Source organism: Sorex fumeus, unplaced genomic scaffold (genome assembly GCF_029834395.1).
Source record: "Sorex fumeus unplaced genomic scaffold, SorFum_2.1 ptg000036l, whole genome shotgun sequence".
Classification (NCBI taxonomy): Eukaryota; Metazoa; Chordata; class Mammalia; order Eulipotyphla; family Soricidae; genus Sorex; species Sorex fumeus.
Window position 1 is genome coordinate 22,482,321 of NW_026606093.1, and position 72,089 is coordinate 22,554,409.

A 72,089-nucleotide genomic window follows, 5' to 3' on the forward strand; every position below is an offset into this window, starting at 1 on the left:
AACAATCTCAATTAATACATTAACACAGAAATTTAACTTTTTTTTCATAATTTTATTTATTTATTATTTTCTTCTTATACTTACTTATTGAATCACTGTGGAAAAAGTTACTAAGTTTTCAGGTTTAAGTCTCGGTCATACAATGATCAAACACATCTCCCTTCACCAGTACTCGTTTTTCATCACCAAGAACCCCAATATACCCCCCTCCCTACCCTCCAAATGCCTGTGAAGCAGATGATTTCCACTTAACTCTTCTCTACATTGATTACATTCATTATTTCAACAAAAGATGCACCACTATTGTTTAGAGTTCCCCCCCCCCCCCCCAACAATCAGAATTGCTGAAAAGGCATTGTGAAATACTTTTTCTATAGCTGGTTATGAGAATCATATAATGATTTTGGATTTTTGCAAAGAGCCAAATAATTACAAGATTGGTTTCTGTGTGACTGGTGTTACAGCTGTGCCGGAGAGCGGCTCATGGGGAGCAACTCGTGACCTCTGTAGGGTGTGAAGGATGAGTCAGTACCGCCCACCTTCCCATGAGACTGCAGTTGTCCTGTCACCGCCGGCTCATACTTGGCTTTCCAATAAGCTCTGAGGCGGTGGCCAACTTGTATGTAGTCCAGATGTATTTCTGCCAAAAGCTGCTGGGTTTCAAGATTTATTTCTGAGTCTCTGGCATCATGGCCACAAATCAGCTTGATCAGGAGCCAGAGAGGCCGCCTGTAGGTGGCGACTCGGGGTCTTGCTGGGACAGGGAGGAAAGGGCCGGTTCCACCCCCATCTGGTGAGGAACCGTGTGTCTCGTCACTGCAGGCCCAAACCTGACTGTCCAGTGGCCTTTGGAGGATGGTGGTCACCAGGCCGCCAAAGAGAACAGGCCAAGGCACAAAACCTATTCCCATCTGGAGTGGCCCAGCCCCAGTAACCTACTGCAGGAACAGGATGCATTTCTGCTGAAAGCTTTTGGGTTCCGAGGTTCGTTTCTGAGTCTCTGGGATCATGGCCGTTAAGCAGTTCAATCAGGAACCAGAGAGGCCATGCCTCCAATTATATAGCTGAGCCGGAGGTGGTTTGTGGGTGTGTCTCCCACTTACCTAACTTTTGGCCTTTTACTTTCTTGGTAAACCTTGCCCCAAGTTTTTGGGGTCTGGCCAAAGGCACAACAGCAATTTGGGGGTACCTTGAAGTCTGACGGTGCCATCAGGCTGCTGATACACTCGCCTCACAGGTACAGATTGACCTGCTGGCAGCACCATACCACCTAGAAGTTTAACTGTTAGAGAAGGACTTACTATCATGTAAAATTCAGTCAAAGACTTAATATCATGATGACGAAATAAACAATTTTCACTAATTTTTGGATCATTCTGTTAGCCATTTATGGGTAACAAGCAAAATAAAATAAATTATTGTAGGCCTGCCATGGGGGCAGGATTGAGGGCTGGTTGGAAAAACAGAGACAATGGTGACTGCGGTGGTGGGATTGGTGTTGGAATGTTGGAACATTGACTGCTTATAACAAATCATCATTAACAACTTTGTAAACCACAGTGTTTAAATAAAGTGGGGGCAGGAGGAAGGCGGAAGGGTGGGGGCTGTGGGAGGGGACGGGAGAGACAAGTAAGGAGATGCCCAAAGACTTCCTTTTATAAGTTTGAGCACTCTCTCCTAAACAAATTACAAGTTACGCATGGACACACTTGTTAAGTATAATTAAAATCCAGACAGTTTAAAAATTAAAGAGGAAGGCTAGAGAGATAGTTCAGCAGGTAACGACTTGAACATGGCCTACCAGGTTTAATCCAAATATCTCATATGGTCCCCCAAGAACCACCATTCCTGAGTTCAGTGAGGAGAAATCCTATGAGTCTAACCAGGTATAGGCCCAAAACTAATAATAATAATAATAATAATAGAATAATTAAAGAGGGGGCTGGAGAGGTAGCATAGCAGGTAGGGCATTTGCCTTGCATGCGGCTGACCCGGGTTCGATTCCCAGCATCCCATATGGTCCCCTGAGCACCGCCAGGAATAACTCCTGAGTGCAGAGCCAGGAGTAACCCCTGTGCATCGCCAGGTGTGACCCAAAAAGCAAAAATATAAAAAAGAATTAAAGAGGGTAATAAAGCATGAGGAAAGACAAAATTGTCTTAGTTTTTGAAAAGAAAAACAAAATAGCTCTGTAAACAATGGACTTTTAAATTTGATATTAACCCACAGCACAATTCTACAATGGTTTATAAAGTATTTCATGAGCACTTAGAAAGTAAGTAGCCAGCACTAACAGCATGTAAGGGTTCAATCAAAACAAGGCAAATCAAGTTAATGTCATGCTCTCTTTTGAGGTGATAGCATTATGAGACGTGCAGGGAGAGAAACTATTGAAAAATTACATTTGTACTTTTGCTTTTGAAAAAGTCCTTCAGTTGCAGAGAGATAGTATAGCAGGTATGGTGGTTGCCTTTTGCACAGGACCAACCTGAGTTCAAATCCTGGCACAGGAAAGAAGGAAGGAAGGATAAAAGTAAGGGGGTCAGGGAGGAAGGGCAGGCAGTTAGGCAGCCTTTCATAGGGTCTAGTAATTAAAGGGGCAAGGTGGGTTACATTATTGCAGAGTTCTACCATCACATATATTCTTGTATAACACCTATATGATTGACTAAGTGCTGCAAGAACTTTCTTTCACCTTACTCCCATTAATGGATTAGGTTAAGACTAAGGATAAACAAGTGCCAATTATGGGGCTGGAATGATAGTACAAAGGGCAGCACATTTGCCTTGCACATGGCTGACCTGGATTCGATCCCCAGCATCCCATATCCCCGAGTACTGCCAGAAATAATTTCTGAATGCAGAGCCAGGAGTAACTCCTGAGCACCACCAGGTATGACTCAATAAGCTTTTTTTTAAGTGTCAATTATATAGGTGACACTAGACTATAAAAACCTAGTCACTTGTATGTTGAATGATGAGTGAAAAATATTCGTGAATGAAGATTATTACAGACAGTACTGATGTAATACGATTTAAATAAAACAAATATCAAGTATTATCCTGTATAAATTTTCAAATATAAATATATAAATATATCCATAGAAATATTTGTCACTGTCACTGTCACTGTCCTCCCATTGTTCATCGATTTGCTCGAGCGGGCCCAGTAACATCTCCATTGTGACAATTGTTACTGTGTTTAGCATATCAAATATGTCACGGGTAGCTTGCCAGGCTTTGCCGTGTGGACAAGATACTCTCAGTAGCTTGCTGTGCTCTCTGAGAGGGGCGGAGGAATCGAACTCGGGTCAGCCATGTTGGCTGCTTGTAAGGCAAACGCCCTACCCGCTGTGCTATTGCTCCAGCCAAAATAATGAACTCATGAGAAACCCAAGAAATCATGACTTGATACAGATCACAAGAGACCCATAGGTTATATTTCTGGTGAAATTCTATAGTGGTTTCTTAGAAGAGTGGAAATTCATTGAAAAGTGGTTTATCACCTGTCTGGAAGCTTGATTAATATCTGCCATTCATCTTATGAAATCTAAATGTCAGAAGAAGTGTGAAAAAAATCAAGCAGTGAGTGATCTAGAAACCAAGAGGGAAAATGGAAAATAAGTTATGAACACAAGGATACTTCCCTAGAATATATGAAACTGCTTTCAAAGGTTTAAAGAAACATTCTTTGAAGATAAATCCTATAAACCTGTGTAGTCTAGATGGCTTTAGAAGAGAAGAATGGGAAGTGTATGGGACCAGCAGCCTGTAAAGTTTCTGTGACCTCCCTAGAAGTAACAGGGACTGAATTTTGAACACAGTTAGATGTTGGTTATAATTCTCTCCAAAATAGCAAGAGAAACACTGTTCTGGAATTTCCAGCATCCTAGTTTGGAGTATATAGTTTCTATTCCTTTATTTAATTGGATTCTTCTCTCATTCTTTGGGGAGTTCCTCAATAAAACCCAGTTTATGTCAAATAGATAAAACTAAGATAAGTTTCTGTGTTTGACACAGTAAATTTTCTGTCTCTGCATAGCTGCATGGTCCCATGAAACACAGGAAATGCCAAGACACTTGCAAACTGTAAAAGGGCATTATGTGTGTAACTTATTTATAGATGGTTACCTTATATGCAACACCTATCATCTAATAAAAAGCGTTGTGTAGTGGTTAAATTTTCAATGTCAGATAGTACAGAGGGTAGATTTCTAGCACCACAAGGGCCCTCACAAACCAATGGTGCAACCAAACACCACCGGGCTTGGCAAACACCATGTGGATGACCCCAGTAATCTCCAGCACCACAGGGTCCAAACAGCAAGACATCCTCAGGTCCTTGCATTGAACCCCAGTCCAGTTGATTAAGAGTCTTAGGTAGGACCACGGCCTCCTGAGCACCACATGGGAAGGCCCTTCCTCTTAAAGAAGTGTAGTGTCTGGTCTACGTTTGAACTTAAATGCTACCATTCATTTACTGTGTCACCACAAGTGACCTTGAGAAAATTAGCTAACTACCTTAGCTCTCTGATTTCCCATCTGCAAAAAGGAGCTGTTGTGAGCATTTACACAATGGGAGTGTGGGGTGAGTGAAATAAAAGACAGGAAACACTTAGAACAGTCTCTAAGACATAGGAAATACACAAGTTAGAAATTTATTACAATTGTGTACAGTCTTTTTGATTGCTCTGAAGAGTCCTGGTTACTGATTCTGAATACAATGTGATGTTAACTTGTCTGACATAAATATATCATTAGAAGGAGACTTGATCACTTGAGAATAATTTAAAACATAGGCAACCGTGCAGCCTCGAGCAAAAATCTGGGAATCTAGGACATAGTTCCTGCAGAGATTGGTCCTATCTTTTCAGGTTCTTCTCCCAAATCCACAATCCGGATGGTGTTTTCCTTCTTGGAAAGCCAGAATGCAGGGTAGACAGGCTCTGAAAACTTGCACTGAAATCTGTGAACCAGAGTCATAGCATCAGGCTCTACCCCATAGAAGGAGAGGCTTCCTCCCTGGAAGTTGACATAGATCCCTAGCCTCCGAAAAGGGCTGGCTTTGAGAGGTGTCTCTGAGTCACTGTGCCAGGCTGTGTACTCCTTCCCATTCCAGTGGATGCTCCAAGAAAAATTGTTTCCAGAAATGCAGCTATTACGTTCTTCTCCTTTTCGGTCAATGCCTTTACAGGTCAGGCCAACATAGGTGCCTGCTCCAGAAATCTCTACCTCAAAATAGTACCTGTGCAGGTATAGACTTTGTTGGGACAGCACCTGCCGCCAGTGCACGAAACGGCTGGGGAGGTCTGGGTAAGGATGTTCCCATGGTGTAGTATTGGTGACCTTGCGATTATCCTCCTGCAGCCGGAGGTATCTGTGAGCAGTATCAGGGTCAAAGGTGATGTCACACGCATCTGAAAAGATGTAAAAGATAGAGTGGGCAGGTCAGGAGCTGACATCTGATTCATACAGAAAGGTTCAAATTTGAACAGCCGCCAAGGTACAAAAGAAAAATCAACTCTCTATTTTCTGCCAAAAACAAACAACAAAAAATATGAAGCTCCTATCATTCCTTCTTTCTTTCCGAAGGTAAAATTGCTTGGCACTTGCTTTATTATTAGTTTAACCAAGCAAGAAATAAAATTTTCAGACCAAGGAGTTAGGTCAAAGAGCTGGAATGCAGCTCTTTGCATTTGAAAACCCCATGTTCAATCCCACACAAAGCACATTGACCCCTTACATGGTGTTATGCCCTGCACCCCCAAAACAAACTTTTTTAAAATAGAAAATCCTGAGCACAGCAGGTAGGGCATTTGCCTTGCACACGGCCCACCCGGGTTTGATTCCTCTGTCCCTCTCAGAGAGCCCAGCAAGCTACCGAATGCATCTTGCCCGCATGGCAAAGCCTGGCAAGCTCCCCATGACATATTCAATATGACAAAAACAGTAACAAGTCTTACAATTTGTTGTGAGACATTACTGGTGCCCGCTCCAGCAAATTGATGAACAATGGGAGGACAGTGCTACAGTGTTATCCTTTATTCACTCATTCAGGAACTATTATACCCAGTATTGTCCAAGGTTTGAAAAAATAGGCACTTGTATTAATACATTTGATTTATTCATTTAAAAAATATTTGATTAATATTTAGTATGGTGAGTTCTCAAACATCCTCCATTCTCTTCCCAGTTTAAGAGAATGACAGCACCATTGTGCATGCAGTTCTTCAAATAACATTCAAAGTTACTTCTGACAATAACTTTTGCCCTCCTCATTTCCTCATCCTCACTACACATACAGAGAGAGAAAGAGAGAGAGAAAGAGAGAGAGAGAGAGAGAGAGAGAGAGAGAGAGAGAGAGAGAGAGAGAGCGCAACAGCAGTAGCAAGTGCTGTAGATTCCATCCACTTCTCTGCAACTAATTCCATGCCCTCACCTAAGCCACCATCAGGTCTTGACAGGCTAGTGCAATAGATTTCCCACTGGTGGAATTTCTTTCTCTGGTCCCTTCCCCAAACTTCTTCATGATGTTTGTTTCAAGATGTAGATTAATGAGTATTGTGGTACCCTTGTTTAAAGCCCTTTATTTCTGCGATGAAGCAGTGACTCCTCCTGCCATCTCTTCCTTGATCATCATGCTCCAGGCACACAAACTCAGACTAAGTTAGCTAAGTCCACTTCAGGAATCTAGTGCAGACTCTTCCTTCCATGATAGTCACCCTAACCTATGTCTGGGTGACATTTATTGATCTTTTTAAGTCACAAAATATTCATGTCCTCAGAGAGGTCCTCGTCTAGATCAGATACCTCCAATCACTTTCTCTCAAATACCCTGGCATTTGAAATGTAATGATACTCACCATAATGTGTTATGATTCATTATTTATTTATTTGTTTAATGCTTGTCCTCCTAATATTTAAGCTCCGCAATTTACATAGGACTCTACCCTAGGGTTTTAGATCAGAGTAGATGCTCAGTATATACTTGAAAAATGAATTATTTTATTGAAAGCTCTTTAAATTATCTTAGTTAAATCCAGAGTATTTCAAGCTCCTTATATGTTTATTTAACAGAATTTTAAGTAGTCAATGAAAGAATATTCTGGCAGAAAAGAGCACAACATTCCAAGAAGTCAAAAGTAAAACTGAATGTGAGCTGAGATCCTTCAAAGGCATGAGATCTGCAGATCTGTGTTGGTAAAAATAATTCAAAAAAGCATCAGAAATCCTTTGACCAATCACCATATCCTTTGGAAATCTTTAGAATCAAATAGAACATATTCTTATCATCTAAAAAGATCCAAGACTCAGAAGATAGATGATTTTGTGTCTTGGGACAAGAAATACTATAATGACTTTTATCTATCAAGTGACTAGAAAATTAACATTGTGTTAATGAATACTTTTAGGAATTCCAGGAAAAACTATCAATTCTTAAAATAAAAAGAGCTTAGCTTAAAAAGTGAGTCCCAGGGAGATGCAGATCAAAACCACAATGAGATACCATCTCACACCTCAGAGACTAGCCCACATTCAAAAGAACAAAAGCAACCGATGCTGGCGTGGATGTGGCGAGAAAGGGATACTCCTTCACTGTTGGTGGGAATGTCCACTGGTTCAGCCCTTCTGGAAAACAGTATGGACGATTCTCAAAAAATTAGAAATTGAGCTCCCATTTGACCCAGCAATACCACTCCTGGGAATATATCCCAGAGAGGCAAAAATGTATAGTCGAAGTGACATCTGCACTTGTTTGTTCATTGCAGCACTCTTTACAATAGCCAGAAACTGGAAGAAACCTGAGTGCCCAAGAACAGATGACTGGTTAAAGAAGCTTTGGTACATCTACACAATGGAGTACTATGTAGCTCTTAGAAAAGATGAAGTCATGAAATTTACATACAAGTGGTACAATATGGAAAGTATCATGCTAAGCGAAATGAGTCAGAAAGAGAGGGATAGACATAGAAAGATTGCACTCATCTGGGGGATATAAAGTAACAAAGTAAGAGATTAATACCCAAGAATAGCTGAGATCAGCACCAGGAGGATTACTCCATAACTTAGAGGCCAGCCGGGTATCCTAGAGGAAAGGGCAGTTCAGATAGAGAAGGGAGCACCAAATAAAGGATGTTTGGAGGATCCTCCCAGGAGGGGAGATGCATGTAGAAAGTAGACTATGGACTGAACATGTTTGCCACTCAATGCCTCTTTTGCAGACCACAACACCCAAAAGGAGAGAGAGAACACAGGGGATTGCCCTGCCACAGACACAGGGGGGATGGGGGGATGGGGGTGGGAGGGATATTATCCATGGTGGTGGAAAATGGGCACTGGTGGAGGGATGGGTATCTGATCATTGTATAATTGAAACCAAAGCACAAAAAATTGTAAATCTACAACTTTAAAAAAAAAATAAAATACAATAAAGGGAAAAAAAAAAGTGAGTCCCATAGTCATTAAAAGTTGAGTTACAAAATCTTTACAGTTGAAGCTATTGAAGCTACCTGAATTTGTAGAAAGCTAAAATAAGACTTTCATAATTGGAACTTATAACAAGATTGAAAGGGGTAAAAGTTAATATCACATATGAAGTAGTCATTTTAATGGAAAAACAAAGATATGGCAAGGATATTTAACTTAATTTTAATACTAAGAGTAAAAGACATTTTGGACAAGAGCAATAGTACAGTCAACAGGACATTTGCCAGCTAACCCAAGTTTGATCTATTCCATATGGTTACCCTGAGCCTATCAGGAGTATTCCCTGAGCATAGAACCAGGAGTAAGTCTTGAACACCACAAGGTGTAGTCCAAAAAAACATGATCAAAGATATTTAGTATTCAAACCATTAATTATCTAAGAGTCAACTTAACAAAAGATGTGAGGCCTAAAACATGAAAACTATAAATAACTTATGAAAGACATAGAAGTAAACTCTAGGAAATGGAGGGAAAAAGTTATGTGTGATTATTTGAAAGAATCAATGTTGTCAGTATGACCATCCTATCTAAATTATTATATAGATTCAATGCAATCGCAAATTCCAATGTTGTTCTTCAAGAACCTAAATGGTCAAATATAAACTTGTATGGGACTATAAAAAACCACAGTCAAAGAAATCATTGCTGAAAAGTTTCCAGAGTTAAAGAATGCAGACATACAGATCCAAGGAGCCAGAAGAGTGCCAGCTAAAAGAGACCCAAATAAAAACACTCAAAGGCATATAATAGTCAGAATGATGGATGCTATGGACAGAGACACAATACTGCAAGCAGCAAGGTCAAAGAAGGAAATCACATACAAAGGAGCACCCCTTCGATTCACAGCAGACCTATCAGAGGAAACCCTCCAAGTCCAAAGACAATGGTGGGATATAGTGAAAAAACTCAGTGAACTGAATGCCTCACTAAGAATACTTTATCTGGCTAAACTCTCACTCAAACTTGATGGAACGATACACCATTTTGTAGATAAACAACAGCTCAGGAACTTCATAGACTCAAAATCAAATCTAAAAGAAGGTTTAAAGGGGCTCCTGTAAGATAAGAAGGAAAACACTTAACCAACCCCTACAGAAAGATGGCACAAAACCCCATGACAATAATCTCTCTCAATGTCAATGGTCGAAATGCACCAATCAAGAGACTCAGAGTGGCAAAATGGATCCATAAACTGAAACATTATACTGTCTACAATAAACTCATCTGAACAATCAGAGCAAACACAGACTCAAACTTAAAGGATGGAAAAAAATTCTGCAAGAAAACAGCTCCCTCAAAAAAGCTGGGGTGGCCATACTAGTATCTAACAACATAAATTTCATGTTGAAAAAGATCAGAAGGAACAGCTAAGGCCATTTTCTATTTATCAAGGAATACGTACAAGAGGAAGAAATCACACTCTTAAATGTATACACACCTAATGAAGGGACAGCTAAATAGTTAAAAAAAAATTCTAACAGATTTTAAGGAGGACATTGCTAACAATACAATAGTAGTTGGAGACTTCAACATCATCTTTTCACCTCTGGATAGATCAACAAGAAGAAAACTCAACAAGGAAACATTGGCTTTGAAGGAAGAAATAGAAGAGAGTGGGCTAATAGACCTATACAGGGCTTTACACCTCCAAAAGAAAAAATACACATTCTTCTCCAGTGCACACGGAACTTTTTCCAAAATAGACCACGTGCTAGGCCACAAAACATACCTCAATAGAATCAGAAAGACAGAAGTAGTATCAACAATCTTTTCAGAGCATCATGCTCTTAAGATAGAAGCGAATCACACAAAGACATTGAGAAACAAATCAAACACCTGGAAATTAAACAACTCAATGTTGAACAATGAGTGGGTCAGGAAGTAAGTCAAAGACAAAATCAAGATATCTGGAAAGAAACGAGAATAAAAACATGAGCTACCAGAACCTATGGAACACAGCTAAAGCCATGCTAAGAGGAACATTTATAGCGCTGCAAGCATTCCTAAGGAAAGAAGATAGATAACGTAACCACACAGCTCAAGATCTTAGAAAAAGACCAGCAAAAGGAACCCAAGCCCGGCCGAAGGAAAGAAATAATGAAACTTAGAGCAGAAATTAATGACATGGAAAGGCAAAAAAAACAATTCAAAAGGTCAATGAAACCAAAAGCTGGTTCTTTGAGAAAATAAACAAGATGGATAAACCACAAGACTCACAAAGAAAAAGAGAGAGAGAGCCCTAATAAACCAAATCAGAAATGAGAAAGGGGACATCAGAACAGAAACCAATGAAATTCAAAAGACCATCAGAACTATTTTGAAAGTCTGTATGCCACGAAATAATAGAACCTAGAAGAAATGGATAAATTCCTGGATTCCTATAATCTCCCAAGATTGAACCAGGAAGACTTGGGATACCTCAATAGACCCATTCATATCAAGGAAATTGAAGCGGTAATCAAAAGTCTTGCCAAAAACAAAAACCCAGGCGCAGACGGATTCACTGGTGAATTCTTCTGAACATTTAAAGAAGACCTTTTGCCAGTTCTCCTCAAGCTTTTCCAGGAAATTGAAAAAACAGGAAATCTCTCAAACAGCTTCTATGAGGCACATATATTCCTAATACGTAAATCAAACAAAGACACCACCAACAAAGAAAACTATAGACTACTATCCCTGATGAACACAGATGCGAAGCTCCTCAACAAAATATTAGCAAACAGAATCCAAAAACTCATCAAAAAGAGCATATACACCACGACCAAGTGGGATTCATCCCGGGGATGCAAGGATGGCTTAACATTCAGAAATCAATCAACATAATCCATCATATCAACATAAGTAAAGATAAAAACCATATGATCATATAAATAGATGCAGAGAAAGCTTTTGACAAGATCCAGTGCCCGTTTATGGTAAAAACTCTCACCAAAGTGGATTTTGAAGGAACTTTCCTCAAGATAGTCAAAACCATCTATGACAAACCCATGGCAATCATTATCCTCAATGGAAAAAAACTAAGGGCCTTTCCTCTAAGATCAGGGACAAGACAAGGATGCCCACTATCACCATCTCTGTTTAACACAACACTGGAAGTACTTGCAATAGCGATTAGGCAAGAAAAGGACATTAATGGCATCCAGATAGGAAAGGAAGAAATCAAGCTCTCACTATTCGCAGATGATATACTATATCTTGAGAATCCTAAATCCTCTACCAAGAAACTCCTAGAAACAATAGACTTGTACAGTAAAGTCGCAGGCTATAAAATCAATGCCCAAAAATCCATGGCCTTCCTATACGCAAATAATGAGAGAGGAAAATGACATGAAAAATAATAACGTTCACAATTGTGCCCCAGAAAATCAAATACCTTGGAATAAGCCTAACATAAAAGGTAAAGGTCCTCTACAGTGAAAACTACAAAACACTACTCCATGAAATAAAAGAGGACATGAGGAAATGAAAACATATCCCCTGCTCATGGATAGGAATAATTAACATCGTCATAATGGCAATACTCCCAAAAGCATTACACAGATTCAACACAACCCCTATGAGGATATCCATGACATTCTTCAAAGAAATAGATCAACCACTCCTGATACTCATATGATACAATAAACGCCCACGAATAGCTAACACAATTCTTGGTGGGAAAATGTGGGGAGGCATTACCCTCCCCAACCTCAAACTCTACTACAAAGCGGTAATAATTAAAACAGCATGGTACTGGAACAAAGGCATGGCCGCAGACCAATGGAACAGGGTGGAATATTCGTACACACAACCCCAAATATATGAACATCTAATCTTTGATAAGGGAGCAAGAAATGTGAAGAGGAACAAGGAAAGCCTCTTCAACAAATTATGTTGGCACAACTGGACTACCAAGTGCAATAAAATGGGCTTAGACCTCGACTTAACACCATGCACAAAAGTCATATCAAAATGGATAAAGATCTCAACATCAGGCCAAAATCTATGAGGTACATTGAAGACAAGGTCGGCAAAACCCTCCACGATATCGAGGCTAACAATATCTTCAAAGACGACACTCCACTGATCAACCAAGGGAAACAGAGATAAACAAATGGGACTATCTTAAATTAAGAAGCTTCTGCACCTCAAAAGATACAGTGACCAGAATACTAAGACAATCTACAGAATGGGAAAGGATATTTACCCTATACCCATCTGATAAGGGGTTGATATCAAGGATATTCAAAGCACTGGTTGAACTCTACAAGAAGAAAACATCTAGCCCCATCAAAAAATGGGGTGATGAAATGAACAGAAACTTTCCCAAAGAAGAAATCCGGATGACAAAAAGGCACATGAGAAAATGCTCTACAACACTAATCATCAGGGAGATGTAAATCAAAACAACAATGAGATATCATCTCACATCACAGAGACTGGCCCACATCCAAAAGCAACCAGTGTTGGCATGGATGTGACGAGAAAGGGACTCTCCTTCACTGCTGGTGGGAATACCAACTGGTTCAGCCCTTTTGGAAAACAGTATGGATGATTCTCAAAAAATTAGAAATTGAGGTCCCATTTGACCCAGCAATACCACTCCTGGAAATATATCCCAGAGAGGCAAAAAAGTACAGTCGCAATGACATCTGCACTTGTATGTTCATTGCTACACTATTCACAATAGCCAAAATCTGGAAAAAACCCGAGTGCCAGAGAACAGATGACTGGATAAAGAAACTTTGGTACAACTACACAATGAAGTACTATGCAGCTTTTAGAAAAGATGAAGTCGTGAATTTTACATACAAATGATACTACATGGAAAGTATCATGCTAAGTGAAATGAGTCAAAAAGAGAGGGACAGACATAGAAAGATTGCATTTTTCTGGGGAATATAAAGTAACAAAATAGGAGACTAACACCCAAGAATAGCTGAGATAAGTACCAGGAGGTTTATTCCATGGCTTGGAGGCCAGCTGCACATGCTAGGGTAAAAGGCAGCTCAGATAGAGAAGGGAACACCAAATAAAGGGTGTTGGGAGGATCCTCCCAGGATGAGAGATGCATGCTGAAAGTAGACTATAGACAGAACATGATTACCACTCAATGACTCTTTTTTCAAACCACAGCCCCCAAATGGAGAGAGAAAAGAAAAGGGAATGCCCTGCCACAGGGTGGGGTGTGATAGGGGGATGGGAGGGTGGGAGGGATTCTGGGAGCATTGGAGGTGGAGAATGGGCACTGGTGAGGTATGGGTACTCAATCATTGTATAACGGAAACCCAAGCACAAAAATTTGTAAGTCTATAACTGTACCTCATGGTGTTTCACTAATAAAAATTTTTAAGAAAATAAAAATTAAAAAAAATAGTTTTAATAGAAAAAACTATGGTGTTTAAATAAATAAAAGTAAAATAGAATTGAACTATATATCTATATAAATTATATGAGTTATAACAATCAATTATAAAATTTGTAGTATGCATAAATTATATTAATTATAAATATATATGCATATATCTATACAGATTTTTAGAATTTATAAGGTAAAGGTAAAGGCCCTCCCGTTGATCGTCGATTTGCTCGAGCGGGCCCAGTAACGTCTCCATTGGAGACTTTGTTGTTACTGTGTATGGCATATTGAGTACTCTCGGTAGCTTGCCGGGCTCTCCTAGAGGGGCGGAGGAATCGAACTCGGGCCGGCCATGTTGGCCGCTTGTAAGGCGAACGCCCTACCCGCTGTGCTATCGCTCCAGCCCCTTAGAATTTATATAAACTATAAAATATATATAAACATGAATTAATTCCATAGACTTGTCAATGCCACGTATTAATAGAACATGGAGTGTGCAGTTCTGACCAAGACAGACTTGAAAGAAAATAATTTGGTAACTGACAAATGATTTTCAAAAGTGCCAAGATCATGAAAAACAAACATATAGTATTGTTCAGTTCCTTTAAAAGTATTAAATAATATGGAAACGATTAAGAAGATGTGGAAATATTGTGATATTAAACAAAATTTTCGGTCAGAAAAATAACATTGGTGGAATATTTGGTGAAACTTGAAAAAATCCTGTAGATTACTAATAGTGTTGAGGTAATATTCAATGCTCATTTGGATCAATATACTGTAACTATATAATACTGGTATATAAGTACTAGAAAGATTTATGAGAGATGGTGTGGTGTTATTCTCTCTCTGTGTGTGTGTGTGTGTGTGTGTGTGTGTGTTGTGTTTTGGGGCCATGCCTGGCAATGCTCAGGGCTTGTTCCTGGCTCTGAACTCAGGAGTTACTCATGGTGATGCTCAGGGAACCATATGGAATGCCGGGGATTGAACCCGGGTCAGCAGCATGCAAGGCAAGCAACCTACCTCCTGTACCATCTCTCCGGCCCTGAGACAGTAATATTCTTTAAGCCCCCATTAATTTCAGTTAGGAAGATAATCTATTCACAACTTACATTGGAGGAACTGTTGCCTAGTAGTGGGCTCAGGTTTTGAAGTCCGATACTTGTGCTCCACAACAGCAGATACTTGGGTTCTGATGTCATATTCCTCTAAAACAATCAGAGTTATTAATGCACACCTTCCCTGGTGATCAGGATAACCTAGGACACTGGACTTCCCGGCCACTCTCAGAAGACTTCCCGGGTGAAAAAGGGACTTGGGTCTCATCATGTCTCAGATAAAAATTACAATGGATCACATTCCTCTCATATATTTTACTTAAAAATACAGATCAAACAACCTTGGAAACTAGTCAGAGAAATTCTAGTCAGTTACAGAGTAAGGCCAATTCACTTTCCCTGAATCTCTATCACAAAAAAAAAAATTGTCATCCAATAAATATTCAGCAACAAGATCTGTTTGAGGATTTTTTTTAAATGAGATGCTCTTTGACTTAAACAATGTACCATATGCCACATCTAAGATTCTCACCTTCCTTGGCAAACTCCTGGAGATTTTTCTTGTAATTTTGTAGTAAATTGATTATGTGTTCGGTGCCATCCATGATGACCTTGCGGATTCCCGAGAGCTTATCCATGAATCCTATGTAGACACTGGGAAAAGCACTATCCTCCATGTTCTTAAATTTGCAGTACTCCTGTATAAAAAAAAAAATAAGGAAAAGTTTGCCTTTTTCTGTACTTCTTAAACTGAGCTGCTCTCTCCTTTAGTCACTTTCTTCATCTACAGAATGAGTGGATGCCATGGACTGGAGAGGACCTAAGGCACTTGCCTGATACAGCCAAACACAGCCAGTTTGATCCCAAGTAGCCCATCTGGTTCATTCTTAATTTCTAGAATTGATCCCTGAGTGTTGAACTAGGAGTAAGCCCTGAACCCCTGGTTATGAGCCCTTAGATTTTAGAGGTTTGATGGCAATATACTTCTTACAAACAAACTGTATATAAGGAGTACAGTTTTCTGTCAAAAAACATAGAAAACATTCTTTTTTTTTAACTGTGAAAGTAGACTTTAAAAAATTAATTACAAATTGACCAGGGATAGCCCCAGTACACAAAATCCGTTCTGCAGACCAAGAATAAGAACACATTTTATGTGAAGAAATCAAATGGCAATCACCTATTTATTCCTTGTCTGTGTGTGTTTGTATGTGTGTGAATAAGAAGCTCATGCTTAACTTGGAAATCAATAAATAAATCCTCAGAGAGGAATGCTGTCATGTTCTTGTCATTTAACCATACAGAATGTCTCTAATTCCAGTATTGTGGTTTGGGGCTCAAACATGACCTTAAAAAGCAATACAGTTATCAAGAAAGGTTTCTCTAGGATATAACATCAATATTCAAACACAGCTGAGTAGAATTGAATACAGCAGGAAACAATAATAAAAATAAATACTAAAAAATATAAATTTAAATAATAAAAATAATAATAAACTTAATAATAAAAAATAAACCTTCTTGTACCAAGAAGGTTAGATAGATCAATGAAAGAGATAGTTTGGTGTAAATAGAAGGTCCAAATTTTGGAAATAAAAGGTCCAAATCTGGGAATGCTGACTGGCCAGCCTTTTGGGAAAACAAATATAGGCATTCCTTAAAAAACTAGAAATTGAACTTTCATATGACCCAGGAATACCACTTCTGGGAATATATCCCAAGGGTGAAAAAAAGCACAGTAGAAATGACATCTGCACCTGTATGTTTATTGCAGCATTGTTCACAATAGCCAGAATTTGGAAACAACCTAAGAACATAATGACTGGTTAAAGAAACTTTGGTACATCTACACAATGGAATACGATGCAGCTCTTAGAAAATATAAAGTTATGAATTTTACTTATAAGTGAATGATCTTGGAGACTGCCATGCCAAGTGAAATGAATCAGAAAAAGAGACAGAGAATGGCTGCACTGATTTGTGGAATATAAAATAAAATATGAAATATAAATATAAAATATGAGACTGACACCCAAGGACAGTAGACACAAGAGCAAGGACTACTGCTCCACAGTTGGAAGCCTGCCTCATGAGCTGGAGGAGAAGGCAATTGAGATAGAGAAGTGATCACTAAGTCAATGATGGTTGAAGGAATAGTTCAGGATGGGAGATGCGTGCTGAAAGTAGATAAAGGACCAAGCATGATAGCCTTTCAGTATCTGTATTGCAAACCATAATGCCCAAAAGAGAGAGTATGGGGGAAATTGTCTGCCATAGAGGCAGGGGGAGGTAATGGGATGGTGGAGGGAGATACTGGGGACATTTGTGGTAGAAAATGTGCACTGGTGAAAGGATGGGTGTTTGATCATTGTATGACTGAAACTCAAACATGAGAGCTTTGTAACTGTATCTCATGGTAATTCAATTTAAAAATGTAAGAATAAATAAATAAAAGGTCCAAGTCAGAAATCTGATAGAAAGATACATGTTTTAGTATCTTTATAATCGTTTTTAGTGTAATACATAATAAGTGTGACATTTTACATTATGTGGCATTTTACATCAGTCAGAGGAAAGGATGGGCCACTCTGATACACATTGTCATTTCAATTAACTAAAAAAATTGTGGGGAAAGAACCAAGAATAAATAAGTCATTAAATATATATTATACTTATAATAGTTTTTATACTTAAGTTATAAAATAAGGAAAGAATTTTTTAAAATTACTGTACATTTGTTGGTAAGAGATCTTGGACAAGCTCATGACAGGCTATATGTTCATGCCTATTTTCTTTGTTTTGATATTGAAAAGCAGAGAGCCCAACAGAAACTGATATATTGTATCTAGTACTGTCTTTATTTTCATTCATTATAAGGTTAACCATGGTCATCTTTGCAAATGGGTAGTATGCAAATGGATAATTGTTTATCTTCATTTCTTTTCTGTATTTGACAAGTCTTTTTTCAAATAATTTTTAATTACAGGGATCTTTAATCAATTGACAATCAAAAAATTATTTGTATGTGAAATTATAGTCAAAGGCTAATCGGAAGTTATTTGCTTCAACCTTATTAGTCACTGTCACTGTCACTGTCCTCCCGTTGCTCATTGATTTGCTCGAGCGGGCCCAGTAACATTGTGAAACTTGTTGTTACTATATTTGGCATATCGAATACATCACGGGTAGCTTGCCAGGCTTTGCCATTCAGGCTAGATACTCTCAGTAGCTTGCCGGGCTCTCCAAGAGAGGCGGAGGAATCAAACTCGGGTCGACCAAGTCGGCCTTGTGCGAGGCAAACGCTCTACCCGCTGTGCTATCACAGTAGTCTAATAAATAAGGAAGATTAACTTACTAAAAGCTATATAACCATTTAGAAACAAATCTAGGATGGAATTTATACTGAACCCAGTGCTCATTTAATAAAACCTGCTTTATTTTTCATCTTTTTGTCTTTTTAAAGAAGAAATCTTAGTTTGCATGCCTATTATTATTTTAAGAGTACATATTTAAAATTATTCAAAGTATATACTGTCATATCACAACCACCAACATAATACAAATGTTGATAGTTTGACCAATCATGACCAGGATTATGATTCCTATATTAAGTCCTTCCATCATATCTCTCCCTTTCTTCCTTTTTTATTTCCTTCCTCCCATCCTTCTTTTTCCTCTTATTGAGGTAACAGTGATTTACAACATTGTGAAAGTTCTAAGTTTCACACCTCCATAATTATAGCTATTCAATACCTGTCACCAATACATATTTAGTGATATTACAGTCTAGTATTTCTTAGATAACACATCTTTTCATATTCTCAGAAATAACCAGAGTAAGACTGACACCTCTTATCAGGTTGCATGATTTTCTCTCTGCATACCCCTTGACCCCAACCCTGACTATGCCTCCAGGAATATGACAGTATTGCTAATATACAAAATTCATATTGTAAATCATACACGTGGCTAAAGTTATGATGGCTGGCACATCATAACGAGAAGTCACCTCTTCTCTCTGGAACCTTCCTCAACCATCCCAACACACAGAGCTTTTTTTCCCCGCACATCTGTGAGGCCAGTCACAAACTGTAAATTTACAGAACACATTTATCAGGTGTCAACTTTCCCATTCTTTCCTCACCCACTGGCTTCTCTAACTTCTTAATAAAGAACAAACATCTCCCACATACAGATGGCCTCCTTGCTTTCAGAAACAGCTCCCTTCACTCTAATCCAAGCATTCCACGCCCCTTTAAGAAAATAGCCTGATTCTCCAAATCACTCATACTTTCTCAAACTTTTCTGCTTCTCACACGCTATTCTCACTCCTGCAATCATATCTTCTCCTTGGACATTACTCATCTTCATGACCTGTTTCCGATTTCTTCACTCTGAGTTTTCCCTTCCCGTATTCCTGTAGTCTGCTGAATCAAGACCTGTTCCTCTCTTTCCCCATAGTTTCCTAAACATAACACTTACCAAAGTGAGCTCCATTACCACATCTGCCATGAGTCTCTCAGAGTAAGACTGGCACCCGTTATTAGGTTGGATGATTATCTCTATGCATAACCCCTTGATCCCAACCCTGACTATACCTCCAGGAACACGACAGTATTGCTAAGGGCAGAAATCCTCTCCAGCTCTTGCTTGTTCTTCTCCATTTCTGCACTCCTGTACTCCAAGTGAGTCTTGATGCCATTAGCCTGGCTCAGGGCAGCTTGCTCCTTCTCTTCTAAGAAGAGCATCACGTCAGCCTGGGCCTTCCTCATGGCAGCAAGGAGTTCCCCAAATTTCTCCTCAGCTACCACTTTCACCTCTGACACAGACACCTGAGGGATTGGAGTAAAAAAGAGAGCAGTGTAACAAGGAACTTGTTAGTGAAGTATCCAACTTTATCAAAGTGCATTATAGAAATACCAACATGAGGGAAGGGAGTGATAGTACAACAGACAGGGCATTTGCTTTGCATGCAACTGACCCAGGTTCAGTCCCTGGCATCCCGTGTAATCTCCTAAGCACCACCAGGAGTAATTTCTGAGTGCAGAGCAAGGAGTAATCCCTGAGCATCTCCAGATGTTACCCCCCCCCCCCGCAAAAAAGAAAGAAATACAAACATGAGAAACCTGTAAATTAAAGAGCCATTTTTTCATTATAAATGGATTTTTTTTTTTTTTTTTGCTTTTTGGGTCACACAAAGCTATGCTCAGGGTTACTCCTGTCTCTGCACTCAGGAACTACTCCTAGCAGTGTTCTGGGAACCATATAGGATGCTGGGAATTGAACCTGGGTCAGCCAAGTGCAAGGCAAACACCCTCCCCACTGTACTATTGCTCCAGCCCATAAATGGAAACTTTTTACTCCATATGAATACTGAGTTCTTACAAGTGAAGTCCAACAAAATTCAGGTATGCGGAACTCTGTGACTGAGAACTCTGGGTTTAATGGGACCTGGAACAGAGATCCTCTGCCTGGTTCCCCCTGTTTTCAGCGACCCAGCAGTCACGCCCAAAAGCCACCTCTGGCTGGCCCCATATAATCTCATCATTGGTCACCATCCAGATCACATGTCCTTCTCTCCCCAAAGGGAGCATAGCATGACGCTCGCCATAGCTATGCCACCGGACTGCATGCCAGGCTGTTTCACTCTGGGTGCCCAGGGTAGGAGTGGGTGAGAGCTCTCCCTGCCCCAAGGGGGGTGGGTGAGAGCTCTCCCAGCCCCAGCATCTGAAACCCTCCAGGATCCAAATGCCGCCATGCTCAAGGCCACTCCCCACATGCTCTGACTGAGCCTCATGCCCTAGTGAACCTATTCCTATACACATCATAAGACACTCCCTACCCATTCTTCAAGAGTACCACACCAGTTTGATGTGGTTCAAATAGTAGGTGATCAATCATAGAGGGAAATATATATGCATATATATATTTACAGATAAATATATATATGAAAGTTCACAAGGCTTAACCTTTAACAACATGTTAGTGATATCTTATAGAAGGTCTCAATGGCCCCTGCCAAAATATAACCATCTTTACACTATATAGATACTTTTATCTAGCATTTGCAGCAGTTTTTCATAACAAATAGTACAAAATATTATTTGTATTATTTGTAAAATAATATTATAAAAATATGTTGACTCAGCAGTGAAGAATCCTGGCCGGCAGGCAACCCAACACCAGAGAATGCTCTGGGCCCCAAACTGAGCAGATATCACCAGGGTGCCCCAGATGGAGCAGGTGCAGTCTCCCCGCCTTCTCCAGATGGAATCCTGGCAACCCTGGGATTCTACAAGCATGGCTCCGGTATGTGGAGACCAGGACTATTTCTCCGAACCTCATGGCTGCTAATGCCGCCCTGCGATCTTTCCTGATATACAGGGTGAGCAATGGAAAATAGATGATTTAGCATCTGCCCCTAGAAGGCAGGCTTGAATGGTGGTGGGACTATCCAAGCAAAATATAATGCCCAAAACTATAGAGTATCTGAACAATTGTCTGTCGTAGATGCAGGGTAAGGATTGGAATGGAAAAAGGAGGGGATCATGGGGATATTGGTGGTGGAAAGTTTGCACTAATGGAGGGATGGGTGATGGATCGTTGTATTGCTGAATATCAAACATGCAGCTTTTGGCAGAAATGCATTCAGACTACGCATTAGGTTTCCGGGGCCGGACCACCCCAAGTAGGAATGGGTTTCATGCCTTGGCCTGTTTCCCCTGGCTGCTTGGTCACCACCACACTCCTGCAGAGGCCTAGGGACAGCCAGGGAGTGACCCGCAGTGACAAGGAACACAGGGCCTCATGGAATGGGGGTGGAACCGGCCCTTCCCTCCCCCGCCACTAGACCCTGAGTTGCCGCCCACAAACAAGCCCTCTGGCTGCTGATCAAGCTGTTAATTGGCCATGATCCCAGAGATTCAGAAACAAAGCTCGGAACACAGCAGCTTTTGGCAGAAATCCCTCCAGATTTAATTATTGAAATTTAAGAATTCCAAAATCATGTGGCCACTATTGCAGCCACGGTCATCAAATGCAATAGAAAACAAATCAGCAATACAAAACAAATTGTTTAATGTTGCCATTTCAACAGATCTGAGTGTTGGGGTAAAATCCCAAATAATAATGGTGGTTTTGGTGTCAAAATATTTAATGTAATCAAAGTAGAGAGAGAGTAACGTGGAAATCGTCTGCCAAACAGGTAGGGGGTGAGGGTGAGATGGGGGGAATATTGGGGGGTTTGGTGGTGGAAAGTGTGCACTGGTGAAGGGTCAGGTGTTTCATCATGTATGACAGAGACTTAAACTGAAAACTTTGTAACTGCTCTCACAGTGTTTCAATAAAATATATATTATAAAGATAGTATATGTTATATAATAATATATTGTTTAATGGGCTGGAGCGATAGCACAGTGGGTAGGGCGTTCGCCTTACAAGCGGCCAACATGGCCGACCCGAGTTCGATTCCTCCGCCCCTCTCGGAGAGCCTGGCAAGCTACCGAGAGTATTCGATATGCCAGACACAGTAACAACAAAGTCTCCAATGGAGACGTTACTGGGCCCGCTTGAGCAAATCGACGATCAACGGGAGGGCCTTTACCTTTTACCTTTTTATTGTTTAATAAATAATAAATATATAAACATACTATATAAATATTTATAACTATAATAAAATATTTTTATGATTTTATAATTTTTATGATTTTTATAATGTAGTTTTATGATTTTGTAATTTTTATCATTTGAGCGATAGCACAGCGGTAGGGCGTTTGCCTTGCACGCAGCCAACATGGCCGACCCGAGTTCGATTCCTCCGCCCCTCTCGGAGAGCCCGGCAAGCTACCGAGAGTATCTCGCCCGCACGGCAGAGCCTGGCAAGCTCCCCGTGACATATTCGATATGCCAGACACAGTAACAACAAAGTCTCCAATGGAGACGTTACTGGGCCCGCTCGAGCAAATCGACGAACAACGGGAGGGCCTTTACTTTACCTTTACTTTACTATAATATATTATAAATATAATATTATATTATAAAGATAATATTATACAAAATATAAAATAAAATATCATTGTGCTTTGGGACAGGGCTTGGAACTTGGGACAGAAACATTCCAAATGTGGTGGTGAGAAGGTGTAATGGTGGTGGGATTGATATTTAAATATTAAATGTAATCAAATATTTTGAACTACCTTATGAAATTAAAAAAATTTTAAAAAATACTGGGTTCTTCATAAAAAGGATTTACTCTCAGTAAGTATTTATTTATTCTTTTTTTGTTAAGTGTCCTCATTTATTTGATGAGTGAATTATGTTATCTTTAAAATGCCTTCAAGCTCAACAGCCTGAACATAATTTGAGATTCATGAACTAAGTTTACCTACTAGAATAATGCATGCGTTCAATATACTTAATAATCATATGTCTTGTATTAAATTATTTATACAAATCAGTTACCTGAATTAGTATTTCATGTGTCTGAGGTGCACAAAACATCAGTGAAGACACATCTCTGTTTGTGTCTCTGCCAGACACAATATATTCACTATTTGCATAGATAACCATGTAAATGATCCAATAATAGTATAATGAGCATTTCTATGCAAGATGGAATGCTAAAATAAAAGATAAGATTACTGTGACAAGTAGTAAGAATTTGCATGATTACTCTTGTGTGAGTATTCTTTCACAAGATGAACTATTTATGAATTCCAGCAATCAATATATTTTCCATTTACATCAATCCCAGTTTTAAAAGACTTTTTTTCTTTAGTAATTCTTAAGTACTGTTGTTGAAATTTCCCTCTGATAGTGTTTAATTTAATCTATTATAAGCAATATAAGTAAAGTAAAGTAAAGGCCCTCCCGTTGATCACCGATTTGCTCGAGCGGGCCCAGTAACGTCTCCATTGGAGATTTTGTTGTTACTGTGCTTGGCATATCGAATATGTCACGGGTGGCTTGCCAGGCTCTGCCGTGTGGGCGAGATACTCTCGGTAGCTTGCCGGGCTCTCCGAGAGGGGCGGAGGAATCGAACTCGGGTCGGCCATGTTGGCTGCATGCAAGGCAAACGCCCTACCGCTGTGCTATCGCTCCAGATTCTTTAAAATTCCTTGAAATCAAGGTTCTAATGACAGTTTGCTTTATTCTCTTTACTCCTAACCCACAGTTCAGAGTCCAGTCTCTGCCTGACTCAGTCTGTACATTGTCTGCACCCACCATCATCCCCACTAAGAGATCTCTCAACTCTTTCCCCAAGACCAAGTATACATTTGCCTGGTCATACAGAACTCCAAAGGGAGCCAAAGCAACAGATCCTCATCGGGCCAAACTACAAGGACATCTCCCTCTGCAAGGAAAAGAGGGAGAAACAGGGAGAATCAAAAAAGTGTGGTTCCAGGATTGTAGAAACCTTGAAATTTAGAAAGAGCTGGAAAGTAGAAAGGGAAAGGAAGGGAAAGCACCTTTACTTGAGGGGTCGGCATTGGGAAGAAAGAGCCTCCCTACGTTCTTATGTTTATGATAGTTGCTTCATCACCTGTTGGCTTCCTTCAAGTTTGGGGCAGCTGAATAAAACTAGAGCTACTAAATGGGATTAAGGATTGGTGAACATGAGATATTTTTCTCCAACTTCCTTGAACCCAAATCAAGAAGAAAATTTAGATAGATGGTGGTTACAGTTTAAGTGCCTGCGAATAATCTTTATATTTCCAAAGCATTCATTCCGGAAGACATCACCTGGAATAAACACATTGACACGTGGGACAGATATATGACATGGCTAATATTACTAGATAAGGAATTAGACTGCATTCACCCAAGGAGCTGCCCTTTTAAAAGTCCATAGTTGACTAGGAAAATGACAGCTTGAGTGATGCTGTTTCCCCTCTACTCTTTTATTTAAATTAGCCAATAAAAAGTGAGCCTGTGAACACTAGCTATCTCAACCTTTTATTCCAATAAATGAAGAACTCCAAACCTAAGTTTACTCACTCTACTTTCTCCCTATGCCCCCCCTTGACTTCTCTATTGTTCCTGGCATAATTGGTAACTTGAAAACCTGGGGGTAATAATTTTTTATCTTAAAGATCCCTAATGGGTAATCTAAGAGTTAGAAGTTAAGGGATTATTTACAGTCAAACCCAGTTCAATACTCAGCATTATATTGTCCCCTAAGCATCAATAGTTACAGACCCAAGGATGCCAAGTACTGCCAGGGTAGACCCGGTAATCCCCAGCACTGGAGGGTTCAAGTGTCTCCAAATTTTTAGGCTATTAACATTCAACTACTGTCAGGCTGGCCAGAAATCACTGCAAGAGAGCCCTAAAGACTGCTTGGAAGCTTTAAAAATAAAAAATAAATAAAGATCCTGTCATAATGGTTGTTGGTGGAATGTCTCCCGCAAATATAATAAGAAGAATCACAATAGATTCGGTTCAGTCACAATAAAGGTTTATGGTAACTTGATATGAGAAATCCAGTCCAGGTAACTCCACCAAGCATTCCTTAACCAAGAGTATCACTATCAATAAGGCATGAGACCCACACCACCATGTTGACAAGAAAAAGCAACCAGAGAAACAGTCTGAGAAACCCAAAGGAATGCATCTGGAACTTGAATGTTCAGGCTGGCCCTCGCTCTTAAGGACCAGCTGCATAGATAGCTCTTAGCTGGGATAGATGCAGACAGGAGATAGAGGAGATGGAAACGAGACGAAAACAGGCTCTGGTTCAGAGAAGTGTCTGAGCAATGAGTACATTATGACCTGAGAATCCTTCCAAGACTTCACAAAGGCCAGGCACAGTAGTATTCTGACTTTTTTCCTACTTCTGTTCCCACTCAATCATGAATAAAGACCCATCTGCTGTCTGGTCACTTTCAATTTAAAATAGTAACCATAATGACAACCAACACTCAGTAAATGATTATTATGTGCCAGACAGAGCTCTCAGTACTTTAGGCTTATTATTTTAGTACAACCCTAAGAGGTTAATACTGTTTGGGTCTTCATGTTTTGGATAAGGAAACCTAGACACGGTTAAAATAAGTGATGTGCCCAAGATCAAACATCGTAGGTTACGATTGTGTATAAAATACGGATGGATGGATGGATGGATGGATGGATGGATGGATGGATGAGTGGATACAATTCTTGGTATGCAAAGATGATACTTCTCACTGCCATTGTAAAGATGTTTTGCATTATATTCTGAGCTGTGGTTTTTGACTCACTACAGCACTAGAGAGAAGCATTTTTGGAATGTTTGGGCTTATGTGGAAAATAACTATGAACCAGAAAGACTAAAGCTAAGTAGTCTGGCATATCATTGACCTTATCAAGTACCGCTTTCTCATCTGACAATTCTCAACATTTTCTTCTCCCTGCCAGGATATGGGACCAATGAGATTCAAATACAAAGAACACCTTTCTATGAGGGAAGAAGTTAAGATTATACATAACCCCTGGCACCACTATTCCCACAAGCTGTTCTTACAAATATCCTTTCTCCTCGACAAAAATCATATGCTTATGTGAAGAATGCTGATATTACTAGACTAGACTTCCTTCTACAATAGTATTAAAAAGTAAATGCTTACCAATTTTTCACCTTAAACTAATTTCATAGTAAATTCTCATAGTGAGATTGCCCCATGGTGTGATTTATTACATCTGTATCTACAGTTCTCATTTGCTGAGAAACTCTTGATATAGAGATAGAGCCTGTACCTATACCCTGTCCCACAACTTCAGATAGGTTCAGATCAGCCTTCAACAATATCCAGGTGGCAAGGGATCAAGACCAGACTTACCAAAACAGATTTGTGGTTGGTTTGGAGCCTCATGATAGCATTTTCATTCAACTTGAGTTTCCTCTCCAGGTCTGACTGAGTGTGCTGAAGTTCAGCCTAAGAAGAGAAAAGGACAATGCTAAGAATTAAGGACCCTGATACACACAGAAGGCACCAAGGAATGCTGGTACTTATATTTATCTCTGTTCCATGGAAAGTATAGTTTGACCTTGCTATCTGCTCTTAAAAGTCATCTAGGGGCTGGAGCGTAGCACAGCAGGTAGGGCGTTTGCCTTGCACGTAGCCAACCTGGGTTCAATCCCCGGCAACCCATATGGTCCCCCAAGCACTACCAGGAGTAATTCCTGAGTGCAGAGCCAGGAATAATCCCTGAGCATAGCTGGGTGTGACCCAAAAAGGAAAAAAAAAACCAAAAAACTAAAAACAAAAAAAAGTCACCTAAATCACCCCAAATAAAGACACAAAAGGTGAGCTATGAGCCATACCTATGAAGGTTAAACTCAGCACACTGATTAAAATGCAGGTATCATATATCTTGGACTATTTTTGGTTAATATTTCAAGCATTTATATGAATTATTTCATGCCATCATTAACAAACTCCTATCAGGTAAATATTATTATCTCCATATCACATATAATAAAAATGAAATCACCTATACAAGGTCACATAGTTCACTACTGGATTTAAACACAGATTCTCTGGTCCCAAAACAGACTAAAAGCAAAGACTAAGAGCTGATGATGATGGCCCCAGGTTTGTTATTGAGCAGATGAAACTTTAAAAAAATCTACTAATGTCTCTATACCACTATTTCTTCACCTCTGAAGGGGATAGATAAAGTATATTTAATTAAAAAGTTTGAAAAAGATTATGTTTATTAAAAAGAACTTCCTAGAATAGCTAGCACATTTTTAGTGCCCCATAGATGTCAATAGTATTAGTCATTATCTAAGTCATAGATCTAGTTATATCACCATGGATGCTTCCTATCAAAACCTCTTAGTCACTTCTAGAGGTGGGCTGAGTTAGTAATCCCAGTTAAGTCAAGTGCCTAAGAACCTCAAGGTTACCTACTCTGGTTCCATTCCTAGCTTTACTCTCTCTTCCTGAAATTCTCTTAGGGCCTTCAGTGAAGAAGTGTGCCAACACATAGTACTTAAGTCTTTGCAAACATCAAAGGCGCTGGCACTTTTCTGCTTCTAAAAGGGCATGAACCCGTACAAAAATAAATTGTAGCCTTAACTGCTTTTAATAGCTGTGTCTGCATCCAAAGCTATGAGTTATGTTACCCAAATAAAATTCACAGGGCATGAATTAAGTTTCTCTGTTTCACTAAAGCATCAGGAAATTCCAGGCCCACTGTGAGGGATGACTGAGTAGGCAGACTTTGTTCACAAGGACAGTCTGCAGAAGACAGATAACATTTGCTCAGCTCTGGGGCACTGACTTAGAGCTGCGGGAGCCCCAGTGACTGTCATTCCTCAGTCCTGAGAACTGATACCCCAGATTTTGATGAAGGGAAAGAGGGAGAATGGGTAACGGGGGAGACAGATGATATGGCCTACTGGGGGCAGGGAGCAGGGACAAGGTAATTGGATTTTGATCTGTCTTATACCTAAATCATTGCAAGGAAGTGGGAGAAACAAAAAGCTTCTCATAGTTTAAAGGTAGTGAAAACAACAGAATCCATTCGAGCTACACACAGACTTACAGACTCCTAGACTCACAGGAGACTTATCCAATAAGGTAGCCAACGCCAATTGAATTCAAAAGCACTGTAGCACTGCCCTCCTGTTGTTCATCAATTTGTTCGAGGGGCACCAGTAACGTCTCACAACAAACTGTGAGACTTGTTACTGTTTAGGGCATATTGAATATGTCACGAAGAGCTTGCCAGGCTTTGCCATGCGGGCAAGATACTCTCGGTAGCTTGCCAGGCTCTCTGAGAAGGGCGGAGGAATCGAACCCAGGTTGGCCATGTTGGCCACGTGCAAGCCTTACCTGCTGTGCTATTGCTCCAGCCCCTCTCACAAAGTATACAGTGAGTATTCTATTGGTACTCTCTTTACTAATATTAGCTTGTCATAAAAGGAGAAAGGGTGTTCGTAAGGACTGAAAGAGAACCTCTCTGAGTGAATCATCTCAAGGGAAGACACTGCCAATTACCACAAAAGGTGGAGCCACTTTAAAAGACCAATATCTCTGGTTATTCCTGTTTCTAGAAAACAATAGTGCGTCTCATTTTTACTTCAGAGTTTCCCATGATGTCAGCCACACATAGATCACAGGCCTGGGTGTACTGTGATAAAAAGAGGGGAGAAAGAAAACTGGACAGGAGCTAGAAAGTTAGCACAACAGCTTTGAATTCAGAAGATCTGATTTTTTAAAACTGGTACATATAAACAAAGATTTAATTGCCTTTTAATATTAAGTACATTTTATTTAATCTATTTATTTAATTTATTCACCGTGAGATACACAGTTGCGTAGTTGTTCATGTTTTGGTTTCAGTCATATGATGTTCCAACATCTGTCCTTTCACCAGTGTACGTTTCCCACCACCAATGTTCCCAGTTTCCCTCCCACCAGCCCCCAACCACTAGCCTACTTTTGTGGCAGACATTTTCCTTCTCTCTCTCACACTTTGTCTTTTTCCTTTGGGGCATTATATCTTGCAGTAGAGATCCTGAAAGATTATCGTATATATCATTTTAGCTCCTTTGAACACTCAGATATTGTCAAAAGTAATCATTTCCAACTATTATTGTCATAATGGTCTCCTCTGTTCTAACTGCCCTCCCCATCCCCCAACTTGTGGCAAGCTTCCAAACATGAACTAGTCCTTCTGGCCATTTGTTTCTACTATCCTTGGGTACTAGCCTCTGAGAACCTCAAGATAGATTTTTTTTCTTGCAGGTCAATAGTCTACCACTGTGGACAGACCTCTATCAAAGGGCATGGAGTTCTGCCAGCTTCCATAAAGTAATGACAAATGTTTGTAAAAGATATGAAGGCCTACCACTTACTGACTGCATGATCTTTGTCAAATCATTCGGAGCACGACTATGAGAATGTGTTCACAGACTTGTTCTTGCTGCTATCTACAGACAAAATGGTATCTGAAGTTTAGAGTCAGGAGTCAAGTTTGAGACACAAAGGAGATCAGCATAGGCAATGGTAACAGAAGAAAATTCTAGGTGCCTTCAATTCTTAGTGCCTTTGCCAGATGTAGCCATTCCGAAGAATGCATTTGGTGGCACCAGAGTTCTACTTGGATCTTGGCTTCACTCTTCAGCCGGTTAATCGCCTATCTTAGATGTCAGTTCTTTTCAAGAAAACAGATTTTATTTGAAAATCTCTTGAAAAATGAATTGCCTGGTAGAATGTTTAAGTGGGGGGAGGGCAGGGTGGTTTATGTGAACACTGAGTGGAAGGAATTCCTCAGAATTTCTAGGAGAACACTATTTTTCTCATTAACCTTGAATCATTTGCCTTTTGGTTCCCAGCATATAGTTAGAAAACAATGCTGCTTTACGGTTCCCAGAGAAGCACAAATACTTGCATCTGTCAGAAATCTGACTCTTGCTCTACATGGAGACCAGTATGCATGGTCAGCATCCAGGCCTGAAGCAATCTGAGGCTGAATATAGCATCCTATCACTTCTGGACATCACGATCTAAAACAGGGCCTAGTTCAGACTTAGCATCCAAGAATCCTGCTCTTAACCTGACTCTCGGAACTTCTCCTTCCTTGAGGTAAAGGTAAGGTAAAGGCCCTCCCCTTGATCGTCGATTTGCTCGAGCGGGCCCAGTAACGTCTCCATTGGAGACTTTGTTGTTACTGTGTCTGGCATATCGAATACTCTCGGTAGCTTGCCGGGCTCTCCGAGAGGGGCGGAGGAATCGAACTCGGGTCGGCCATGTTGGCCGCGTATAAGGCGAAGCCCTACCCGCTGTGCTATCGCTCCAGCCCTAAAGGCCCTCCCGTTGATCAACGATTTGCTCTAGCGGGCCCAGTAATGTCTCCATTGGAGACTTTGTTGTTACTGTGTTTGGCATATCGAATACGTCACGGGGAGCTTGCCAGGCTCTGCCGTGCAGGCAAGATACTCTCGGTAGCTTGCCGGGCTCTCCGAGAGGGGCAGAGGAATCGAACTTGGGTCGGCCATGTTGGCTGCGTGCAAGGCGAACGCCCTGCCGCTGTGCTATCGCTCCAGCCCTTGAAACTTGTGATTTTATGTCCCAGTCCTTTGACACTCCTGCTCACTAAGAATAGACAGTGTAGATTCATGCTGAGCCTTTAGAAATCTTTATAATAAATATTTAGTAAGCACAAGAGGAAATAGGAAAGAACCGTGGGCCAGGGAAATAGGAAATGCCAGAGGATTGCAAATTTGAAAATACACACACACACACACACACACACACACACACACGCATGCACGCACATGCATGCATATACACAGTCTTTTTCTGAAGCAGCAATCCTGCGACTCAGAGAAGGTAAGAGAAGTTAGCAGTTAGCAGAGAAGGGTAGTTGCTTTAAACGTGAAAAGAACAGAAGCCGTAATTTAACACAGTCAAGGGTTAGGAGTACATGCTTTGTCTGTACCATTACACCACATGGTCCTCAATGAATAGCCATGTATTTCTAGAAGTTTCCAAGCACCTCTGGGTATGACCTGGATGGTCCCTGGATAAATGCCTCTGAATCGATGGGCCCTGCCATTGAACTGCCAGGTCTGGTTGGATAAGTACACGAGTAGGGAGCCCCCCAAAATGGGGAAAAAAAGTGAAAAGACCTCTGGAAATTGTCTGAAGCAAAGAGAAGTGCTACGGTCCCTGTAAAAGAGAACGGGTTCCCATAAGGAAATCCACAGACTAGAACAAGTAATCAGAGAACACCCTCTTCCCAAAATTCAGAGGGTTTTTTTTAAATAAATTTTTTTATTTTTAAATTTTTATTAGTGAAACACCATGAGGTACAGTTGTAGACTTATAAATTTTTGTGCTTGGGTTTCAGTTATACAATGATCAAGTACCCATCCCTCCACCAGTGCCCATTCTCCACCACCACTGATCCCAGTATCCCTCCCAACCTCCACCCCCCCCCCATCCCACCCTGTCTCTGTGGCAGGGCATTCCCTTTTGTTCTCTCTCTCCTTTTGGGTGCTGTGGTTTACAAAAGAGGCATTGAGTGGCAATCATGTTCGATCTATACTTTCAGCATGCACCTCCCATCCTGGGAGGATCCTCCCATCACCCTTTATTTGGTACTCCCTTCTCTAATTCAGAGGGGTTTTTTTTTTCCACCAGCATAGCTAGAGACCAGGTGAGCTTCCAAAAGGAGGTGAGTAAGTTGTGCCGGGCTTTGACACAATTCCAGCAGCTTTATGGTCTTGTGGCTGAACCTGCCCTTTGCAGTTCCTACACGTAACTCAGGCAAGCATTGAATAATCATCCCTAATCCTGATCCAAAGTGACCTTCAGCAAAAAACCTCCAACAGGTGCTTGGGCTAGCCAAAAGGAATGTTGGGCTTCTGGAACTTTTGTTTGTCTGATAACACTTGCAGAATAATTCTGTTGGCAGTTGCAGATACCTCGCCAAGATATCATGTGCTGAGCTGTGGTCTAGGGCTCCCTACAAGAAATCTTTCACTCCTAAGATTTTATAAAATACCTAGAGTGAGAGTGCATCTATATATCTTGTTTTCTAGTGCATTGTTTTCTGAGCTACAAGCAAGAACACACAACGGAAACAGCAAGGTCTCTAATACAGACCATACAGCTATTCATGAATGGATGCTATGATAAATAGCTTGGGCATGGGAGAGACGTATTGTACCCATATCATTGATTGCTTTTTAGTGCCTCTAATTGCCTTGTCCTAATTTAACTTACATAGTTCTCTCCTAGATTGTTCGTACTTGGAGTCTCTCCCCCATCGTGCTCTATAAAACCTTCCTACAAATATTCCAAGTCTCAATAATGCCAGGGCTCCGGCAGCCAAAGACCTCCAGGACCAGCCACCACCATGCTGAGACCACTCTCCGCACACATGAAGGTACTGGCAGAGGGACAAAGTCACGCGGGTTCCGGGGCCGAGATCTCCAAGCCTACTCGGATTTGGGCCGAGCATCCTCCACCCAGATCCTCCAAATTCCAGTAGGCAGGGGTCACACCCACCAACAGGCCCCCTGGCGCCATGTAATCCCATCAGCGGCCAAGATTCAGAGACTATAAAAACTAGCTCCCGGAAGAGAAGAGTGTACCATATTTAAGATTCATAATATGTCAATGCTCTAACAATATAGAACACCTCAGAAATTTTGAAAATTGGATGAGAAAACCCATGGAAAGCATTAAGATCTAGCAATGTTGATGGAAAACAATTTTTCTCAATGGTATGATACTCCTTCTGTGATCTGCTAATAGCGAGACTCCTATTGGTTATGAAAGTAGGAATAAAGTGGCAGTGTCCCCTCTCTCAACAGGTCACTCCCCTACACTGGATACTATGAAAATAGTGGCTTCCAGAGTAGAAACTATAATTCACTTTCATCAGAACTACAGAAACTTCCAAAATAATTCTATTAAAACTTGATAAAATTCACAACTAGAAGAAAAGTGTGAAGGAAACACCCTAAAAACAACTACCCTTTCCAGAAACCTCTTTCCTTTACTTCTCAGGAACAGTGGGCCTGAAAGTCGCCATGTGTGGGCCTGACAGCCATGTGCTTTGCAAGTAGGGAGTAATCAGAAGCAAGAATATAAGGAATGTGGACACATCAACCACACTTCTCTACTGAGAAAAATAAAGTGCCCACAGAAAGCTAAAGTATGAGAAATGAAGCACATAAAGTAGCAAAATTCATTCCTAAGAACCCTAGGCTATCAATTCTAGGGCAACGGGAAACTAGTTATTCTTATCCTATGGGAATAAAATTAGAGACAGTGATCTTAGTATTTCTTGACCTCTATAAGGATGTTTTATTTCCCCTAAGTTGATCTCTCCTTCACATTCTGCTTATAGGTAATTTTCAAATTCTGTGAGATCTTGCGGTTTTCAATTGAAAAGTGGGGTCTCATTTTGTTCTTTTGAAAAACAAATTTTGAAATCAGGTCTTACGCTGCTCTCTTCTACTGGTCTTTTGTTCAAAGAAAGGGTGGACTCTTAAATCTTGAATTTTTACCAAGGTTTACATTTCATAAATTTCTAGTGAATGTGCCAAATTCAGCCACAGGAACATAACTTCCCTGAGCAATTCTCCCTCCCCCTTCTGTACACCACACGCAGGCACATACCAATGACCAAAGGCTGTATGAGGAACAGCAAGGAGCCAGCAGGTGAGCGCAGAGACAGTTAATACAGTGCATTTAGTACGGGGACAACAGGGATAAAAAGGGGACAAGTCACTTCAATTCCAAAAGCCCAGTGAGATATTTACTCTGGACAAAGCCAGACACTCGGACTACATTTCTTTCCAAGTGAACTCAACACAAAATAAGATAATACCCTGGTACGTGGACTCTCCTCCTTCCTCTCCCAGAGAGACCCCAGTACTTGCCTGCTTGTCTCTGCGAGCATCATCCAAGGAGATTAAGGTGTGGTCCTTGTGGTCGCCCTGGCTACACTCGTGGCAAATGCACTGCTGATCGGGGCGGCAGAAGGCAACCAGTGGGCTGTGGTGGATAGAGCAGGTGCGGAGGTCTTGGTCCTTCACCGGCTCAGTCAGCTGATGGCTGTGCAGTTTGCTGTTCTCCTGGTGTGGCCTCAAGTGCTCCTCACAGTAATTTAGCATACATGTCAGGCAGGACTTCACTGCCCGCACCCTGCTGTCCCCAAGACAGAAGTCACATAGGATCTCCTCCTCTCCATCACCGCCAGGATTCCCTTGCTCTGCAGAGCCGCTCCCCGCTTCAGCGTCTCCACGAGGCTCCCCCACAGAGCCCATGGCCTCTTCTCCTGGGTTTTCTGGCTCAGAGTCTGGGCTGAGAGTGGCCAGAGGGTGAGCAGTGATTCCGGGCAGTGGCCCTGGAACCATGAGATCCAATTCAGCCATCTGGAAGACTCTGCCACCTCAGCTGTCTTTCCTCTGCCCCTTGGCCCAGAATCCTGCAGCTAAAGTCAGACAACAGAACCACGCCTAGTTGATTGCAGCTGCCGTAAGACTTTAACTGTTTCCTCCCTCCCAAAGGAAGTTCAGTTAGCCATTACTCAGCTCAGGGCTGGGACGCCAGCCAGCTGCAGTGACAAGGCAGCTAGATTACTCAGACTCAGGATGGCTGAGCCAGGAGTCCTCACCAGACTCAGAACCCTCCTAAGGTCCAGCCCTGAAACTTCTGTACCTATGTGAGTCATTTGTATGCTATAAGCTATGACAAAGATTATATATCTGTGGTTGCTCTGAAGAGGACTGGAGATTCCTGAGCTCTGTTGTTAAGTCAGTCTTGCTTTACATGGTTTGTCCAGGCAAATTTTCTTAAAGGATTCAAAAGTGTAAGGATTTTAGTAGTAGCCATCCTTTTCCAATCTCCTCAAATTGGATCTAGAAGAGCTAGAAACAAGATGCATAGTTCTAACCCACACATCTTTCATATTTCCTCTTGCACAGAATGGAGGTGGCTTTTAGGTGGGGATTTCCTGTATACCCTGATGCCATGTGTATTTGGAAGACCAGAGAGGGACTTGAATTCTCTACAAAGAGCTTCATGCCCTATCCACTACAGAGGTGAATTCTTCCCTTAATAGAGTGCTCCCAGACACAGTGTCTGAATTTGCACAGGTTGCCATACAAAGTACCATAGACTGACTGGTTAAAACAATAGGATAGTTTTTGTTTTTTAATTTTCCAATTCTAGAGACTATAAATCCAAGTTCAAGGTGTCAGAAGAGTTGACTTTTTCTGCAATCTCTTACTTTGGCTTAAAGATTATCTTCTTCCTAAATCCTCAGAAGGTCTTTTCTCTATACTTTCCTCTTCACTTAGGAAAGACCACCCTAATCATCTCACCTTAATGAATTATCTCCTTCAAGACCCTACTCCAAAAACAGTCACATTCTGAAGCACTATTTTAGGCCCCAGGAGTCTTTGATTCTCAGCATAAGTACAGAGAGGCCAAGAAGAAATTCAGGTAATGTTTGCTACAGGCTTGTACTCAAGGAACACAGAACTGTATATACTTCTGCCATCTGTAGAACAGCGTGTTGGGGCTTGCAAGAGAATATGGCTAGGTACCTAAAGTACTCAAAGGGGATTCAAAAACATCTGTCCAGTCTAGTAGGATTTTTTTTTTGGTCTGCTGCCAGGATATACTCTAGTTGGTTTCAAGAACTGCGCATAGCATGCTGGTCTCCACATGCCTAATTGGGATGTTTGCACACAGCACCACACAGTGCGTGCCTACTGGTTGATTAAGGCCACAGGGCCTAAGGCAGAGTTGCTCATTACTGCTGGGAAGGTCATATAGCAAATGTGTTGCTTTACTACACACATGTAAGTGCTAGGAACCCCACCTCCCGCCTCAGGGGGGGGATCCCGCCCTCTCGCCTCGCTGGAGATGAAGTTTATAAAAGGAAATTTAATTGGCTTGCCTTGAATTTGTAGACTGGACATTGTTTAACCTTGAAGTGCTATATGCTAGAGAAGTGGGAAGGAAAGTGGCAGCAACCCTTTTGACCGGGGAGTTAAGTACTTTTCCCTTTATCCACCTGAATCACCTGGGGAAATGCCAGGCATTAGAAATCAAAAAATGAGGCACTACGTGGAAAGTATGTTAAGCGAAATGAGTCAGAAAGAACAGGATAGACACAGAATGATTGCATTCATCTGGGGAACATAAAGTAACAAAATGGGAGACTAACACCCAGAAATGGCCGAGATTAGTACCAGGAATTTTGCTCCATGACTTGGAGGCCAGCCACATGTGCTAGGAGAAAAGGAAGCTCAGATAGAGAAGGGAGCACCAAATAAAGGGTCTTGGGAGGATCCTCCCAGGATGGGAGAAGCATGCTGAAAGTAGACTATAGACCAAACATGATTGCCACTCAATGCCTCTCTTGCAAGCCACAGGACCCAAAAGGAGAGAGAGAGAACAAAATGGAATGCCCTGCCACAGAGGCAAGTTGGGATGGGGGACAGGGGATGGGAGGGATGCTGGGACCCGTGGTGGTGGAGGATGGGCACTGGTGGAGGAATGGGTACTTGATCATTGTATAAATGAAATCCAAGCACAAAAATTTGTAAGTCTATAACTGTACCTCATGGTGTATCACTAACAAAAAAAAAAGAAAGAAAGAAATCAAAAAATGAGTCCTCTGGGGCTGGAGCAATAGCACAGCAGGTAGGGCGTTTGCCTTGCATGTGGCCAACCTGAGTTCGATTCCCAGCAACCCATATGGTCCCCTGAGCACCGCCAGGAGTGATTCCTGAGTGCAGAGCCAGGAGGAACCCCTGAGCATTGCCGGGTGTGACCCAAAAAGAAAAAAAAATGAGTCCTCTATAAGTATCAGCATGATCCCATGTTATGTTTCAGTGACCCCACAAGAGAGTTGGCAAACCACATCCTGATTCCACTTGTTCTCTCCTGAGTAGGAAATGACCCCTGTCACCTGATTTATTAGGGAGCCATAGAAATCATGACTGGAGTACAGGAAAGGTAAATCAGTTCTAATCTATCTTGGCCTTCCAGATTCATCACCTTACCTGGAATAATTTTGAAAGGAAAGAAATAGTGAATTTTATTTGGAAAGAAATAGTGACCCCTATGGGGGTGGGGGGGGGGGGAGAGGGGAATAAAGGAAGGAAAGAAATACTTGCTTAAGAGAGAAAAAAAAAACTTCACAAGAGTGGAAAGAGCAAAACACATTCCCAAGCAGGAATGTGCCCTGAAGTAAGTAAGTACACATCTGAGCAGAGATGCTCACAGATGTTCACTTTTTTTTCCCCTTTATTTTATTTTATTTTTTTTACAGTTGTAAATTTATAATTTTTTGTGCTTTGGTTTCAATTATACAATGATCAGATACCCATCCCTCCACCAGTGCCCATTTTCCACCACCATGGATAATATCCCCCCCACCCCCATCCCCCCATCCCCCCCTGCCTCTGTGGCAGGACAATCCCCTGTGTTCTCTCTCTCCTTTTGGGTGTTGTGGTCTGCAAAAGAGGCATTGAGTGGCAAACATGTTCAGTCCATAGTCTACTTTCGACATGCATCTCCCCTCCTGGGAGGATCCTCCAAACATCCTTTATTTGGTGCTCCCTTCTCTATCTGAACTGCCCTTTCCTCTAGGATACCCGGCTGACCTCTAAGTTATGGAGTAATCCTCCTGGTGCTGATCTCAGCTATTCTTGGGTATTAATCTCATACTTGTTACTTTATATCCCCCAGATGAATGCAATCTTTCTATGTCTATCCCTCTCTTTCTGACTCATTTCGCTTAGCATGATACTTTTCATATTGTACCACTTGTATGTAAATTTCATGACTTCATCTTTTCTAACAGCTACATAGTACTCCATTGTGTAGATGTACCAAAGTTTCTTTAACCAGTCATCTGTTCTTGGGCATTCAGGTTTCTTCCAGTTTCTGGCTATTGTAAAGAGTGCTGCAATGACAGATGTTCACTTTTTCCTCTGCCAACTTAGTTTATATATGGCTTGTATATGGTTTTTGCAAACTGCCCCTCAAAGTTTTTTTGTGAAGGTGATTGCTAAGAGGAAGCTCCTGAAGCAGTTGATGGTCTTCTTTTTATATTCTTTACTAGAGCCTTTGTTCTAGTGCTAGACCCTTTTCTCCCAGAGAGTCCTGACAAGCCCTGAGCTTGGGTCGCCTTGAGTGGCTGTCTGGAAGGCCTTCTTGACTTTGAACTGATTTAGGTTGCAGACAGTATTTTTCTCCCAGTACACATTATCTTGGCCCCCCCTATCTTTCTGCCTGCAACATTAAGATTTTACAAATTGGGTTTCTTAATTGAAGTAAATGGTCTACTTTAGTTCTCATATTATCTCTGTACTGAAAGTTAGAATGTCAGTGTATGAATCTGGGGGGCAGGGTGATATTTCAGCCCATAACTTATGACTCAGGGATGCAGACAGAATTCACCTAGAGAGGGCCTGGATGTGGAGATACATTATAGTTGGAACCAAAAAGACGAAGAATATTTCAGGATTTCTAGACCCCAACTTCTGTGTCCCATAAAATTTTTGTCGTTTTTCCCTCCCATCAATATTTCTTCAGATATATTCATATGGAAAACTAATGGAACAGAAATGAAGGAGGGGAGAGGGGGCCCTATTCCCACCAGACTGAGGTCAGAAATCGATGTCTTCCTAGCATTGCACATCCAGTGGCTTCATATCCTTGGGTTGAGTTCTTCAGGATTTGGCTTAAATCAAACCAAATGATATTTCTTGTTGTTGGCCAAGACTTTTCAGAAACCCAAGAAATTCAGAATTGGCATAGAAGATTAAAAATATATGCAACCCTCCCTGTTTATTTTCAATATTAGAACGTAGACACTATGATTGCCCAAAAGCAGTTCTTTTTTTATATTTATATTGTAAACTATTTTTTATTTTTTATTTATTTGTTTTTTTTCAAATCTGATTTAATTTTTTTTTTCATTTTTTTTATAGTGAGGCATCATGAGGTACAGTTGCAGACTTACACATTTTTGTGCTTGGGTTTCAATTTACAATGATCAAATACCCATCCCTCCACCTGTGCCCATTTCCCACCACCACGGATCCCAGTATCCCTCCCACCCACCATCCCCCCCATTCCACCCTGCCTCTGTGGCAGGGCATTCCCTTTTGTTCTCTCTCTCGTATTGGGTGTTGTGGTTTGCAAAAGAGGCAATGGGTGACAATCATGTTTGGTCTATAGTCTACTTTCTGCAAAAAGCAGTTCTTTTTAGCAATATAAGTTTTCTAAGTGTCCCAAACATAAGGGTTTTTTTTGTATTTTGTTTCCCTGTTTTAGATGTCCAGCCAGGAGGGGAAATAACTGGTTTCAGTGCTTTCTCCAAGATTAGCAGACAAGCTTTGTTTCCCTTCTTGTCCCTTTTTCAGAGTGATGTGGTGCTGGAAGCAGAACTAGTCCACCAACATACCTCGGAGCCTTTGATCTTTCTTGGGAGGGGAAGAAAAGGTGGTTACCCCATCTGAGCTTCGAAGGTTTATCAAAGGGAATTGAGCCAAGCTGGCTCTCCTTGTGGTTTCTCACTTGTCTGTATTTTCTTCATAATCTTATTTCCTCTTCTCTTTTGTTCTGTCTTTTGGTGGTTGGGCTCCCAGCAGTGCTAGAAGTCCTAGGGTCACTCATAGCTGTACTCTTCTTGTTGTGAGTCCTAAGATATTATACAGGGCCCTCAGGGCATCACTTAGCAATGTTTGGGGATCATATGGTACATAGGGTTAAAGTCAAGGCCTCCACATTCTAAGCATGTACTCCAGCCCTTTAAGCTATATCTCTGGCCCTCAATTGCCTTTTTAATATAAAAAAATATTTCCCTTAATGTTCATTATCTATTGATACTGCTTCAGGAAAATTTCTGAGTATGCACAGCCTCCCAATGCCCCCTTAGGAAGCTCAAAGCTGGCAGATGTTTCCCAGTACCATAGAAAACAGAACACCTGAATTTCAGCCCTAGTCTGACAAGGAAAATCATTTGTCTTCTCTTAATCTGTATTTCTGAATTTTTGTATTCATGGAGAAAAGGCTCCCCAAGATGTTCAGAACAGGCCTATCCAAGACTTGTCACTTAAATGGTTTGTTTTAAGATGAACTTGACAAGTTCCTGAAGACTTACAAGAAACTTTTACCCTCACCAGTTTGAATAGCAAAAACTGGAAATACTACCCAGAATTAGAATTCTTAATTGCTAATAACTGTTCTATCAGATATAGCTATCTGTATAGCATGGCGAACATCTAACTACAGAATATTTGGTCATCATATGAGGCACCCTCTGCTCAACATATAAACGCTCCCACCCCATCTCTGAAGCCCAGGTAACTATCATATGCACTAACTCTGGATATATGCCCTAATTTGCCTCATTTAATTTGTAATCCATATGTATTTTTCACATGTACGTAAATAAATTTGTTCCTTTTTCTGACTAATCAGCCTCGTGTCAATTTGATTGCTTGATGAGTCAAAGAAGAAGTCAGAGGAGTTAGGGAGATTTTCTCACCCCTACTTCGATAAAAGAAGAACAATGACCTAAAGTCAGGACTGACAAAATGTCAAGGTTTAGCTCTCTAAGTTATAAACTGAACCTACATTCATGTCTGAGTTTATTAAGTAAAGTTACTATGTTCAAGTCATGGTATTTGGTGTGGACATGTTACTGGAGAATAGTGACCTTCTAGAGACTGGCTTTCAATCTGAAATCACAGAAATTGCTGTATCTTCTAGTTACACTGCAATGTCAAATTTTGAAGCAGAGTCTTTTGAAAAACATTGTAAGACCCCAGTGCAGATCCTACTTCCAGAAGGGACACCATCCTTGCCCCTTCACAGATCCTCCTATTAAACACTTTAATACCAGGTATTGGAGTTAACATTGATAACTTCTAAAAGTCTAATTCCCTTGTGAACCAAGGACCCCAAAACCACCACTATTTGTTTCCTGCAGCTATACCCCAGGCATCCCCATATTCTCCTCTCGTCTCTGGATGTTCCTTTGGTCTCATTGCCTGAATCAGGGATTTCCCCAAAGGGACTGTTCTTCTACAGTCTCTCAAATGATGCTGTGCCTTCTTCCCTCATTCACTGCACACATACCTATGTGCCTATGGAGGGTAGGAGTTCCATTACCTAACAACAAAGCATCATTCAGACTATCACATCCACCAACCCTCTTGTCAAATCAGCTTTCCTAATACTCATGGAGCTGCAATGCCATCCTTTCCTCTGGCTCCAGTTCTCTTCTACCTATCTCTGGTCTTGTCTCTCACCCATGGAATACTGAAGTCTCCAGATCTCAGTACCCTTCCCCATCACAGCTCTCATCAGAACCTTTATCTCTGAGTGCTCCAACCACTCACCTGGTGACCAAAACTGAACTTCTTTAACGTGATAAAATAAAACAAACACTGTCCTCCCGTTGTTCATCGATTTTCTCGAGCAGGCCCAATAACGTCTCCATTGTGAGACTTCTTATTACTGTGTTTGGCATATTGAATACGTCATGTGGAGCTTGCCAGGCTCTGCCATGCGGGCGAGATACTCTCGGTAGCTTGCCAGGCTCTTCGAGAGGGACAGAAGAATCGAACCTGGCTTGGCCAGGCCAGCTGCACACAAGGCAAACACCCTACCGCTGTGCTATAAACATTATATAAAATTTTTCATCTCAAACATTTTTTATTTTGGGGGGATCCAATCAGGCAGTGCCCAGGAATTACTCCTGGATTAGCGCTCAGGGATCACTCCCGGTGGTGCTTGGGGGGACTATATGTGTTGCCAGGGTTATAACAGGGGTCTGTCACATGCAGGAAACTGCCTTAACTATACTGTCTCTCCAACCTTCATCCCAAACATTTCAAGTGTGCATTTCAGTGGGCTTAATAATTCAGTCGCTTCAAGTACTTCACGTTATTGTCCACAATGCCACTATCCAGGCACAGAGTTCTTCGTCTTACACAACGTTAAATCTGTCTGCAAAAATCCTAGCTCCCCCTCCTCTTCCCACTTCCTCACTCTCAGTCTCTAGAACCTGACTCTAACTTTCTGTCTCTAAATGTTTAGCGATGCTAAGTATCTCATATACTTGAAATCATACAGTCTTTGTCTTTTTGGTGACAGGCTTGTTTCACTTACTGTAATATCCTGAAGGTTCAATCATGTTGTAGCATGGGAGAAAAGTGACTTGGGCTTCTCAAGCTTCTAATCTACTATCCACCACCATTTTGTATCACCTTTCTCTTCCTATCTTCTCTTTCCTCTTAGTTTCTTCACATACTATGAATACTGTAATCATGCTTCTCTAGAAGCAACCACTCAACTTTCTTTTTTTTTTAATTTTTAATAGTGGAGCGATAGCACAGCAGTAGGGCGTTTGCCTTGCATGCAGCCAACATGGCCGACCCGAGTTCGATTCCTCCGCCCCTCTCGGAGAGCCCGGCAAGCTACCGAGAGTATCTCACCCACACAGCAGAGCCTGGCAAGCTACCCGTGACGTATTCGATATGCCAAACACAGTAACAACAAAGTCTCCAACGAAGACGTTACTGGGCCCACTCGAACAAATTGATGAACAGCAGGAGAACAGTGACAGTGACAGTGACAGTGAGACATCATGAGGTACAATTACAGACTTACACATTTTTGTGCTTGGGTTTCAATTATACAATGATCAAATGCCCATCCCTCCACCAGTGCCCATTTCCCACCACCACGGATCCCAGTATCCCTCCCACCCCCATCCCCCCCATCCCACCCTGCCTCTGTGGCAGGGCATTCCCTTTTGTTCTCTCTCTCCTTTTGGGTGTTGAACCACTCAACTTTCTTACCCTTTCTACCCTTCATCACACTCCACTAGAAATCTCAGAGTGCCAAATTTGCCACGATTCATCTTCCCTGAGCCAACGACTAATAGCATAGATTATTAAAGCAAAAATTCCTTCCTACACACACAAATGCCACTATATACTCAATATCACTACTTTTTAGTGATCCCTCAACAATACAAAGTCATAGGGAAGTATTTCTCTTGGAAGACCTCTCTCTTCTCCGCCTCAGTCCTCTTCCTTTTTTTTTTAATTTTCTGCTTTTATTTTTTTATTTTCATTAGTGAAACACCATGAGGTACAATTGTAGACTTACAAATTTTTGTGCTTGGGTTTCAGTTATACAATGATCGAATACCCTCCACCAGTGCCCATATTCCACCACTACTGTTCCCAGTATCCCTCTCATCCAACCCTTCATTTGTGGCAGGGCATTTCCTTTTGTTGTCCCTCTCTCTTTTTGGGTGCTGTGATTTGCAAAGGAATCTTCTTCCTTTTTACCACTTCCACTCTGTACAGAGGATTTGGGGCTCATATTTTCCTGTGGTAAAAGGAAGACACAATTGTTAGCTCCCTAGTTCCTTTGACCAGATCTATGAAATCCCAGCATTTATAGCCACTCCTTCACCTTACCTTTGTATGTAATAAAAACAATTTCCCTAGATCTGTTAAAGCCTAAACTGTGCTCCTTTCTGCCGGAGTCTCCCTTAATCTATATCAGGGACTCCTCCTTTTGGATAATGTTCTTTCCCACACCTTTATTCTGTTTTTCTCCATTAAATCTCCCATCAACACGTAAATATATTCCAGAATCTTCCATACTAGATATAAAAGCAAAATTTTTTCTCACCTGACAAACCTGTCCAACTCAGACCCACAGGTTTCACTCCACTCCACAAAGCCTACTCCTATCTGTTGACCTTGTTATCCTGTTTTTCATTATATTGACACTGTGTGATTTTTCCATTTTAGGAATTAAAATCTTACCTTTTTACAAAAGTAGTATGATGCACACACACATATATGTATCTATACATACATATAGATATATGGGTGGACTGTCCAGTGTGAAGAATTAAAAATCAAATGAATGGGGAAAAAAGTAGTATGATGAGGCTGGCAGTGGAGTTACTTTGAAAGAGTTTCATCTAGACAAATCATTGTTATTAAAGATGTTTTAATTAAGATTTCAAAAATATTTTTTAATTTGAACATATAAAATATGTGATAATATAAAATATGTGATAATATAAAATATGTGATAATATAAAATATATGATATAAAAGCTCCAGCTACAATGGTAGTTGTACACAATTCCAAGAACCAACCCAGAAATATTCTGGTTCCTTTTGGGCCATAGGGCAGGTAGACCTTTGAACTTGGGGTTGCTAATTCAAAGACTCGTCCCAGTCTCACCTTTCCATTATTTATAAGAAGTCAACCTCTAGCATTTTTGCTTACTAAATTTTTCTAGCAAAACAAGAGAACAAAATGAAGGAGAGGAAAACAAAGCATTTTAGTCTCAAAGGATCATTGTTTCTGGTATTAGAACACACGCACATAACTCTCGGGCTAGAAAGATAGTACAAGGATAGGGAATTTGCCTTGTATGTGATTCACCCTGGTTCAATTCCCAGCACCCCGATGACCCCGCAGTATCACCAGGAGTGATTGATGAATGCATAGCCATGAGTAAGCACTGATCAACACACCTGGAAGTGAACCAGAAAACAAAACCATACACACACAACTGTTATTACCACCAGTATATTCAAACTTCCTCATTGTTCCAGGTTAGTAAGTGTCCTCAGAAAGGAGCTTTCCCAGTGTGCTGCACATTCCTTCTTTTAGCAAATACAGGAACCCCACACACTGTTCAAAATATGAGACTGTAATATCCCATAGGGTGTGTCTTTCTGCTGTTGGACGGAGAGAACCAGTTGGAACGAGCTTCAGTTGTGTCTTCAGCTATGGACTGGAATACACAATGTCACTTCCTCCCTAAGTCACAGAAAATCTAGTTCTGGACTGTTTCCCAGCAGCTTTTGTCTGCCAATGATCTATGGCTACTCTTCACCACCTCTTGAATTGCTGCTAATTCTGAGAGCCATCTAGTTTCAGATGAGCCAACCGGAAACCTATGGTAGAAGGAGACTTTAATATCCTGGAAATGAAGAACTGGGTAATTAGCCAACAGTCTCCCATGATTTTTAAAAGATTCCCAAGGTCATGAAATTGTGTGTGGTACATAGCGCATTCATTGAACTGTGTGCTCTGTTGAATCTCTATGTCAACATCCCGTAACAGATAATCTAAGAACTATGGCACTATAAAACCCAAAGTAGTAGCACAAATTAAAGTGTAACTATCTTTATGGATGGATCTAATAGGCAAAGTAGGACAAAATAACTGGTATGTTAAAAAGTAAATAAATCTTTATATATATATATATATATATATAATAAATATCTACTCTTGCCCCCGAGGAAAATATACTTTCATCTTAGAGGCCTAAAGCTAAGTATTTGCTTTAGCACTACCGATTCTCTAGAACTTGGAGAGTAGCCTCCATTCAAAATGGCAAGTAGGAGAGAACAGATGACTGGTTAAAGAAATTTTGGTACATTTACACAATGGAGTACTATGTAGCTGTTAGAAAAGATGAAGTCATGAAATTTACATACAAGTGGTACTACATGGAAAGTATCATGTTAAACGAAATGAGTCAGAAAGAACAGGATAGACACAGAAAGAGTGCATTCATCTGGGAAACATAAAGTAACAGAATAGGAGACTAACACCCAGAAGTGGCCGAGATTAGTACCAGGAATTTTGTTCCATGACTTGGAGGCCAGCCACATGTGCTAGGGGAAAAGGGAGCTCAGATAGAGAAGAGAACACCAAATAAAGGGTGTTGGGAGGATCCTCCCAGGATGGGAGAAGCATGCTGAAAGTAGACTAGACCAAATATGATTGCCACTCAATGCCTCTCTTGCAAACCACAGCACCCAAAAGGAGAGAGAGAGAGAACAAAAGGGAATGCCTTGCCACAGAGGCAGGGTGGGAAGGGTGGGATGGGAGGGATGGGGGTGGGAGGGATACTGGGACCAGTAGTGGTGGAAAATGGGCACTGGTGGAGGGATGGGTACTTGATCATTGTATAACTGAAACCCAAGCACAAAAATTTGTAAGTCTATAACTGTACCTCATGGTGTTTCACTAATAAAAAAAATGGCAAGTAGAAACTTGAAATCTGCAGAATACCACACATTCCAAAGAGCCATATTCACAGTATGGCTTTACTTCTTATTTTTCACAGAGCACAGAATTAGCTCATGCCATTGAACCTAGTCTTGCTGGTGTAATCACACCAGTAGGCTGAGAGAAGTGCCAGTTGGCAAGATAACTGGTGAGAGTGCAAGGAGCCCCACTTGTGGAATAGGGAACACCCAGGTGCTCTGAACATGACAACAGCTGTTTTCTGGGCATATCTGTTTATAAGATCACAGTGAAGAATTTACTAATGAGGCATAGAGTAGCAGCATTAGAAAAACCCTTAGAAAGTCATACCCTCCTTCCTGCTTCTTCCAACACTTATAAATAAAATTAGGTTCAAAAGATGAGCATGTGAAATCAAATAAATGAAAAGGATTTGACACAGATGGTGAAATAAGAGGAGCCACAGTACACATTGACTGTATAAATTCATGACCACCCAAGCAGGCAGAGTGAGGCGTGGACAGTGGGTTGCACAAACCAACTGCTGTTGTCACAAGGAGTTTTAATATGTGTAACATAAACTAAAGCATTTCCCACTATCTACGGATGGTCATGAGTATCTATCTGGTATCAAAGTCTACTTTTAATCTTTTTTCCTCAATTTAATTTTATTTTTATAAAGGTGCTTACAATAATTCATTACATACAATATTCCAACATCAATTCCACCACCATAACCCCTCCCCACCACCACTATTTCGAATTTTCCCACCATCACCCAAGCCTGCCTCAAAGCAGGATCTAAATAATTTCATTTGTATAGGCTTGTTAACAAAAGAAACCAATGCTGGCATGGATAAGGGGGGAAAAGGGACATTCTTTCACTGTTGGTGGGAATGCCCACTAGTCCAGCCTTTCTGGAAAACAATAGGGGCAGTTCTTCAAAACCTAGAAAGTGAGCTTCCATATGACCCCGCAATACCACTTCTGGGAATATATCCCAAGGATGCAAAAAAGCACAGTAGAAATGACATCTGTACCTATATGTTCATTGCAGCACTGTTCACAATAGCCAAAATATGGAAACAACCAGAACAGATGACTTGTTAAAAAAAACCTTGGTATACCTACACAATGCAGCTGTTAGGGGAAATGAAGTCATGAGATTTGCTTATAAATGGATAGACATGGAGAGTATCAGGCTGAGCGAAATGAGTCAGAAAGAGAGGGACATACATAGAAGGGCTGTACTTATTTGTGGAGTATAAAACAATATAACATGAAGCTGACAGCTAAGGATAGTAGATACACAGAACAGGAAGATTGCTCTATAGTTGGAAGCCTGCCTTATGAGTGGAGGGGAGAAGGCAGCTGGAATAGAGAAGGGATCATTAAGAAAATGATGACTTGAGGAATCAGTCGGGATGGGAGATGTGTGCTGAAAGTAGATAAAGGACCAAAGATGATAACCTCTCAGTGTCTGTATTGCAAACGATAATGCCCAAAAGTAGAGAGAGATTATGGGGAATCATGTCTGCCATGGAGGCAGGTTGAGGGTGGGGAAGAGGGGGTATACTGGGGACACTGGTGGTGGGGAATGTGCACTGATGGAAGGCTGAGTGTTTGATCATTGTGTGATTATAACCCAACCATGAAATCTTGTAACTATCTCACGGTGATCAAAAAAATTTTTAAAAAAAACAAGGAAAAGAAAGAAAATTAAAAAAATTAAAATCCAAAAATGTTTACATAGAGGAAAAAATGTTAACATTGTTGTATCTCAGGAATTTAGAAGGGAGCCACTGAGGATGCTTAGGGAGCTAAAAGAAACAATGGAAAGCAATGCCAATAAAAAAAAAGAGGATTTGAAGGTAGAAATGAGGAAAATGCAAACAGAAATGTCAGGCCTGAAAAACATGGTAGGCAAATTGGAAAACTCAGTGGAAGCCCTCAGCAACAGAGTAACAGCTGCTGAGGACAGAATCAGTGAGCTCATAGATAAAGTTCAGAGACTTTCCAGAAAAGAACAGAAAGTGGAAAAGAGACTCACAATTCAGGAATAGATGGCAAGAGAAGATCGTGATGAAGCCAAGATGGGTAACATAAGAATTATTGGAGTCCCAGAGGGGCAGGAAGAAAACCCTGATGAAGAAGAAACTGTCAAAGACATCATTGCTACGACATTTCCAGAGCTGAAGAAAACATGTGACCACATTCAGGAGGCCCGAAAGGGTACCAGCTAGAAGAAATCCGAATAAAAATACATGAAAACACATCCTGATCAAAATGACCAAAACCTTAGATAGAGACAAAATTCTGAAAGCAGCAAGATCAAAGAAAGAAATTTCCTATAAAGAAGCATTCTTAAGATTCATAGCTGATTTGTCTGATGAAATCCTCATGGCCCGAAAACAGCGGTGGGACATAGTGAAAAAACTCAATGAAATAAATGCCTCACCAAAAAATACTTTACCCAGTAAGACTCTCATTCATTACAGAAGGAACAACACACAGTTTCACAGTCAAACAACAGCTCAGGAACTTCATAGACTCAAAACCATGGTTACAAGAACAACTAAATGGGCTACTTTAAGACAAGACAGGCCCCTCAATATACCAAATTTCAACAAAAAAGGGACAAAACCCCATAACAACAATCCTTCTCAATGTCAATGGTCCAAAAGCACCAATTAAAAGACACAGAGTGGCAGGATGGATTAGAAAATTGAACCCAACATTCTGCTGCCTGCCAGAAAAACATCTCAATAGTCAAAGCAAACACAGACTCAGAGTCGGAGGCTGGAAAACAATCCTACAGGCAAACAGCTCCCATAAAAAAAGCTGAGATAGCCATCCTAGTATCAGACCACATTGATTTCAGAGTGAAGAAAGTCACAAGAGACAGTGAAGGCCATTTCTTATTTATCAAGGGATCTGTACAACAGGAAGAACTAAAATGCTGAATGTATATGCACCTAATGAGAGACCAGCAAAATACTTAAAACAACTACTCATAGACTTGGAGAAAGACATAGACAGCAACACAATACTAGTGGGAGACTTCAACACTGCTTAATCACTCTTGATAGAACAACCAGAATCAAGCTTAGCAAGGACATACTTCATCTGAGGGGGAAAAAATGGAAGAAATGGACTTAGTAGATATATACAGGACACTTCATCCTCAAAAAACTGAATACACATTCTTCTCAAGCGTGTGTGGAACATTCTCCAAGATAGACCACATGCTGAGCCACAAAACATACCTTCATAAAATTAAAAAGATAGAGATTGTATCAACAATCTTCTCAGACCATAATGCGCTGAAATTAGAAGTAAATCACACACACAAACAGAAAACTAAATCAAACACCTGGAAATTAAACAGTTCACTATTGGACAATGAGTGGCTTAGAAAGCAAATTAAAGAGGAAATCAAAAGATACATGGAAACGAATGAAAATGGGACACAGCAAAAGCTGTGTTAAGAGGAAAGTTTATAGCTCTACAAGCATTGCTCAGGAAGGAGGAGCAAGCCCACATAAGTAACCTAACCTCACAGCTTAAGAGCTTGGAGAAGGACCAACAAAAAGAGCCCAACCTGAACAGGAGGAAGGAAATAATAAAATTCAAAGCAGAGATTAACGAGATGGAAACCCAAAAAACAATCCGAAAGATCAATGAAACCAAGAGTTGTTTCTTTGAGAAAATAAACAAGAACGATAAGCCTCTAGCAAAACTCACAAAGAAAGGAAGAGAGAAAACCCTAATAAACCGAATCAGAAATGAAAAGGGGGTCATTACAACAGAAACTACAGAAATTCAAAGGATCCTCAGGGAGTACTTTGAGAAGCTTTATGCCACGAAACATGAAAACCTCGAGGAAATGGATAAATTCCTAGACTCCTACAGACTCCCAAGGCTGAACCAAGAAGACCTGGAATACCTGAACAGACCTATCACCATCAAGGAAATTGAAATGGTATTAAAAAGTCCCCCCAAGCATAAAAGTCCTGGCCCAGATGGATTCACTAGTGAATTCTTCCAAATCTTTAAAGAGGACTTACTCCCAATCCTCTTTAAGCTTTTTCATGAAATTGAAATATCAAAAACACTTCCAAACAGTTTCTATGAAGCAAATATCACCCTGATACCAAAAGCAGACAGAGATACCACAAAGAAAGAGAATTACAGGCCGATATCCCTGATAAACGCAGACGCAAAGATCCTCAACAAAGTATTAGCAAATAGAATCCAACGACTCATCAAAAAGATCATATACCATGACCAAGTAGGATTCATCCCAGGGATGCAAGGATGGTTTAACGTTCGGAAATCGATCAACATAATCCATCATATCAACAAAAGAAAAGACTAAAAGCACATGGTCATATCAATAGATGCAGAGAAAGCATTTGACAAGATCCAGCACCCGTTTATGATGAAAACCCTTGCTAAAATGGGTATAAAGGGGACTTTCCTCAATATAGTTAAAGCCAACTACCACAAGCCTACAGCAAGCATCATCCTCAATGGGGAAAACTGAGAGCCTTCCCTCTAAGTTCAGGGACAAGACAAGGATGCCCACTCTATCCACTGCTGTTCAATATAGTACTGGATGTACTTGCAATAGCGGTTAGGCAAGAAAAAGATATTAAGGGAATTCAGGTAGGAAAGGAAGAAATCAAGAACTCACTATTCGCAGATTATATGAAACTAAACTTAGAGAACCTCTACCAAGAAACTCCTAGAAACAATAGACTTGTATAGTAAAGTTTCAGGCTATAAAATCAATACCCAAAAGTCCATGGCTTTCCTATATGCAAATAGTGAGAGAAAAGAAAGTGACATAAAAAAAATCCCATTCACATTTGTGCCCCAGAAAATCAAGTACCTAGGAACCAGCTTAACTAAGGAAGTAAAGGACCTGTACAAAGAAAACTACAAAATGCTGCTTCAGAAAATAAAAGAGGACAAGAGGAAATGGAAAGATATCCCCTGCTCATGGATCGGGAGAATTAACATTGTCAAAATGGCAATACTTCCCAAAGCGTTGTACAAATTTAATGTGATCCCTATAATGATACCCATGACATTCTTCAAAGAAATGGGGCAAACACTCTTGAAATTCATATGGAACTATAAGCCCCCACAAATAGCTAAAGCAATTCTTGGGAAAAAGAAAATGGGAGGAATCAACCTTCCTAACTTCAAATTCTACTACAACGCAGTAATAATTAAAACAGCATGGTACTGAAACAAAGGCAGAGCTGCAGACCAATAGAACAGGGTTGACTATACTGACATCTCCCCCCAAACATATGATCATCTAATCTTTGACAAGGGAGCAAGAAATATGAAGTGGAGCAAGGAAAGCCTCTTTAACAAATTGTGCTGGCAAAACTGGACGGCTACATGCAAAAAAATGGGCTCAGATCTCTGCCTAACACCATGTACAAAAGTAAGATTGAAATAGATTAAAGACCTCAACATCAAACCAGAATCCATATGGTACATTGAAGACAAAGTGGGCAAAACCCTCCATGACACTGAAGCTAATGATATCTTCAAAGATGTCACGCCACTGGCCAAGCAAGTGAAAACAGAGATAGACAAATGGGACTATCTTAAACTAAGAAGCTTCTGCACCTCCAAAGAAACAGTGACCAAAATACAAATATAGTCTACAGAATGGGAAAGGATATTTGCCCAATACACATCCGACAAGGGGTTGATATCAAGGATATACAAACTACTGGTTGAATTCTACAAGAATAAAACATCCAATTCAGTCAGAAAATGGGGCAATGCAATGAACAGAAACTTTCTCACAGAAGAAATCCTAATGACTAAAAGGCACATGAGAAAATGTTCTGCATCATTAATCATCAGGGAGATGCAGATCAAAACCACAATGAGATATCATCTCACACCACAGAGACTGGCCCACATCTAAAAGAACAAAAGCAACCAGTGCTGGTGCAAATGTGCGAGAAAGGAACCCTCCTCCACTGCTAGTGGGGATTCCGACTGGTTCAACCCTTTTGAAAAACAGTATGGACGATGCTAAAAATATTAGAATTTGATCTCCCATTTGACCCAGCAATACCACTCCTGGGAATATATCCCAGAGAGGCAAAAAAGTATTGTCGAAGTGACATCTGCACTTGTTCATTGCAGCACTGTTTACAATAGTAGAGCCTGAAAAAAACCTGAGTGCCCGAGAACAGTTAAAGAAACTTTGGTGCATCTACACAGTGGAGTACTATGTAGCTGTTAGAAAAGATTAAGTCATGAAATTTACATACAAGTGGTACTACATGGAAAGTACCATGCTAAGCGAAATCAGTCAGAAAGAGAGGGGCAGACATAGAAAGATTGCATTTTTCTGGGGAATATAAAGTAACAAAATAGGAGATTAATACCCAAGAATAGCCAAGATAAGTATCAGAAGGGTCACTGCATGGCTTGGAGACCAGCTGCACATGCTAGGGTAAAAGGCAGCTCAGGTAGAGAAGGGAGCACCAAATAAAGGGTCGTGGGAGGATCCTCCCAGGATGGGAGATGCATGCTGAAAGTAGACTATAGACCAAACATGATTGCCACTCAATGCCTCTTTTGCAAACCACAGCACTCAAAAGGAGAGAGAGAACAAAATGGAATGCCCTGCCAAAGAAGCAGGGTGGGATGGGGGGTGGGGAGAAGAAGGGTGGGAGGGATACTGAGATCAGTGGCGGTGGAAAATGTACACTGTTGGAGAAATGGGTACTCGAACATTGTATAATTGAAACCCAAGCACAAAAATCTGTAAGTCTACAATTGTAGCTCATGGTGTTCCACTAAAAAATTTTAAAGAGAAGATTGTTGTATCTCAAGACTTTGTATAAGAGATTACTAATATGTTGTTACACGTTGAGCCTGAGTGCTAACATTTATTATTAATTCATTTTTGGATTGAGAGAGATTGCCTTCTACCTTAACCCCATCAAATATGATATGCTACTCTCGGTACATCAGTGGAGTCGAGTATGAAATCTGGCATGACCATGACCTCCAAGGATTCTAAAATTTTAAAAAGGGTGACACAACTGGAGATGACTTTGGGGTCTGGAAGCACCTCTGCGGCTTGTTGCTGTCTTCCAAGTTTTCATTTGTGAGTCTCTGAATCATGGCCGTTAATGATCTTATATGGCACCAGAGGCAGTTCATGAGCATGACTGCCAGGCTCCTGAAAAGACAGAGCAATGGGGGGAGGTCACCCATTCCCAACCCCATGATTGCCTGGAGATTTCAGTCACAAAAGCCACATACCTGAGTTTTTTGGGAGATTCATTCTTGCCTGAGGGGCTCGTCCTAAGCCTATGGAGATCAGCTGTGAACATGGCAGTGATTGGGTTCTGAAAGTTTGGGGATGCCGGGGCTCTATTGGGGCTGGTTCTGGGCTCACCAGGCTCCCTCCAGGGTCCCAGAAATGAAATTCAAGGCTATGTTTAATCTAAACATGACCTAAAAATTATCCAAAACCAAGAAAACACTCCAGACACCCAAAGGTGGACACACAGTTATCCAGAGATGAGAGACAAAAATGGGTATCTGAGCTGCTGAGAGAGGTTGTAATTCAACTCAAGGTCAATTCTGTTAAGTAAGTACGTGAAATGATTCCTGGTACCCATGGAAAGTAGAGACAGACCCTCCGCAGAGAGAAGAAAGGGTTCAGGAGGCAGAAGGAATGCTACAAAAAAGCCAAAATTACCAAATGCTTTAGAAACTTCCTTTATAACTTCAGGCAAAGTAAAATCAGACTATGAACTGGTATAGATAGCACAAGTACTAAAATCAAAGCACTCCAAAAAAATTATGGCTTTAAGCCATAAATTTGGCACGTCTCCGCATATTGAGTTTGATGAAACTCAAAGGAGTGCTGGTGACATAGTGACATATCGATATTGCCAGTAAGGGCTCTTCATATGCTATCTACATGAGCTGACTCTCACAGAAACCCAGAGGTAGTTTTATGTCTCCATTTAGCAGATAAAGAGACTAAGACTTACTGGGCTTAAATAACTTTCCAAAAGGTTTGGGGCTGGAGCAATAGCACAGCGGGTAGGGCATTTGCCTTGCACGTGGCCGACCCAGGTTCGATTCCCAGCATCCCATATGGTCCCCTGAGCACCGCCAGGAGTAACTTCTGAGTGCAGAGCCAGGAGTAACCCCTTGCATCGCCAGGTGTGAACAAAAAAAAAAGGCACTGGATGCTAAAGCCAGCTGAAACTTAAACTCAGAAAACTGAACCAGTCAGACAGAACACTCTTGTGGTTTCTTCGAGACTTTGTGTTTACTGTTCCCTGGCAACCTTGAAATCTGTTCCTTCTAGTTTTTTGTTTAAAATAATAAAGACTACGTAAATAATAAAGACAATGGACTTAGATCCCTGAACAAAAGGAGGAAAACTTTTTTTTAATTCTAGAGCCAAAAAGCTGGCACTCTTTCCAAGGATTCTTTATGGCCCGGAGCAGAGAATAATGCATTGCTAGCTCTGTATATAATATACTCTCTGTCTCAGGGAAGTCCTGATCTTAGAGGAAGACTTTGTTTCAGGAACCATAGACTACTCTATTCTAAGTTTCCCATCCCCCTAATACACTCACTGGCTCAAATGTTTTTAATTTCAACCACATTGTTGCAAAAATAGATGGTTAAAGAATATTTTATTTTTGTAGTGCTGGTGGGAAAAAGAGGTACAAAATCTGAATATGCCTTTCCTGGGATTAGGGGAAACACTCATCCAAAGCTGGTGGGAACTAAATAAATCAATGAAGTTCCCAAAGAAGACATCAGTCTTACTCCTTCATGAGAGTGAATTAATCACTATCAGACCAAGAACATTTGTTTGCTTGTTCGGGTTGGGGGTGAGTGGCTACACCAATAGTGCTCAGAGGCTATTTGTGGGGCTAATAGTGCTTTGTGAGCAGGGGTCACCCTTAGTTGTGCTCAAGTGCCATGTGGTGCTGGATTGAATTGAGGTAGGATGCATGCCAAGCAAGATTCTTAACCTATTCTTAACGTCTCTCCAGCATTGACAAGAACACATTAGAAGGAAGGACCAGACCTACATGATAAAAGCATTTTCTTCTTTGGGCCAGAAGAGTGAACATTGAGATATAATTGCAAAGAGAATCAGGATTTAGAATTGTCTAGTGTGTTAAGTCCTGATAAACTATGACTGCCAGCTAGGATGATTTGACAGGTATCATTACTTCTCTGATCCTGTTTCCTGTTTCCTGATCTGTTAAATGGGATTTATTAACTCAGAGTGTTGATTATGAGAAAATGAGGTGATGACACCAACAAATGCAAGTGAGTTAATATTCTTCTACTATTAGGCATATACCAAGATTTGAGAGGAGCTAATAGCACCTTCAATTTTACTGAAGCTGTGAGACAAGGAGCAAACTGAGGTTGATCTTCCTTTCTCAAAATTTATGAGTCTAGTTCCCCAGATCACAGAAGGTCTGTGTAACTACTCCTTCGAGTGTTAGCGGAAGTCTCTGAAGGCACCATTGGATCCACCAGGACAATTATTCGACTGGAACATTCCATAGTCTCTCATGGACTAAGGCTGCTGGTAAACTTCTTATGAGCACACTAAGAGATGCCCAACTTAATCTCACATTTGATCTTTATCTTAAATCACCTACTAGTATAATATAACTTAGTAACTTTACATTTTTCCACCACAGGTAAAAAAAAAAAAACAACAACATCTTAATACTCATTTCACCCCAGTTCCATGGAAAGGGTCTATTATCTATGACAGGCTTGTCCATGTTCATTCCAGTTATTAGTTAATGCTGACGACCCCAGCAATGACAAAGACTAATCAAATTGAAGTCAACTATATATGAGAAAACTTTGCTGCAGTGTTTCTGGTTCTCAAGAGATAGTTGGTAAACCAGTCTCTTTCCCTTTGGAGATGGACAATACAGCTTGGTTGCTGACAATCACCCTAGGATATGAAGCAACTGGCATGAAGGTAAGCATAGTCAAGAGACTATGAGAACCTGGCTATCAGTGATGTCATTGACTAATCATCTTGATCAATTCTCTACACATTTGTTATGGCTTTGCAGGATTTGGACTGGTCTGCAAAAACCCTGGAATGTCCTAATTTATAAAGGAATATTTTTCAAAAGGCTGTGCTCTGTTTGCCACAAGGTCTTTTGCCACCCAAGTCAAGCTTCACCTCAAGCTGTTATTTGGACAAATTCTTCAACAAAGAATGACAATTACCCAGAATTCCAGATCACAAAGCACATCATTAAAACCCTGGTATTTGTTGCCTGTAGGGTGTGCGTGTATAATGTGTGTCTGTGTACTAGTGTGTGTGATGTGTGGCTGTGTGTGTGTAATGTGTGACTGTGTGCGTGGCTATGTACGAGTGTGTGTATGTGATGTGTGGCTGTGTGTGTATGTGCTGCCTGTGGCTGTGTGTGATATGTAGCTATGTGTGATGTGCATGTGGCTATGTGCATGTGTGTTGCTGTGTGTGATGTGTGAATGGTGCGTGTGTGTACCGTGTGTGATATGTGGCCGTGTGCATGCGTGTGCATGCGTGTGGCTGTTTGTGATATATGGCTGTGTGCGTGTGTGTGTGGCTGTGTGCGATGTATGTGTGATGTGTGGCTGTGTGTGATGTGTGTTTGTGAGCGTGTGTGTGCATGTGCATGCATGCGGCTGTGTGTGATGTGTGACTGTTGTGTGCATGTGCTGTGTGTGGCTCATGGCCATGTGCATGTGTGTGCATGTGTGTGGCTGTGTGTGATGTGTGGCTGTAGGGTGCATGGGAAAGCAAAGATTGTGAGATGGGAGCCACAAAGATGGAGTGCTCTACCCCAGCACTCCTCAAGCAGAGGCCATATGGCCTCCTGTGAGTGCCCAAGAATATTCCAAAGGGGACAGAGGTGAGAAATCATATAAATGAAGGGCTATGGCAGAAGACTCAAGGACCAGCTAGTGGCACAGGGGACCACAGGAAGAAACTGAAGTTGAAATGGGACCATGTTCAGAAAAAATGTTGAGAAGCAATGCTGATCTGTCTTCCTGCTGCTGAGGAAGTAACTGTGAGATGAGGTTTTCATGAGCTCATAAAAGTATGCATGACTTCCTAAAAGCAGAGACATTAAGGTCCTGAGATGCACCCAGATCCTTGGGTTCCTTGCCTATTCTTGGGGGAAAATAAGAATTTTTTGACAAGACAGTAAAATAGTTTTAAATATGGCTCCAGAGGCAAGAGGACTTAATCCAGAGCCCAGCAGCTTGCGGCAGAAAAGTGAATGGACTATGCGTTAAACTACAGCGCCATGCCTCCCTGGGAGGGAAAGGGTGCCTCTCCCTTCTGCCTCCCTCTCCCCCCCACCCCTGCCCCCAGCACGGCCATGGCTCCAGAGGCACAGAAACCAATCTCATAATTTTCTGGCTCTTGGCAGAAATCCCTCCAGACTTAATTAATAAAATATCAGAAATCCAAAATCCAAAATCCAAAACACCTCATTATGAGAACATCATTTGGTTCTCATAACCAGCTATAGAAAACAAATGATTTCACAATGCCTTTTCAGCAGTTCTGATTGTTGAGCAGAAGCTCTCAACAATAATGGTGCAACTTTTGTCGAAATAATGAATGTAATCAAAGTAGAGAGAGAGTTAAGTAGAAATCATCTGCCTCACAGGCATTGGGAGGGGTTGGAGAGGGGTATATTGGGTTCTTGGTGGTGAAAAATAATTACTGATGAAGGGAAAGATGTTTGAGCATTGTATGACTGAGACTTAAACCTGAAGCTTTATAACTTTTCCCACAGTGATTCAATAAATAAATATAACAAAAAAAGCTTTGATATTGAAGATATTTGTGAAACTCTAGATTTCATCTAAGAAATATAGGTAAAAGTAATAAGCTTATTATAAAATAAAAAAATAAAAAACAGTTTTAAATCAATAAGTGTAAAATATGAGGGGAAAAGAAATACGCCTGAAGAGAATTTGGGTTTCTCCAGAGAGAAGAGAGAATATCATAAAAAAAAAATTTGTTACACACCAAAGTAAGAAGCATGAATGACTCCAAAATGGAGTGTGAAAGTTAAAATAAAGGACAATTGGGAGTACCACAGTTTGCTTTTGTAAAGTTGATTTTATAGACCTTTTCCAAGATGCCATGTATTTTCTTTTAAATCTTTTATTGAGATTCAGTGTTTTACAATAATGTTTCGCTCCTCATGCACTAATTACAATACCACATCCATCCCCACTGTATCCACTCCCTCTGCCCGGGACCCTAAGACTCCTCCTTCCCAAGCCCCCCCTCCAACTCAATAGGGTGAATCATTTCTCCCATTATGTGGCCTACAACATTGCCACCAATACAGGATCCTTTTTCTCCACAACCTGGACAACACTGTTTCCAGACTTTTTGATGTGTCATTTGCATAAGCATGAGATAATCTCATTGTTGTTTTAATTTACATTTTTCTAATCATGAGTGACAATGAGCGCTCTTTCATATGCCTATTGGCCATCGTACATCTTCAAGGAAGTGTCTGTTGATCTTCTCATGTTATCTATGCATGGGGCCACTAGATTGTTTTCTTTTTTATAAAGTTGTTCACAATAATTTGTTACATTTAACATTCCAACACCAATCCCACCCCCATTACACCTACCCACCACCATATTTCAAATGTTTCCGTTCTGACCTCCAAACCCTGCCCTTGTACCTAAATAATTTATTTTGCATTGCTTCTTATGAATAATCAATAATCCCCCAAAAATTTCCTTAGAAGAAAGTTTCTGAAGATTGTTGTATTTCACCCTGCAGCCATTAAGCCCTTCTATACGAGATTACTAACATGATGTTAAAGTGCAGCAATCTTTACAATAGCCAGAATCTGGAAAAAACCTGAGTGCCCAAGAACAGATGACTGGTTAAAGAAACTCTGGTACATTTACACAATGGAGTACTATGCAGCTGTTAGAAAAGATGAAGTCATGAAATTTACATACAAGTGGTACTACATGGAAAGTATCATGCTAAGCGAAATGAGTCAGAAAGAGAGGGTTAGATATAAAAAGATTGCATTCATCTGGGGGACATAAAGTAACAGAATAGGAGATTAATACCCAAGAATAGCCGAGATCAGTACCAGGAGGATTACTCCATGGCTTAGAGGCCAGCCGGGCATTCTAGGGGAAAGGGCAGCTCAGATAGAGAAGGGAGCACCAAATAAAGGGTCTTGGGAGGATCCTTCCAGGATGGGAGAAGCATGCTGGAAGTAGACTATAGACCAAACATGATTGCCACTCAATGCCTCTCTTGCAAACCACAGGACCCAAAAGGAGAGAGAGAACAAAAGGGAATGCCCTGCCACAGAGGCAGGGTGGGATGGGAGGACGGGGGGGGGGGGGGGGGGGGAGGGATGCTGGGACCCGTGGTGGTGGAGGATGGGCACTGGTGGAGGGATGGGTACTTGATCACTGTATGACTGAAACCCTTGCACAAAAATTTGTAAGTCTATAACTGTACCTCATGGTATTTCACTAAAAATAAATTAATTAATTAAAATAAAATTTAAAAATAAAATAAAAAAATAAAATAAAGTTTGAGTCTTATGTGCTTATATGTGTATTTTTTCTCTCCACTTGATGGAGTTTCCAATCAAGGATTGCACACCACATTTACACCCCATGAAATGTGGTATGCTACTCTTGGTACATCAGTGAGTTTGAAATGTCACACAGTCATGAATGAGGCCGCACCTGCATGCTCCAGGAATAGAGATTAATTTAATTTTTTTTAACTGGATGGTGACTTTGGGGTCTGGAGGCATCTCCACAGCATATCATTCTATGTTGCTTTCTGCCAAGAGATTTGTTTGGGAGTCTCTAGATCATGACCATTAATGAGGTTTTATAGCACTAGAGGCATTTCAGAGGCATGACTGCCAAGCTACCGGAAACACAAGGAAATGGGGGCAGGTCACCCATTCCCAATTCCGTGAGAGCCTGGACATTTCAGTCATATGTCACACATACCTGGCTTTTTCAGCAGTTTCACTCACGGATGAGGCTCTGCCGAGCACATGGCGAGCAGCCCTGAGCATGGCGGCAATTGAGTTCTGGAGGTTTTCAGCTGCTGGGGCTCTTTGGGAGCGGGGAGGGGAACTCACCCAACCCCCCCCCCAGGTTGGCCCTGGGTGAAACAGTCTGCTTTGGGGTCTGGAGGCATCTCTATGATCACTAGAGTTTTGTGGTTGAGTTTTGTGACTGCTTTATAGATCTTGGGTTTATAAATCCCCTTATCTAATGTATTGTTTGCAAATATTTTCTCCCATTCATTAGGGTGTCTTTTTGTTAGAGATTGATTTTCTTTTGCTATAGGAACCAACCTGCCATATTTTGGCAATTTCTGTGCATCTAAGTGTCTGTTACTAATGTATTAACAAGGACAAGAGATTTTGAGTTCTGGTTGGTCTCCATTCTGTTTTATCAGGGCCTTTTTTATCTACTGAATCATCTCTCCTAAAAGAGTCTTGCTTCATCTGGGCTGGTGTTTGAACTGGCCTTCTTCAGAGTCTTAATCTTAACAGGATTTTATTCCTGGAAAATTATTCCCACAAGTGTTCCATTTTCTCACATTTGTACTGCCCAAGGAATCTCCTTTTCAGATTTCTTCTGTGTTTTCTGACTTCTTATAACTCATTACCTAACCCCATTCAGCAATATTATGCTAATCCTTCCTATATATTAAGAAAATAACTGTCTTTAAAGCCTATGTTGGCCTGTCCTGCCACCATAACTATTATTCTTTATGTTGATTACTTATTCTGTATTGGATACTGCGCTAGGCAGTCAATACATATTATCCCATGTACAGAACATGAGATCAGGTTTTACAGATGAGAGAAAGCTTGTTATTGAATGATACTGAGTAATAGGTCCTAAGCACTACATTGATAACATCTGGAATTAAGTGCACATTTGTGGATATTATCAGAAAACAAAAAATAACTATTAGAAAACTTATAGAGAAAATAAAACAAAATTGTACTCTATTGCTAGGATTGCAAATTGATATACTAATTCTGTCAACCAGTATGGAGACTACTTAAAAATATGAAAATAGAAATTACATGCAATCTAGTATTTCCACTTCTGGGAATTTACCACCCTCTCAAACAAAACATAAAATACTGACTTGAATAGATATATGTAACCCATATTTATTACGGCATTATTTATAACAGTCAAGAGATAGAAAGAGCCTAAGTGCCCTAATAGCTTATTGATAAAGAAGAGGTGATACATATGCATAAGGAATTCATTCTCTGACATTTAGGAATGAAATTTGGGCTGAAGAAACAGTGCAAGGGTAGGAATCTTGCTTTGCATGCAGCTAAACCAGGTTCAATCTCCAGCATCCATATGGTCCCCAGAACCTCACCAGGAGTTATCCCCAAGCACAAAGCCATAAGTGAGCCCAGAATAGCACCAGGTGTGAACCAAAGCCAAAAAAGAAAGACATTTGCAATGACATGAATGGACCTAGAGAATTTAGGTGAGATGAAAAATGTGAAATGGACACTCCATGGCTTGGAGGCCAACCACACATGCTAGGGGAAAAGGGAACTCAGATAGAGAAGGGAACACTAAATAAAGGGTGTTGGGAGGATCCTCCCAGGTTGGGAGAAGCATGCTGAAAGTCATAGACCAAACATGATTGTCACCCATTGCCTCTTTTGCAAGCCACAACACCCAATAAGAGAGAGAGAGAACAAAAGGGAATACCCTGCCACAGAGGCAAGGTAGGATGGGGGGGATGGGGGGTGGGAGGGATACTGGGATCCGTGGTGGTGGGAAATGGGCACTGGTGGAGGGATGGATATTTCATCGTTGTGTAGTTGAAACCCAACCACAAAAATTTGTAAGTCTACAACTGTACCTCATGATGTCTCACTAATAAAATTTTTTTTAAATGTTAAAAAAAATGTGAGATGGAAAAAGACAAACACCATATGACTTCATAGAACATAAACAAAATAAATGAGTATATAAAATGAAAAACAAAATAATGGTAGCAGAGTGGAAGACAGAATTGAGGTGAATAAATTGGATGAATAAATTGGATAAAAGGAATCAGTTATATGGCGAATGTTTGAAACTAAACTTTTAATGGTCATACTCACATAGCATTTTAAGATGCTGATTTATAATGATGTAAAATTTTTACTTCAATAAAAATTGTCAGTAAATCACTAAATGCACATTTATGACTGAAAAGCCAAGAGAAGTCTCAGCTAAACTATATGGTGATCCTCTTGCTGATCCTGGGAAAGGACAAGAGTACTCCTAGATAATTTTCATCTTACCGAAGTGACAGTGGTCACTCACTATCAGTTAAGTGAATCCTTCTTCTATACTACCACATTAATGGTAGTAGAGAAGCAAAACTGTCCATCCCTGAGATCCTATCTACTATTAAGTTAAATTTCATAAGAAGAAAACATAGACATAAAATTCCCCAGTGAATTGACATTTCCTCTCTTAAAATATCTTTATCTCATAAATACAAATAATAAAATAAAATATAAATATAAAATATAAAATCACTTTCTACCACTATCCTCCCAGTGTTCATCGATTTGCTCGAGCAGGCCCAGTAACATTGCGAAACTTGTTACTGTGTTTGGCATATTGAATACGTCACAGGGAGCTTGCCAGGCTCTACTGTGTGGGCGAGATACTCTCGGTAGCTTGCCAGGCTCTCCAAGAGGAGTGGAGAAATCAAACTCGGGTTGGCCATGTTGGCTGCATGCAAGGCAAACACCCTACCCGCTGTGCTGTCGCTCCAGTCCATAAAATATAAAATAAATAAAAAAATAAAATATAAATATAAAATAAAATGTATAATAAAATAATGACATAAAATATCTTTATTTCGAGGGAACCTGAAGACCCCCCCTTCTGGCCAAAGTGCCAACGGAGCACCTAGGCCAAATGGAACCTCTGCAAGTCTTAGGAGTGTGCCAGAAATGGACTGCTAACCCAACACAGACACCTCCCCCACAGGTACACCGGTGGTGGGAGATGTGGCCTCCAGGGAGACAATTATTTTCCCCTTTCCCAGCACTTTGGACTCACAGCTCAACCTCCATTATCTAATTCTGATGAGGACAGCCTGGCTATCCTAAACACATTAGGCCAATAATACACTAGCTTATTCCAATCAAATACTCCCCAAACTCATCAAAATAATGATGAACACAGAAATCTGAACAAGTCTGAGGTAAAAGAATACATCCCCCAAAGCTGCACTAAAGGCCTCATATAAGTCACAGAAGCAACAAAGAGGTAGCATTCTTAAAGGGAAAAAAGAAGACTACTATCTACTGAGCTCATCCAGAATCCTCCCTTGCAGTGAGAAGGAGTCACTGATAGTTAACTGGAGGAACCCACCTCCATACTATCACAGCAACATGAGAAACAGTGCAGATCCTCACCATGAGGAGTGGATAAAAAAAGAGCCCTGAATCCTCAACAGGAAATACCCACAAACATAATCTCTCCGATAAAGAATTCAGAGATTAAATGTGAGGATGTTCAAAAAGCTCAAAGAAATAGTGGAACAGGCATCCAGTAAATTAAAGGAGGATATGAAAGAAACAGTGGAATGAACAGCCAATAAAATACAGGAAGAAATGAGAGCAGAAATAAGAAAGCTACAAACAGAAGTGTCACTAATAAAGGATTTGGTAGATGAAATTAAAAACTCAGTGGGTGCCCTCAACAGTAGAATGACAACAGCCAAAGACAGAATTAGTGAGCTTGAAAATGAGCTGCAGAAATCATACAGGGAACAACATATAATGGGAAAAGACCTCAAAATAGCACAAGGGCAAATAAGAGACCTAGGGAACGAATTCAAGAGTAACAACATAAGAATCATCAGAGTACCAGAAGTACAGGGTGCCAACCCCAATGAAGTAGCAACAGTTAAAGATATCATTGCCCTGAGCTGTAGAATGCAGACATTCAGATCTAAGAAGCCTGAAGGGTACCAGTTAAATGAGACCCTAAAAAATAGATTCCAAGACATACAATAATCAGAAAGATGAATACCACAGATAGAGACACAATACTGCAAGCAGCAAGGTCAAAGAAGGAAATCACAAACAAAGGAGCATCTCTTAGATTTACAGCAGACTTATTAGAGAAAACTGTCAGAGACTAAAGACAGTGGAATATAGTGAAAAAACTCAATGAAATGAACACCTCACCAAGAATACTTTATACAGCTAGACTCTCTCTCACTCAGATTCGAAGGAACAATACACTATTTCATGGATAAACGACAGCTCAGGAATTTCAGAGACTCAAAACCAACCTTAAAAGAAGGACTGAACATCACGGACCCCAGTATCCCTCCCAACCCCCATTCCCCCACCCCACCCTGCCTCTGTGGCAGGGCATTCCCTTTTGTTCTCTCTCTCCTAGTGGGTTTGTGGTTTGCAAAAGAGGCAATGGGTGGCAACCATGTTTGGTCTATAGTCTACTTTCAGCATGCTTCTCCCATCCTGGGAGGAGGATCCTCCCAACACCCTTTATTTGGTGCTCTCTTTTCTATTTGAGCTCCCTTTTCCCTAGCATGTGTAGCTGGCCTCCATGCCATGGAGCAAAAATGGGCACTGGTGGAGGGATGGGTACTTAATCATTGTATAATTGAAACCCAAACACAAAAATTTGTAAGTCTACAACTGTACCTCATGGTGTCTCACTAATAAAAAATAATAATAAAATAAAATTAAAAATAAATAAAACTCTACTACAAAGCAGTAATAATTAAAACAGCGTGGTACTGGAACAAAAGCAGAACTGCAGACCAATGGAACAGGGTTGAATACACTGACATCTCCCCTCAATCATATGATCATCTAATCTTTGATAAAGGTGCAAGAAATGTGAAGTGGAGTAAGGAAAGCCTCTTTAACAAATTGTGCTGGCATCACTGGACGGCTACATGCAAAAAAATGGGCTCAGAACTCTGCCTAACACCATGTACAAAAATAAGATCAAAATGGATTAAAGACCTCAACATCAGACCAGAAACCATAAGGTACATTGAAGACAAAGTTGGCAAAACCCTCCATGACATTGAGGCTAATGGTACTTTCAAAGATGCCATGCCACTGGCCGAGCAAGTAAAAACAGAGATAGATAAATGGGACTATCTTAAACTAAGAAGCTTCTGCACCTCCAAAGAAACAGTGACCAAAATACAAAGACAGTCTACAGAATGGGAAAGGATATTCACTGAATACACATCTGACAAGGGGTTGATAACAAGGATATACAAAGTACTGGTGGAACTCCACAAGAAGAAAACATCCAACCCCATCAAAATATGGGGCAATGAAATGAACAGAAACTTTCTCAAAGAAGAAATCCGAATGGCAAAAAAGCACATGAGAAAATGCTCTACATCATTAATCATCAGGGAGATGCAGATCAAAACCACAATGAGATACCATCTCACACCTCAGAGACTGGCCCACATTCAAAAGAACAAAAGCAACCGATGCTGGCGCGGATGTGGCGAGAAAGGGACACTCCTTCACTGTTGGTGGGAATGTTGACTAGTTCAGCCCTTTTGGAAACAGTATGGACGTTTCTCAAAAAATTAGAAATTGAGCTCCCATTTGACCCAGCGATACCACTCCTGGGAATATACCCCAGAGAGGCAAAAATGTGTAGTCGAAGTGACATCTGCACTTGTTTGTTCATTGCAGCACTGTTTACAATAGCCAGAAACTGGAAGAAACCTGAGTGCCCAAGAACAGATGACTGGTTAAAGAAACTCTGGTACATCTACACAATGGAGTACTATGTAGCTCTTAGAAAAGATGAAGTCATGAAATTTACATACAAGTGGTACAATATGGAAAGTATCATGCTAAGCGAAATGAGTCAGAAAGAGAGGGATAGACATAGAAAAATTGCATTCATCTGGGGGATATAAAGCAACAAAATATGAGATCAATACCTAAGAATAGCTGAGATCAACACCAGGAGGATTACTCCATAACTTAGAGGCCAGCCGGATATTCTAGGGGAAAGGGCAGTTCAGATAGAGAAGGGAACACCAAATGAAAGGTGTTTGGAGGATCCTCCCAGAAGGGGAAATGCATGTTGAAAGTAGACTATGGACTGAACATGATTGCCACTCAATGCCTCTTTTGCAGACCACAACACCCAAAAGGAGAGAGAGAACAAAGGGGAATGCCCTGGCACAGAGGCAGGGTGGGAGGGGGGGTGGGGGGAAATGGGCACTGGTTGAGGGATGGGTATTTGATCATTGTATGACCGAAACTCAGGCACAAAGATTTGTAAATCTACAACTGTACCTCATGGTGCTTCACAAAAAAAAAAAAAAGAAAGAAAGTGTGCTGGAGGCCATAATCAATATAGTGAAGCAGGTCAGGTTCTTGCCTTTTATTCGACTGACCCAGGTTTGATCTCCAGGATGGCACAGAGGTTCCCCAACCCTGCCAGGAGTGGCCCCTGAGTGTACAGCCAAAAGTAATTCCTGACCATCACTGGGTGTGTACCCCAAAACAAACAGAATAAAATTATATTAAAATAAACAATAATAATAATAATAAAATTCAAAATAAATAAAAATAAAACTATGATTGAATATAAAAAAATAAAATTGTATGCAAAGAATTTAAAAAAAAAGAAGGACTGAAGGGGCTACTGTAAGACAAGACAAAACCTTACAAGCACAATAAACCTCTACAGAAAATTTACACAAACCTCATGACAATAATCTCTCTCAATATCAATGGACTAACCGTACCAATTAAGAGACAGAGTGGCAAAATTGATTAAAAAACAAAACTGAACCCAACATTCTGCTGCCTACAAGAAACACATCTGAACAGTGAGAGCAAACACAGACTCAAAGTCAAAGATGGAAAACAATCCATCAAGCAAACAACTCCCTCCAGGGTGGCCATACTGGTATCCAACAGCATAGATTTCAGACTGAAAAAGAATTATAAGGGACAGTGAAGGCAATTATTTAATTATCAAGGGCTATGTACATCAGGAAGAAATCACACTCCTAAACATATACGCACCCAATGGGGGGCCAGCAAGATACTTAAAACAACTGCTAGTAGACTTCAAGGAGGACACTGGTAGCAACACAATAGTAGTCTGAGACTTCATCACTTCCTTATCACCTCAGGATAGACAACAAGATTAAAACTCAGCAAGGAAGTACTGGCTTTGAAGGAAGAAATGGAAGAGAGAGCTAATAGATGTAGACAGGCCTTTCCATCTCCCAAAAACTGAAATACACATTCTTTTCCAGTGCACATGGAACATTTTCCAAGATAGCCCATGTACTGGGATACAGTTCATTTTAATTATTTCCCAAACAGCTTATTGAAATCTGGTGAAAAAGTTTTGTCTTCCCCCACAAATTCAGGTGTGGCTTAAGAAATAAACTGGAAAATATTTCCTCATGCCTATTTCCTCCCCACCCAGAATGAATTCAATGCATAGAGTATTCATCCTGCATTATTTACATGCTTCATAGAGGATAATGTGGAGTCACAAAAAACTAACAGACAGGGCCTGCCCACAGAGGACATTTTCAAAGCCCATATTTACACTCCTTGTAGGACTATAGCTTGACCTTATCAAGCTGCAGTTCTCTTGCAATCATGAGGGTTTTATTTTTATTTATTTATTTTTTTTATTAGTGAGACATCATGAGGTACAGTTGTAGACTTACAAATTTTTGTGCTTGGGTTTCAATTATACAATGATTAAGTACCCATCCCTCCACCAGTGCCCATTTTTGCTCCATGGCGTGGAGGCCAGCTACACATGCTAGGGGAAAAGGGAGCTCAGATAGAAAAGGGAGCACCAAATAAAGGGTGTCAACATTTGACACCACACTTAGTGAGTCCCCACAGAGTGAGTATAGGTCAACCAAACAGGGACCAAGTCAGCAAGCTGAAGACAATGCAGCAACAACAACACCAACAACAACAACAGCACCACCAACAACAACAACAATAACAAAAATGGTAAGTAGCACCTTTGAGCTGTTTGAGTCTAAAACTGAGTTTTCAGAATACATGTAACACATTCTGTCCATGTGGCAGGAAAGATGCCAAATTGCAGATCCAAGTACAAATAACCTGCAACCTAAGATCCAAAAAAGGGAAAGGTCTTCCTACCGGTGTCCATGTAAAAAATGTGGAAGAAGGATACCTGCCCATCTTGTGTGCTCTGATTGTCAGCTCCTAGGTCTTTCATCACAGTTATTAGAAAACAGCTTTATGATCTACCAAGGATATAATACCAAATTGTGAGTGCCCCCCTGCAGTAACAAATGAAGGACAAAACATTTGACACCACACTTAGTGAGTCCCCACAGAGTGAATATAGGTCAACCAAACAACATGACCCTATGAAGGGTTTGAAAAAAAAAAATTGAACTCCCAGATCTGGATCATCAGCAAAAGTAAATATGTGCCCTAGGAAGCCATTAAACAGCCACAGCTGTAATTCAGGGTTTGGTAGAGGTGGGTTTCATATACTGTTAGTATAATACACCAGTTACAATGTTGAAGAGACAGCACAGGAGTTCCCATTTTTCTCTCCACTTGTGATGTACAGGTAAGAGCAAGTTAAGCTCAGTAAGAGCACTTGCTCAGTGTCGAACGCAGCTTGGGAGAACCTGGAATAAGTCAGAAAAATTAGATTCAACATCAAGTCTGGCCACAACTGGTGAGAGAATTCATAAAACACAGAAGATAGGCATAGTGAAAATAAGAGTAGGGTGGGTACTTTGGTACAAAGTGATACAAAGATTAGTATGAATATAAACTGAGTAAAGAAATAGACAAGCAACATTTATTGTGAAGAAATCTTAATAGAGTTAAAGATTTGCCGTGACTTCTGATCTATGTTATGGAGTCTTACTGTTACATCTCCAATATAATCTAGTATATCAAGACTTGACAGAATAACCCTTAGAAAAATATGGACCAAGGAAGTTTTCCGAGTGAGACAGATCTCACACAGAGCAGTTTCCAGCTAATTGTGCACCCTGACCACTATTACCTTGTTACCAAGTACCAGGAAATAGCACTTCACTGACCTCTAGATATTCTATTCCTCCTTCCCACTGCAAAACCATGTGTGTGGTTTCTGGGTCTGCATCATGTTTGAAACATGATCCAATCTAGTTCCTGACCTGATAATTGATTTTACCTTATAATTTTGTTTGCCTCTATAGAGAGCAGGAGCTTCAACTGTGAATTTGTAAATTGTCCTTGCCGCTGTGTCCAAGTAGAGGAGGAGGCCAGGAAGGACTAGGGGGCCAACTCTGGGCTTGGGCGGGAGGAACAGTGTGAGGATGACGATGGGTTCTCTGAAAGACCATTTTCCTGTACCTTGTCCCCTGCCCTTGAGGGAGGCTGAGGCTGTTCTGGGAGCCAGACACGGGTGCCCCACACAGGAACTTGAGCAGCAGAGACACTCAGGGGACATGAGCTATGGCCATGGTGTTGGCCTGTCCCCCAGAGGAGGTGGGGACGGTGGCACTCTGCAGTGCGGCTGGAGAAGGGAGAGCTGGGGAATGAGGTCTGCTCTCTGGGCTCTGGAGTGGGGAGATTTGGGAGGATGTGCCAGTTTACTCCGGCTTAGCTGCATGCGACATGAGTCTTCACCCCTGCACTGTCCTTCCTAGTCCAAGCCCAGAGTTGGCCCCCTAGTCCTGCCTGGCCTCCTGATCACTCGTAGGCCTGGGCTCTCCTCAGTACTGCTGGGGGTGACCCTCTGATGAAGCACACCGAGTGTCCTCAGAAAAAAAATCTCGGGGCTGGAACCATAGCACAGTGGGTAGGGCATTTGCCTTGCACGCGGCCAACCCGGGTTCGATTCCCAGCATCTCATATGGTCCCCTGAGCACCCCCAGGAGTAACTCCTGAGTGCAGAGCCAGGAGTAACCCCTGTGCATTGCTGGGTGTGACCCAAAAAGCAAAAAAAAAAATCTCTGGGATCCAAGGGGATGTCTGCTGGGAAAGAATTTCTATGGGGACCACTTTCTGTGAAGAGACCTTAGGAAGCCAGGCCCTGGTCTGTGCTCCTTGAAGTTAGATTCTTCCCTTCTGCTCCGTGGACAGACGAGGCCTGTCGGGTGAAGGAGCCCCTAGAACTCTGGAAGCAGAGTTGGGGGGCAGGAGGTGGGCGGCACCTGTCTGCCTGCAGGGATCCGTGGCAGAGTCTTGAGTTGGGATTAGTCCTGTCTCTGAGAAGCGTCTCCTGCATTGCTTGCCCTTCATATAGCAGATTAGAGAGGGTCTTTGTAATCCTGATCCTTTATGCCCTCCCCGAACCAGAGGCCACGACCCCAGAATGCTCAGGCGCATTTCAGGAGCATGTTTTCCCATCCTCACATGGACCAGTCCCTCCCACCCTCACCGTGTCCATCACAGGCAGCACCTTTGTTTCCATCAGACTGGAGAGCACTCGCTGGGCCTCAGCCATCTGGTCTGTTCGCCTCCTGTGGATCCTTCCCCAGCGAGGGGTCTCTACTGAAGCCGGTTCCCGGCCACTGGTTCTGGCCGAAGTGGGTCCCTGGAGACTGAGCTCAGACCCAGCACCAGCTCCGCCCTCACAGCTCTTTGCCCGTTGTCTCTGCAGGAAGTCCTCCAGCACCAATCCCATGAGTCTGACCCGCGTTTGGGGCATTGGTAAAGTCCCGCTATCTGTGAGTGAGTGACCGGGCCATGTGCAGCTGTGGGCCAAGGGTGCTCCGTCTGCTGGGGGCAGCACATGGAGAACACACACCCGTGTGGGGGTGGAGTTTAGGGGCTGGAGCTCCCGCCTGGAGGCGTAAGGCAGGTAGCATGTTTCTGCCCCGTTGAACTGCCCCCTTGAATATGGGCGCAGTGTGGATGGGAGCTGGGAGCCTAGGTGCAGGGGAGTCCCTCTCCTGTTCAAAGTGTCCTCAGTGGCACATTAATGTGCTTGCTTTGTGGGTAGCTGCGCATTTAACCAGGGATCAACCTGGGTGAGGTCCCTGCCACCACCTACAGCCCTCTGAGCACTGCCAGGAGTGATTCCCAAATACAGAGCCAGGAATAAGCCCTGAGCACTAGTAGGTGTGCCTCCCCCCAAAGAAATACAGAAAATGTGTGTGTGGTTGGGAAAACATAGCCTGTCACTGAGAAGCATGCCCCATGTTTTTTTTTTAATTTTTATTAGTGAAACACCATGAGGTACAGTTGTAGATTTACAAATTTTTGTGCTTGGGTTTTGATTATACAATGATCAAATACCCATCCCTCCACCAGTGCCCATTTTCCACCACCACGGATCCCAGTATCCCTCCCACCCCCATTCCCCCCATCCCACCCTGTCTCTGTGGCAGGGCATTCCCTTTTGTTCTCTCTCTCTCTTATTGGGTGTTGTGGTCTGCAAAGAGGCATTGAGTGGCAATCATGTTCAGTCCATAGTCTACTTTCAACATGCATCTCCCTTCTTGGGAGGATCCTCCAAACACCCTTTATTTGG

General features: G+C 41.2%; 1 protein-coding gene across 1 annotated transcript; it reads right to left on the reverse strand.

The window, feature by feature from the left end:
* Positions 1-4,582: 4,582 nt before the first annotated feature.
* TRIM16 (tripartite motif containing 16) lies at positions 4,583-34,792 on the reverse strand. Its single transcript, XM_056117866.1, has 6 exons — positions 34,271-34,792; positions 26,700-26,795; positions 19,482-19,715; positions 15,416-15,581; positions 14,938-15,033; positions 4,583-5,417 (listed from the first exon to the last, which is right to left on the reverse strand). The coding sequence occupies exons 1-6, from the start codon at positions 34,763-34,765 to the stop codon at positions 4,834-4,836; spliced, it is 1,671 nt and encodes a 556-aa protein (XP_055973841.1). The 5' UTR covers positions 34,766-34,792; the 3' UTR covers positions 4,583-4,833.
* Positions 34,793-72,089: the final 37,297 nt, after the last annotated feature.

What these genes read in the sequence shown, in the direction of transcription:
- TRIM16 (XM_056117866.1), bottom strand. Translation starts at nt 34,765, where the DNA reads ATGGCTGAATTGGATCTCATGGTTCCAGGGCCACTGCCCGGAATCACT. An exon ending in ATGCTCGCAGAGACAAGCAG is followed by an intron (nt 26,796 to 34,270) that starts GCAAGTACTGGG and finishes TTCTCTTCTTAG; the next exon opens with GCTGAACTTCAGCACACTCA. An exon ending in ATACTGTCGTGTTCCTGGAG is followed by an intron (nt 15,582 to 19,481) that starts GTATAGTCAGGG and finishes TTTTTTATACAG; the next exon opens with GAGTACTGCAAATTTAAGAA.